Source organism: Marmota monax, unplaced genomic scaffold (assembly GCF_021218885.2).
Source record: "Marmota monax isolate L192 unplaced genomic scaffold, Marmota_monax_Labrador192_F-V1.1 WCK01_AAM20220418_F8-fsc00035, whole genome shotgun sequence".
Taxonomy (NCBI): Eukaryota; Metazoa; Chordata; class Mammalia; order Rodentia; family Sciuridae; genus Marmota; species Marmota monax.
The window spans coordinates 153,165-225,253 of NW_026691961.1; the positions used below are offsets into that span (position 1 = coordinate 153,165).

The 72,089-nt window shown below is 42.1% G+C and overlaps 2 protein-coding genes across 4 annotated transcripts; both read right to left on the reverse strand.

Annotated features, from left to right (window-relative positions):
* Window positions 1–4,251: 4,251 nt before the first annotated feature.
* Window positions 4,252–25,448, reverse strand: LOC124082057 (zinc finger protein 14-like). Of its 3 annotated transcripts, none has more exons than XM_058573569.1 (5): window positions 25,239–25,448; window positions 22,086–22,138; window positions 7,299–7,425; window positions 6,970–7,030; window positions 4,252–6,401 (listed from the first exon to the last, which is right to left on the reverse strand). In XM_058573569.1, the coding sequence occupies exons 1-5, from the start codon at window positions 25,336–25,338 to the stop codon at window positions 5,072–5,074; spliced, it is 1,671 nt and encodes a 556-aa protein (XP_058429552.1). In that variant the 5' UTR covers window positions 25,339–25,448; the 3' UTR covers window positions 4,252–5,071. The 3 variants fall into 3 exon arrangements, with proteins under 3 accessions (XP_058429552.1, XP_058429576.1, XP_046284492.1); XM_058573593.1 differs by having other exon boundaries at window positions 22,086–22,225; window positions 25,239–25,377; XM_046428536.2 differs by lacking the exon at window positions 4,252–6,401 and having other exon boundaries at window positions 6,565–7,030.
* Window positions 25,449–37,366: 11,918 nt separating this feature from the next.
* On the reverse strand, window positions 37,367–46,772 carry LOC124082139 (zinc finger protein 709-like). Its single transcript, XM_046428631.1, is given in 4 exon segments — window positions 37,367–39,822; window positions 40,364–40,424; window positions 40,715–40,841; window positions 46,636–46,772. Coding segments are annotated over 4 exon segments (1,656 nt in total). The 5' UTR covers window positions 46,684–46,772; the 3' UTR covers window positions 37,367–38,402.
* Between the last annotated feature and the right edge of the window lie 25,317 nt (window positions 46,773–72,089).

A 72,089-nucleotide genomic window follows, 5' to 3' on the forward strand; every position in this document is an offset into this window, starting at 1 on the left:
TGTACAAAAAAAAAAAAAAAAAAAAAAAAAAAAACCTGTGTATTTTTAACTATTTTATCTAATCGAACATCCTTGTGATATTATGAAAATGTATCACTAAGCTTAGCCAACCTCTTCCCTACATCAATCTTAAAGCTACAAATTTTACAAGATAATTTCTGAAAACTATAAAGCAGGTCTCCTTGCCTGCCTACATAAGGATTCCAGTGAAGAATTTGGTAAACCTAGATTCATGGTCTTTGTTCCATGGGCATAAAAGTTCATCAAAGCACTTCCATGGTGGAACATGTTATGAACAGTAACATGAATCTGTGTATTATCAAGGCCATGATAAAACTAATTTCTTAGTTTGCCTCAGAATAAAATAATTTCTTATTTGCCTAATAGCTACGTTATCATTTTATGTCACCACTTTGTCAATATTTCTCTTGTGAAACAATGAGGAGCCCTATGTAGTGAGGACTGGCTTGGGACACCTGCCTGGATGATAACAGCACAAGCATGAGTTGCCACAGTCCAGTAGCAAAGCCGATGGACATTATAACCCAGTATAGGTCAGGATATGCACATAGGGAGCAACTCTCCTGGAGCTGGCTACTGTTTGCAAATTTGGGGATGAAGGTACTCCAGAGGGAACCTGCAACCTTCACTCTCTACTTGCCTTCTCGCACATGCTATGATTCCCAGTTGGCACTGGCCCTGAGATGGAAACTCCTCCTGGGGTCGCCTCCAACAGGAGGGGAGGAATAGGATGCAGAGAACTTCAGACACTGGGATTGCAGATTAGCTGGAATGTACCCTTTCTTTTTTCCTTAGTGCATGATACTTACACGTAATGCTGTGATGTTATAAGGCAGTCACACATGCACAAAGTAGAACACTATAACTTTGCCATTACCCTCCCAGCATCTCTTCTTTTTCCTTATTCTTCCCTCCTCCTTGTGCCTGGTCCCTTCCTCTACTGATCTCCCTCTGATTGTCATAAGAGCTCCCTCTATACATTTCCTTTCTTTGTAGCTTCCACACATGAGGGAAAACATGAACCTTGACTTTCTGAGTTGACTTTTTTCACTTCATATATATTCTCCTGTTCCATACATTCTCCTGTAAATAACAATTTCATTCTTCTTTATGACTGAATGAGCTTCTACTGTGGATTTACCCCTCATTTTCTTATCCATACATCTACTGGTACACATGGAGGCCAGTTCCATATTTTAAGTTGTGCTCCTTTAAATCTGGCCATGCATGTATCACTATAATATCCTAACTTCAATATTTTATGTTAAATACCAAGCGATGCTATAGTTGTATCATGTGGTTTTTCATTCCTAGTGTTTTGAGGAACTTCCTACTGATTTCCACAGTTACAATCTCTCCAAGGATGAGAATGTATCAATTTTATTCCACAATATCTCCAGCATTTATTATTGTTTGTATTCAAATGACTGCCATTCTAAACAAAGTGAGATGAAATGTAGTGTAGTTTTGATTTTCATTTCCCTATTTCCTAAAGATGGTAAATTTATCATTATATATATGTGTGTGTGTATTATATATCTGTATACATATATTTTTTCTCATTATATATGTATGTGTGTGTATATATATATATATATATATATATAGAGAGAGAGAGAGAGAGAGAGAGACATACATATATATGGTGAAATGTATTTCTTCTTTTAATAAGTGTTTACTTAATTCAATTCTTTATTAATTGGGTTATTTTTGATTATAAGATGCTGGAGTTCTTCATGCATACTGGATACTACTATTCTCTCAGAAAATTTATTCTCTTCCTATGGGTTATCCACATTTTTGTTTGCTTTGCCTTGCAGAAAATTCTGAATTTGATGTCATCCCATTTATTAATTCTTCAAGTTAGTTCTCAACCTTCAGGAATTCTCCTGACAAAATTGTTGCTTGCAACCATGTTGCAGTGTTGACTGTTTTCTCCTAGAAATTCATAACTTATCATCTAATTCATAGCCCTTTGATCCATGAATTGAATTTTGTGCAAGGTGAGGGACAGGGATTCAGTCTCATTCTTCTACAAATGGATAACAAGTTTTCCCAGCACATTTTTTTTTTTTTTAAATAAAGGCTGTTCTTTCTCTAATATATTTTTGGCACACTTATCCAGGATCAAATGACAATCTGTGTGGGTTTGTCTCTTTGAATTCTATTGTAATCCATTGTCTGTTTTTCTGATTGAACATGTTCATGTTTTAAGAATATAATATCCTCAAATTTCAGAGACTTATTTACAAAACTGTAAATTTAAGAACTATTATTCTTTAGTAGTTAGGTCTTTCAAACCTTAGGATTCATTTTCATATTAATAAATTACTTAAATGTGGATTAAATTAATCATGTGACCATATAGCATATTTAGTCAATCAACATAAATTTCTAATTGCTCATCCCCTAATGCAATTTCTGTTTACAGTACTCTGCCTCTGAACACATAGGAAGGAAGATAGTATATTATGCAGATTCCACAGTACGAGCAGTTAGAATTCAGGAATTGAACGTATCTTGCCTTCTGGGACACTGTTCCCCATTCCCTTAACCTCAGTGACCACACCAGGAAACTGAAAACACAAGGTCAAATATGTGAATAATATTCATGCCTTCCCTCCACCTACCCGCCAGATGTGAGAATGTCAACAATTTTCCTCCAATACCTCATCCCAATATTATTCTCAATTATCCTTTGGGGATTCATTGAAAATAAGAACAGAGACATTTACTCTAATGTGGCCTTAAGAGACAAATCCTTTAAAGACTCCATCCCATTGTACTGGACCCTGGTCCAGGGAGGGACATGGTCAATGGGTTCTCTCTCCATCTCTTTCCACTTCCCATTCTGCTGCCTCTTACTTTTGCCTTCCCACACTTCTCTGTCTCCAAGAGACAGACAGTTTGGCCTGTCATCTCATGGGATTGCTTTTCATTCTTCTACATCCACATTCTACATGTATTCTTGAGATTTACAACGAACAAAGAGGGGTGGGGAAGAACTGGGGAAGACCAACTGAAGAACATCCTGTACCTGATACCAGCGGATCATCACACTTGTTGAGCTGGAGGCATAGCACTTAGTATTCAAGGGTCTTGGTGATCCAGACCCTAATAACAACTTCATTTGTTATTAGGTTGCTAGAACAGCCCATTACCCATAACTACTCTTCTCTCTACATAAAGTGCTTCTGAAAATTTTGGGGTAGTTATTCATGCAAACTTGCAGGTTGCACAGGAAATATCTTCATCTGATCCCCGATAGTGGTCATGTTTTGTGTGGTTAAATGAAAGAGTTTAGCTTTCCAATAACCCACAATGGAAGCTACCAACTCAATCTTCAGGAAATGCACAAAATGCAGTGTCATTTTCTCCAAGGTCATCAAACCTTATTCTCATGAGAACTTTGCAATGCTGGTAGACAGCAGTGCTAAGGAAAACCCACACGCTGCCTAGGGATTTTGCCCTCAGAACACTTGAGGTAGTAGCCTCTCTCGTGTTTTCTTAGAAGCTAGCATCATTGTTTTCTCTTCCTTTACTAATCAGTACCTGGACCATGAGGCACCAAAGATGTGAACCCCATCACAAGCGCACAGTACAGTATCAAGGGAAGCAGCATCACAGAAAATAGAAAGACCACAACTACGGTCTGCACAATAAAACCTGCGAGGTAACTAGTGATATACTTAATTCATATTCTCTCTCTTCTTCCCAGCTGCCATGAGATAAGTAGGTCTACCCCGCTTCACCATTCCATCCCATGTTCTGCTTGACCTCGGGGCTAAAGCAAGGCAATCAGCCCATGATGGACTGAATGTTATAAAACCATGAGCCAAAATAAATCTTCCCTCCCTTCGGTTGAATTTTCTCTGGTATTTTCATCAGTGCAATGGAAATCTGACACAAAAATCAAACTGGAATTTATGAAAACTCTATCAGATTGCTGGTTCAGTTTCTCACCCTGTGCAATTGTTCTTCAAAGGACCTGAAAAAATTGAACATTTTCACACATTTCTTTGCTCCATTACCTTTCATGTATAGGAGGTAAATATCAGATATTTAGAGTGTTTCTTTTCCACTATGAGTGAAATGGCTTTTAAAGCAACTGGGAGCACTGATTTACCATATTTTTAATGTTCAGAGTTTCTATAGTGTGAATACTTTCATGTATTTGAAGATGACCAGGAAAGGTGAATGATTTGTGACAATTATTGCATTCAAAGGGCATTTCTACATTACCATTTATTTAATACTTATTAGGAGTAAGGAAAGAAGGTATTTCTGATTGTTTATACTAGTATAGTTTTGTTATATTAGTATAGCTTTGATCCTATGTGAGTTATTTCATGTCGTAACTGCCACAAATAAAGGCTTTTCTACATTGTTTATACTTGAAGGGCTTCTAACCAGCATTTGTTCTTGTATTTGAAGGTAGGAAGATCAATTGAAGGCTGTCACATATTGTTGACATTCATAAGGCTTCTATCCAGTGTGAATTTATGATTGGAATCTGATAAGAATACATGAAACCTTTCCTTCATTGCTTATATTTATAAGGTTTCTTTGTAGTATGTGTGCATTTATACACTTGAAGGTGAGTGGAAATCTTGAATGTTTTTCCAGATTGCTCACATTCATACAATCTCTCTCAAGTGTGTGTTCCCTAGTGTTTTTCAAAATGAATTGGAATAAGGAAATGTTGCACCACATTGTTTACATTCCTGAGGCCTCTTCCCAGTATGAGTTCATTCACAACATGAAAATAAGCACAATCAGTGAAGGATTTAACACACCATTTACATTCATAGGGTCGTCCCCTGTATAAATATTTTTATGTACACAAAGCCCAAAGGTATAAGTGAAGGCTTTCCCACATTGTTTACATCCATAAAGTTTTTCCCCAGTATGAGATTTTTCATATCTTTCATAATAAGTCAAACTAGTGAAGGCTTTACCAAGGTCATCAATTTATACTTATAGGGCCTTTCTCCACAGAGATAGTTCATGTATTCAAAGGAAAAGGGAAAAAAATGAAAATTTTACCATACTATTTACATTGATACGGCTTATCTCCAGTGTGAGGCTTTTCATGCACAGGAAGATAAGTGGAACAACTGAAGGCTTTACCAGATTGTTTACCCACATTGGCCTTCTTTCCTCTATGAGTTCGTTCATGTGAGTGAAGGTGACTGGACTGGGTAAAGGCTTTGCCACACTGCTTACAGTCATAGGGCTTCTCTCCAGTATGAGTCCTTTCATGTATTTTAAGGCAAGTAGAACTACTGTAGGCTTTTCCACATTGTTTACATTCATAGGGCTTTCTTCCTGTATGAGTTCGTTCATGTGCATGAAGGTCACTAGATGTAGCAAAGGCTTTCCCACATTGTTCACACTGATAGGGCTTCTCTCCAGTATGAGTTCGTTCATGCACTTTAAGGGGACTAGAAAAAGTGAAGGCTTTTCCACATTGTTTACATTTATAGGGCTTCTCTCCAGTATGAGTTCGTTCATGTATTTGAAGGTAAGAAAAACTACAGAGGGATTTCCCACATTGTTTACATTCATAGGGCTTCTTTACTGCATGAGTTCTTTTATGTATTTGAAGGTGACTGGACTGAGTGAAGGCTTTGCCACACTGCTTACATTCATAGGGCTTCAATCCAGTATGAGTTCTTTTATGTATCTGAAGGTAAGATGAAGTAGTGTAGGCTTTACCACATTGTTTACATTCATTGAGCTCTCCTGTATGAGTTCGTTTATGAATCTGAAGATAAGAAGAACTAGTGAAGGCTTTTCCACATTGTTTACATTCATATAGCTTCTTTCCTCTATGTGTTTGTTCTTGTGTGTATAGCTTAGAGGATATAAAAAAGGCTTTCCCACCTTGTTCACATGGATTAGGGTTCTCTCCAGCATAAGTTTGTTCATGTTTTTGAAGGGAACTGGAACAACTGAAGGCTTTTCCACATTGTTTACAACTCATAATCTCCTCATTATGAGATTCTTCACGTACTTTAAGATTAGCCACACTAATGAATGCATTTCCACATTGTTTACATCTGTAAGCCGTCTCTCCAGTGTGAGTTTGTACATGTAACTGAAGATAATTTGAAGTACTGAACGCTTTCCCACATTGCTTGCCTCCATATATCTTCTCTCTAGTATGAGATCGTCGAGATTTTTCAATACACCTGGAACAAATAAACTCTTTTCCACATGTCAAACATCCATACGATCCATTTACAGTGCACTCTGACACGTGTCTTTGAACATTTGTGAGAGAAATAAAGGATTTTTTGTTCTGTTTAAATTCATATGGCTTTCCTCCACACTCCTCATCCTCATGTGGTTTGTTTGCAGAGAGAGATATGATGTGCCTGTTTAGGAAAACATTATATATGAAGACCTGTACACACATACTGCTTTCACATGGAATTTCTAGCAGGAATGTCCTTTTAAGGCTAAGATTTGGAATCTCCCTGAAACATCTTTTTAAATTTTTCCAGAGCCTACCATAAGATTCCTGTTTGAAAAAAAAAAAAAAAAAAAAAAAAACAACTACAAGTACAATTTATGGTTGGCTAATTAACAATATTATATTATATTTATTTATAGGAATTGGACTTACACTAATATCAGGGAAAGTACTGGTTTTCTGTCATGTCTAAACTGTTTGAAAGTCAATATCATGACTACTTTGTGAGACTGCTTCTCCATAGCTACTATGAAAACAGTGGTATTATGAATGCAGTTTCTTAGCTCTGTCAAAAAAATAAATTATTTTGAAACCACTAAATGTGTATCTTACATTAAAGTTCATGTTTTGGGTTTAAAAAGAATAAATATAGTTCATACCATGCTTGCTTACTTTCCTTGTTTGTAAAATTATAGGATATGCTAGGATTCCTTCAGGGCTCTCTGTTTCCTCTCATGAGTACAAGTTACCTTAGATCTATCCCAGGATTTGTGTTCTGATCTTCAGCACTTTGGTTCTCCCATCTGAATCCTAAAACGTACACCCAGAACAGTGATTAAAATTATCATAATTTCAGAATGGATTATGGGATTTATAATATGGATAACTAAAACATAAAAATAATAAAAGAGGAAAAAAAAAGAATTATGGTATTTATGCTGCACAGTGCACTGACATTAGGCCCCATTTTTTCCTAAAAGTACTTACTCCCTTTTCCACCTTCTAAATCCATGAGTGGGTGGGTGGGGGGACTCCCGGGTGCTCTGTCTTTCAATATGTAATGAAACATCATCCTTACCTATAGAAGCCAGGTTTCTAAGGACTTCCTGCATCACATCTCTGTAGAGATTCTTTTGGGAAGGATCCAGCAAAGCCCACTCCTCCTGGGTGAAGTTCACAGCCACATCTTCAAAGAACACTGAGGTCTAAAATATCATCAAAAAATAAATAAATAAATAAAGTAGTGCAGCATATAAATGAAAAAAATAAAGGTCTATCAACAATTTTTAAAAATTTTTAAAAAGGGGGGGTGCTGGGGCTGGGGCTCAGCAGTAGTGCATTACCTGGTATGTGTGAGGCACTGGGTTCGATTCTCAGCACCACATATAAATAAATAAAATAAAGATCTATCAATAGTTAAAAATAATAATAATAAAAATGTAGTGCAGGCCATGAGAGACTGAAAACATAAGGGCTCTATTCTAGACACGTGAGATGTTCTCATAATTCTATGGTCTCCAAGTATTTAGTCCATATTTGTACTCAGGGCTGGGACTGTAGCTCAGAGACAGAGTACTTGCCTAGCATTTGTGAGGTACTGGGTTCAAACCTTAGCACGGCACAAAAATAAACACATAAAATAAGGCATGCTATCTGTCTTCAACCAAAAAAAAAACAAAACTGCTTTCTGTCTACACTCACTTCCTCAAAGAGAGGCATTCCAATATAAGATCTAAACTGATCCATAAAAGTATCAGCAGAGCAAAAACACCCTTCTCATTGTGGGGCAAAGGTATAATAAGGTATGCTCCAAGAACACCCCTAACATCTTAATAGGGTGCATGTCTAACACCACCAGTAATAATGAAGCCCTACTATCTCATGTTGGAAGAGAGGTAGTATTAGTCCTGATAGTGTCTATGCTTACAAAAGGTTGCTGACAAAGTTGCATCTTTGCTGGATAGGGGAACTAAAAATTGGGGAAGGATCCCAGCAAACTGAATCTTTACTTTCCTTTGGAAATTCTATTATTTTGTTCCACTCTTATGTTAGAACCTAAAGAATCAAAGTCCTTCCCACCAAAACAGAACCCTCTGAGCAAAGAATCTAGGAACTGCCCTAGTAGACCACATTTCATCCAGGTACTCACAACATGGTAACTGGGGATTGAGCTCATCCTGTGTGACTACAGCAAAAGAATAAGTAGAATTTGTAGGTACTTTACTCAACATCAAATTTAACCAACTAGTAAGCAACAACAGTGATCAATAAACAATTTGATAATTTCTTCTGATTAATATCAAGATACAGTTGGATAAGTGTCAAATACCTTTACTGACATTTAACAAACAGAATTTCTAGTAATCACCAGAAAGTACTTTTCCAAGCCAAATGAAAATAAGAAATGTGTAACACCTATCCAACTGTGGTAGACAGCAGACTATTGGCTTTTCCAATATATAGTCATGTGCCACATGACTATGTTTTGGTCAAAGACATTTGGGGTTAATAATGGGCTACATATACATGGTTATCAGGAGTAAAGGGATAACTGATGTGTTTATAGTGATGGTGGTACAAACAAACATACTGCATGATCACCTTTGGTATCTTGTAACGAAAGATGTTGTGCAAGGCTGTACCTGGGAAGCATCGTCTCCACAGAGCCTAGGTCTGTAATAGGCTATTCCTTCTAGGACTGTGTAAACACACTTTGGTGTTTGTGCAATGGTGAGAAAGAAAATGAATTTTTAAGTTGATAATTTCTTCTGATTAATTATCTAATTATCTCTCTGCTAATCTTATGCTATTTCCAATAGTATATCTTAGATGTTCTTTATTTATAGTCTGGTGTCACTTAAACATTGTGACTATAAATAAAGAACATCTAAGATACACTATTGGAAACAGCATAGAATTACCAGAGCAATAAACAGAGAGAACAAAAGAAAAAAAAATCAGTGCCTTGGAATTCATATAGATGAGTAATAACATAACAGGTAAGGTATACAAGTGGAGACATTCACAAGCAATTCAGAAGATGAGTCAAGACAAACTGGTATCTAATTTTTAAAAAATGCATTACTTCCCTCCATTCCATAGACAAAATATAAATTCATTACAGATTCTGATGTGAAATACAAAACTAAAACACTTTCAGAAGCTTACAGGAAATATTTTCCTAGAGGAATAGGGAAAACATTTTCACATAACAAGAGTAAGCAATAATGAAGAATGATAAATTCAAACATTAAAATTAGAGGAATAAAAAGATGAAAACACCTGCAAGAGAGGAGACACCTGCAATATGCAACACAGAGAGTTAGGGTGCCGAGCAAGCGGCTCAGGGGGCTGAGGCAGGACAATCAAATGCAGGATCAAAGCCAGCCTCAGCAACGTAGGAAAGCCCCGAGCAAATGGGCAACAACCTGGCTCTAAATAAAATATTAGAAGAAGCTGGGGATGTGGCTCAGTGGTTAAGCGCCCCTAAGTTCAAACCCTGGTACAGAGAGAAAGAGAGACAGACAGAGAGAGAGAGAGACAGAGAGAGAGACAGGGACACGGAGAGATGGAGCACGTGCACACACACACACAGAGAGACAGACATACAGATACAGAGACACGGAGAGATGGAGCACGTGCACACACACACCAGGGCCCAGAGTGAGAATAATCAACATATGACTCAAATGGGAAATAGCCAGACTTGGGACAGAAGGTGAAAGCTGCCTATGGAGAAAGGACCACCTCTGGGTGAAGAGAAGCCCAGGAGAAGGCCAAGCAGATGAGCACTGTCACCCACTGCAGACCCAGCGCCCCTCAGTCAGGATGTGGGTAGTGGGGAGAGCGGGACGGCTGCCCCTCTAGTGGTATTTCCTCACACCTGAAATTTACCATGACCTGCAGCCCAGAGACTTTTTCTGTGTATTCTTAGGGGTCCTCACAAATTCACAACATCTTACCTCCTGAACTGCTGCCAGGCTCACACAGTCAAGATCACAAAAAACTGCCCTTTGCTGCCAGCGCAGGGAGGAAAAGGAGCCATTTCCAGCACACCCAGAGAACTCTATCTTCCTGAGCCTACATTCAAAGGAAACTACTTCTCCAAGGCTGAGTCACCCAAGACATTATCAGCAAAAACTTGTGGGGAAAAAGAAACACTGAGCCCAGCTCCCCCTAATCTTCCTGCCTAGGTCAGGGAGGAGGAAGGGCTGAGGCTCTTAGAAACAAAGCCATGAAATGATCTCGTAAGTAGAAAATTCTAAACTGTGCATGCGCTGAAGAAGAAAACGCAAATGCCTGGAACTAAAAAATAAAGCCAAGCTGTACACCACCACAATAAACACAACACACTTACATCCACTAAAACACGAGCAACCTGAAAGCCATCACAGAAGATCAAGAGTAAAAGTATTTAGAAATTACCAAGAAGACTTTACAAAAACCACAAAATACTTCTGAAAGAAATGACACACATAAAAATATCTAGCATTTGTGAGCTCAAAGAATTGTAAATCTGCCTAAAAATCAACCATGAGGTCAATTCACTGCCTTTCATAGTATCAATGACATTTTTATACAAAATAAGAAGTACTATTCTAAGATTCACGTGGAATTGAAAGAAACTCAACAATGGAAGAAGAAAAATAAAGTGTAAAGTGATTTCAAAACCTGCTTTAAAGGAGTAACAAAGGGAGTGTAGAACTAGTTTAAAGGCAGACACACAGAGCAGTGAAGGAGGACAGGGGGACCCAGGACCATGCAGATACACAGAAGGAAATGATGTCTCTCAAGGGGCCAGGGTCATTCCAGGGGACCAGGATCTCTGGAGAATGAATGGCTGGGAAACTGGATGTTCATGGCAGCACCTAAAGTCAGATGCTCCCCTCACATCACACGCATACATGAGATCCATGGGGACCAAAGTGCTGAAGTAAGATGTGAACCTCACCAATTCTTAGAAGAAAATGCAGACCACATGTCTCACAACACTGGATTTGGGGATGATTTCTGGGATATAGTAGCATCCATTTGATTCATGAAAATAATAGATAAACCTAATTTTACCAAAAATAGCTTTTAGTCCTTTCATTTGCAGCAACGAAGCCCGGACTATTGAATACTATCTTAAGTGAAATAAGCCAGGAAAAGAGAGAGAGACACCGACTGTGTGTTCTTATACAGCAAAGCTCCAAGTTGGCTTCACAGAAAGTACAAGGGTATTCACCAGAGATGAGGAGGAGAGAAGAGAGGGGACAGCAGGGCTGGGTGAGGAGGCTGGGTATCAGGTACCAGAGTCCATTCAGGAGGAGCCAGCACTTCTGCTCTCCAGCAGAGTAGGTGGCCATAGTGTACAACATGTCACTGTGGTTTTCATAATAAAGCTGGGGAGCAGTCCACTGACCCTAAGAAATGATAAATGTTAGGAATGATGCAATGAAACAGGTGTACAACCAGCTCACTGCACCTCATCCACATGTGCAACTTAAAAGTGAATCAGCATTAGAAAGGAAAATGTTGTCCTTCATAGGACACCGTCAGCAAGTGAAATGGCACTGGAAGGAATTGTAGAAAATACCTGCACATTGTGCATCTGGAAAGGAGCTGAAAACTTGAAAGAATGAAGAAAAACCAGCTGACAAAGCTCAACTCCTTCTGACATAAGGATGCAAACCTAACTGTAATAAAATGAAACACCTTAAAAAGTACCAGAGATCTACAAAACCTACACTGAAGGCTACAAAGAAGGATGAAAGGCTGTCTCCATGACAACAAAAACAAGTCAAGGATGCCTGCTCTCACCACTTCCAGACAACACAGCAAGAGGAGTGCTATGGGAAGCCAGGAAAAAAATCTTTGTGTTCCAGACTTCAGCCAACTTACGTAGCCCCAGACAGTGGGACAAAATCAAGGACTTCACCAAGCAGATGGAGGTGGGCATAGGCAACTCAGACTCAGACTATCACCTGCAGAGAGAGCAGCCACAGGCACCAAGATGGGAGGAAGACAGTACAACCTCTGCACCCTTTACTGAGGTTCTCCCCATCAACACTGACCACCTGACACAGTGCACATCTCATTTGCATTCCTGCGTCCTAGAGTGTCTACAGCAAGTGGACAAGGATATCGGATGGGGTTTTTTCAGATGCTGCTCCGACCAGAAAATCGGCTACATTGGTGTAGATGGATACCTCATAAATCCCAGGGCTCTTAACACATACTCAAATACACACAGGTCTCACACAAACCTCCTGGCAGGCCCATGACCCCTCAACTTTCACAGACTAAAGTGATCAACCACATCAAATAGGTCAGAGTGGTGGCTCCTTGAACCCAAGCCATTTCCCAAAGTTGGGGTAACCCAAATAAGTTCACAATGTAGGTCCACACGAAATCCTGTGTTGCAATATTTATAGCAGCAGTACACTAAAGCCTGCGTGTATCCATGAGGAAGATATGTTCCCCAAGTCAGCAGTGAAAAATTCATATACAAATCTCAATACAAATAAACAAATAATCAAAAATCAACTTCTAGGCGGGCATGGTGGTGCACACTTGTAATCCCAGGAGCTTGGGAGACTGAGAAGGATCAGGAGTTCAAAGCCAACCTCAGCAATGGCGAGGCACTAAGCAACTCAGGGAGACCCTGTCTCTAAATAAAATATGTTGGGCCTAGGAGTTGAAAAGCAGCCTATGTAACATATGTGATGGGCTCTCAGAGTTCAGCACGCTGAATCCAGATACCATGGTTAGTTAACCGCACTCAGCCCCATCACCATGGTAACTGTCCTCCCCATGCACAGCATGTTCCTTTCCTTCTGCTTTTCTGCCACTGATCTATTAGCCCATTGGTTGCCCCTCATAAGTATGTTGGTAGCTCATTGGATCATTATAAAAACTTTGCCTATGCAATAATAAAGTGGATCGAGTTCTGTGAAATTGGTCTCTGGAGGTCTTTTCGACTCTGTCACCACACCCTCCTCAGGTGTTCGGTGGGCTTTGGCTGGATCAAGAGAGCCCACATTTGGTGCCTGCAGAGGGACCTGAGGCAAGCAGGTAAGTGCAGGTGTTGGACCCCAGGGAAACAGGGAAAAATGGGCAACTTACCAACCTCCACTAAGGACTCACAGCTGCTGCGCACCCTCCTTAGCATGAGAGGATTAACACTAAATAGAAAGGAAGCCCAAATTTGGGAATGTGGTAATTGACACCAATCCCTGGGTGAAAGCAGCTGATGTGTTTGATCCAAGTATATGGGAAAAGAATTATGGTTAATGCAAGGCAAGCAGAAGTTAGACAGGGATATACCCTGCCTCTTCATTCCTTTCCAATTGTCACAGCAACACAGCAACCTCTGGGGCACAAAGGGTGTAACCCGTCTGGTTATGGCATCAGAGGCAGGGGAACAAGGAGAACAAGACAAAGGGAGGAAGAATCACAGGTAAGCTCTGATGCAAAGTCCTTTGAACCACAACAAACAGAAAAAGGGCCAGACACGTTTAAGCCAAAGAAAATTTACTGCTCTTTGTCAAATCTAATGGGACAGTTACAGATAGAGAAGGTAAAAGGGAGAGCCTTATAGGCCCCCTTCCACCTTGGCCAGTACCCGCTCCTCCAAGGTCAGAATCTAATCCATTCTCAGACTCAGGTTGAACAAAGGACCAAGCATGGGGTGCCTATGAACAGGAGATACCAACTGCGTTCCCAGTCAATGTGAACCCCACCCCTCAAAGGCCACTACACTGGTATCCTCATGTCCTAGCTATATTAAAGGAGTTTAAGAAGGCAGTGAAGGAAGACAGACCTAGGGGTCCCTTTGCTGAACAAGTCCTTGAAACCCTTAGCCTAAGTGTAGACTGCCCACAGGATTGGAAAGACTTGGCAAGAGCCACCCTTGAGTCATCCACATACCTAAAATGGAAGGCAGTTTTCTATAATGAATATGAGCAGCAAGGAGGTCGCAACCTCATCACAGATGTTAACCTCCCAGCTAAATGCTTGCAGGGAGAGGGAATCTGCTGTTCCCCTTTGGTATAAGTTACAGGTCTGCCAAATTATTTCAACCAGGTGCAACTCTGCCTTAAGAGCCTGCAGGAAGTTACCAGCTGTAGGAGGAACAGTTTCTATACAGGGACTAAGGCAGAAAGCCACTGAGGACTTGCCGCAGTTTATCTGTAGAGTAAACAAGGTGGTAGAAGGGAAGGTATCCCATGTAGGAGCTAGGGAAGCCCTAGCCAAAGAGTTACTCTGGGAAGGATTAAACAAGGAGCATAGGGCTGCCATCACACCAGTGTGCAATGACACCCCAGATGACTGGATTTTGGCCACCCAGGACATAGGGAGACAAATGGCTCAAGCCTCTCTGCTGGCCTCAGCCATGGCAGTTGCATTGAAGCAGGGACAAAATAATAGTAAAGAAAGAGGTTGCTCCACTTGTTGGGGATATGGAGGAACAGGACATCTCCAGCGAGAATGCCCAAATAGCCCTAGCAAACCACGTGCACCTCCTTCTATTTGCCCTGGATTCAAAAAGGGATGACATTGGGCTTGACTGTAACTGAGCAAACTCAAGGGTTACACACACATTTCCACCAATCCGCCTAAAGCCTCTAGATTATTTTCAGAACTGACTAAAGAGGCTAGTCAGAGATGCAAAAACTGTGTGCCTTTTCTCCCCATCAGATCCTTGCAACCTACAGGGGTAAGCTCTTGAGGGCTCAAATCCAACACCCTTTGGCAGATGAACGTTACTCATTATTTGCCTTTTGGCAACCTTAAATACGTTCACGTAGTCATTGATACCTACTCAGGTTTTATTATGGCTACACCTTCTACTGGAAAAACCATGAAAAAAGTCATCTTCCATCTGCTTAAATGCTTTGGGATCATGAGAGTTTCTTTCTCTATAAAAACTGACAATGGCCCAGCCTATGCAAGCAAAATCTTCAAGAAATTTTGCTCTACCTGGCACATAAAATGTGGAACTGGCCTGCCCTATAATCCTTAGGTTCAGGGTATTGTGGAACACATACACAGGGAACTCAAGACCATGCTCCAAAAGCATAGGCGGGGAAACTACACTAGCTCCCCACACGATGATATGAACAAAACCCTATTCACTCTAAGTTTTCTCACCATTTCAAAATCTTCTATAGAAACAGCAGCCCATAAGCTTTGGGCCCCCCTCTTGGGGCCCCCCCATCTACCTATGGTCTCATGGAAGGATCTTATAACAAGGGCATGGAATAGTCCAGGTCCCGTCCTAACCATGGGTCAAGGGTTTACAGGTGTTTTTCCAGAATAGGCACCTCACCCCATCTGGGTGCATGCCAGAAGTGTCAAGCCCTGGACCCCCAGAACCACCAACCAAGAAAATGAAGGAACTAACTCTGGAGGAAAGCAAAGGACACAACAACACGAATGGACCTCATGTAAAGTAACCTGGGGTGATATTAAAGGTCTTGTTGACCACGCCACCAGAATGGCCCCTTCACCTGCTGGCAACCCCATCCCTGGGCCTATGATGGTGGTCCTATTGTATGCAGCACTCACTGCTAACAGTGAAGCTTCCTGTCAGGTAAATTGGGCTTTGGTCACTAGGCCACCACTAAAAGTGGTGGCCAACTGGGAAAGAGACCTACCTAAGCTCTTTTCCAATAACTCTAATCTTATCCATCCTGAATTAACTGTGCAGTGGAATACCAGCATTTCCATGCCTGCTCTGCCCATTTGTTTCTCCATAGTTGATAATGAGACCTACAATCAGGACAACCCCCTTTGCTTTGCTTTTGCCAATGAATCTATTGTAGATAACTATAATAAGTCACATGTTGGGCTGTCTCTCACTGACCTTAGAGTTATAGTTAATGCTACCTAGAGCCATAGACTCCCCCATGGCAAATGAAAAAAACACTTACTGCCAACATGTCCTAAGATGCTTTTTGGGAAGTCCCCCTCAGATAATGACACCACTCCCTGGAATCAATGCATCACATCTAGATCTCTTCTACTTGATAAGAGAAATATCTCCAGGGAAGAACAATACCTGTGCACCTGGGTGGGCACAGCTCCCTGCAATTCATCTAACAGGCCCAAAAGCCATACGGGCTACTGCAGTAACTGCTACATGGGACAATCTGTTACTAACTGTTACACAGAAATTCAATATGGCATGATGGATATCACACCAATATTGGTGGCTGCTAGACCCATCAAATGGGCAACAGATGGATGCATGAATGGGTCGATGTTGAACCAAGGCCCTAGCCATGGATTTACCTTCATCCCAAATGATACCCATACCCATTATGCACAAACTTGTGTTATGCCACCCTTTGCCATAGTAATTATCAATGATACTGATGGCATAAATATCACTCATACAGAGATCCCTTGGGCAGTCAATAAATTGTCTAACCCCTGCTATGAAAGCTAAACGTATATTTTTCTTAGAGTGCCACCAGAAATCTGGCTTCCAGTGAACCTGTCCAGACAGTGGAGGAGTCCATGGGACATGGAGATGAAGAACTTTCTGAATGAGATCCTGTACCAGACAAGATGTGCAATTAGCCTCATCAGCGATGGAATTATTGGCCTGATGACCACCATTGCTGCCACAGCCACTGCCACTGCTTCCCTCACTCAGCAGCTTGGAAGGCTGAGACAGGAGGATCACAGGTTCAGAGCCAGCCTCAGCAATGGTGAGGTGCTAAGCAACTCAGTGAGACTCTGTCTCTAATAAAATACAAAATAGGATGTGGCTCAGTGGTTGACTGATCCTGAGTTCAATCCCCAGTACCCGCCCCCCGCCAAAAAAAAAAAAAAAAAAAAAATCAATCCTACATGTGGTTGTTTAAACAAAACAAAAAAATCACAATGTGAAGTGTGAGAGAGAAAAGTACAATAAAATATATTCTCAGAAATTACAATATTCAGGCAAGATGTGGTGGTGAACAGCTCAAATCCTAGTGATTTAGGAGGCTGATGTAGGAAGATCACAAGTCAAAGCCAGCCTTAGAACTTGGCTAGGTCCTAAGCAACTTAGCGAGAACCTGTCTCTAAAAAATAAAAAGAGCTGAGGATGTTGCTCAGTGGTTTGGCACTACCATGTTCAATCCCTGGTATCCAAAAACAAAAACAAAAAACTAGAGTATTCAGATGGGCACAGTGGCTCAAATCGCAGGGATTTAGGAAGCTGAGGTGGGAGGATAACATGTCGCAATCTATGCAGGGCTACATAGCAAGAACCTGCTTCAAAATGAAAAAAAGATTGGAGAATGTAGCTCAGTAGTAGATTGTCCCTGTATTCAATCCCTACTACAGAAAAAAAGAAGAAATGAGTGTTCACAGCACCCTGGTATATCAGGGTGGAAGGCCACCCAGGCCAAGAGAAATCCTTTCAGAGAGGACCAAGACCCATATGCTGACCACAGGCTGCTCTCCAGGCTCAGGTCTGCAGAGAACTGAGGCTGAAGGGGTTTTAAACAGCATGACCATGTGTTAAAGCAGCAGCCCAAGCTCCACTATCCACAGGCCCTGGAGGAGCTGAGCTCTTGCTGTTTCTTGTTTTCTTTCCAGCTATTTCCTCATGGAACTCCATTAAAACTCAAGCTCAACACAAGCTAAGAGAGACCCTCTGAGTACACCGAGCAACTAAACTACTGTCTCCAAACATACTCTGGAAAGTCACTACACACAATGGCTACAGTCTTCAACAAACAAGGGCAAACTCTGAATAGAGGGAAAAACTGATTTCAGAGGAGAAACGATTATAATATTCAAATACCCACTTTGCAAAAGCAACAAAATAAGGAATACACATAAAGAGCAAAGTACATCTCACCAATGGGGAAAAAATGCTTCAGTTATTTTTTGAGAAAACATGGACACTAGACTCAGTAATAAGACTTAAAACCAACTGCCGGAATCTTTTAAGATGTACGACCTACAACAGGTCAAAACACCTGATGAACAACTGAGAGACTCACATGGACACGCGGTGAAATCCAGTGACAGAGGAGTCAGAGGCAATCGCCTGACAGTGAGCGACAGCTGGAGCACACAGAAGAGCTGTCGTGGTATCTAGCTCAACAGCACACCCACCACAGGTACCTCTAGGGCACTTAGCCAACAGCAGCCCAGCACACATCCTTCTCAACATCACAGGGAAGTATCCACGACCAGCCACCTTCAGCCACGACAGGCGTTAGTGCAGAAGGCTACCAAATCCCAACATGGCACCAGGAACACTGGAATTACCATGGCGTTAGTAACAGAAACACAGCTGGGTGACCTCCAGATATCTGCAGGTCAAATCCCAAAGTTCTAAACAGCACATGGGTCAAGGGTGTCTCAGGATCAGTCTGAATATTTCAAAGGAAAAGAACTGAAACTGCATCTTAGGAAACTTTGTGGAACAGAGCACAGGCAGGGCTTAGGGAGAATTAGAGGTGCTGAAGGCTTACATTACAAAAGAATAAAAATCAACCCTTCATCCTTCCACTTCAGGAACTAAAGAACAAACAGCAAGGAGAACCTACATCCGATGCTAGCATATGAAACTGTGATAGGAAATCAATAGAGAATCAACTCAAAAGCAAGCTCTTCAGGGCTGAGGCTGTAGCTCAAAGGCAGAGCACTTGCCTAGCATGTGTGAGGCACTGGGTTCAATCCTTAGCACAGCATAAAAAACTAAACAAATACAGGTATGGGAACAGGTGCATAGAGTACTGTATATATGGCGTATGTTAAGGGCGCTTGAGAGGCAGGCTGCTTACTCCGTAGGCACAGCACCCTGAGCATGAGGTCACATGTTGTGGTCCCAGTGCTGCTCTACGGCCACTCCTTAATCGGTTGCTACAAGGACAGTTGGCCAGAAATTGTATTGGTGGCTGCCTAAAATCTGCTTAACTACTGGCCACGTATATATACATGGTAACTGCACAATCAAATCAGACCTGCTTCCTGTGAGATCTCTGGAGGTCTTGATTCATGACTCTGCAGCCACACTCTCCTCTACCTATTCCATGGACCTCCTCACTAGATGAGAGAGAGCCCATGCATAAAGGCATGCTGTCCATCTATAACTATTAAAAAATAAAAAATAAAAAGCAGGTTTTTTTGTGGACATGCTTGTAACAGATAGCACAACTAAGAAAACAGAAACAAAACTTACTCAGTAGAAATGAAAGACACCATTATTCAGGGGGAGTAAAAGAACCATAAAGGAATATTATGAATAACTGTCGGACACAATTTGAGAATTCAGATGAACTGGACCAACTCCAGGAGGAAAACAATCTACCATAACTCACACAAAAAGAGAAATACACAACATGAACAAGTTAATGAAGTGATAATAACTGTCATCAGAGGAAAGGCATGGCCCAGGGGTGTCATGGTGGATTCTGCACCACACTAAGGAGGCAATGAAAACTACCCTTAATCCCCTCTAAGAGGAAGCAGGTAACACTTCCAACTCATTCCTCAAGGTGTAGCCTATATGACATATTGCAATGTTAACAGTTTCTGGCAGCCAAGCCAGGGAACCTGCGTGGACCACTGATGGCTGGATTCAGCACCCTGGCAAAAATATAACTAAGCAATAATGAAAAAAGGAGAAATGAATTGCATGCAATTTTATTAAATCGTGGAGAAAGAAGCAGCTCAATTGATTCTCTAGCTTCATTTCTTAAATTCTATGAAATCCAAGACCAGGATGTCTTTGTTGAGGAAATTCAGAAAACTATTTCTACAAGTGGAAATAGTAGACAAATATCTAAGAGTAGCCAAAATGTCCAGGAGTCTCCAACACCTTGTAGAGAATACCATCAGGTAATATTATAGATTGAAGGTCTATTTCAACCCCAAGATTCACAAGGTGAAAGGTGAACACCCATTGGGTGGCATTAGGAGGGGGCATTTGGAATCAGATAAGATCATGAAAGATGCTCATGAATTATAATAATCTCACGAAAACATGTTTTATTCAGCCAACAGAGATGACATTTAATAACAATTTCCAGGACACTTACATCAATTCATAAACAAAGGACCATACTTTGATATTTGTGGCAATTGCCATATTTGTCCCATGAAATTCAGTAGTAATCTTCCAAGTTCAGGTAACAGGAAGCAAAGAGAAGTTATCCATTGTGACAAGTTCTTCATTATACAAGGGAACTAATATTCTCATGAATCCACAGAGTATAAATTTACCTACCACACCTTTTGTGAAAATGAAACATTTTCTACAGCAACAATGACACACGGATTTTTCATTTTCTAAAGTAGCATTCTTTTATTTTTTTAGATGTCAATGAACCTTTTTTTAATTTATTTATATGCAGTGTTGAGAGACCAAGTGCTTCACACATGCTAGGCAAGCACTCTGCCACTAAGCCACAACCCCAGCCACTAAAGTAGCATTCATGAACCTACCATATGTAACTCCATTTGAAATCAAATTAAAAAAAAAAAAAAAAAAAAAGTGAGGTCTCAGAAATGTTCTACATGTTCTAAACAAATCAGAAAGGTAACTTAAGAATTTTTATCATATACCAAAAAAAATCTGTTTTCTTTTTAAATTCATTTCTTTTTTACCTCTTTTAAAATATTCTACCTTGCTCAGCTCTAAATAAATACATTCACATTTAAGGAAATCTGGCTGTCATATAAGGGGGCAGATCATTTCAAAGTGATAAATAAAGGGCTTGTGCTGAGGGAGCAGACATGTCAGGCTCAAGGAGCAGGTAAGGTCCCTGTGAGCTGGGCATCCTCCTACCTGGTCCAGCTCACTGAAACACTCCATGATTACCCTCCCAGGAGACCCAGACCATGACTCCAGGCTTTTCAGGTTTGCACAGCACTGCACTGGGGTGGGTGGTCCTATGCTCTGGGAGAATTTTCCTCCTTCACAACTGTGAGAGAATGCAAGGGCAAGAATCACTGCTGACCTGGCCCCGCAGCACCAGCATCTCCAGGCTAACTGTCCACTGATATCAGAGAAATGGGAACAGGGAGTGGATAAAACAATGTCCCAAGATGACAGGTCTCTAGATGAGGCCTATTCCAGGAGATTCCTCAGCCCCAGGACCTCCAGCTGCTCCCCTGAGAGGCTGCATCCCACACCTCAGGCTCTGCTGACCAAGGGCCTGAAATTGCCTACCCTTTGCAGGACACTGGGCAGCCTCCACTGGCTGCAACAAGTGGCAGCCACAGGAAAGGACAGTGGCTGAGGACACAGGACCCTGGAGGGTCCAATGGAAACCTCTGCACAAGTTATTCTGATAAGGCGTCTATGCCTAGGGAAGGTAAAGGAAGGAAGAGAGGAACAGAGTTTTAACAGTGGAGTTCCAGGTAACTCTTTTCTGCTCTCACTACATGACAAATTCAGAAACAGAAACAAATCTACGAGGCTGTGCCCACTGAATGCAGTATAAGGAGCAAAGAGGGGAGAATTCTGGGAACTTGAGTGGGGAGTCAAAGTCTGAAAATGTGAAGAGAGCTCGAATTTAAAGGATCTAATGAGCGCCCTAACAATGGCTAGGTGGGGGAAAACCAGATGACTCTTCAGAAGAAGGAGGGACATGGACCCCCTCAGACCAGAATCCTCCACATAGGAAGGAGCCCCACACCTGAGGCAGGATCCCTGAGGCCCTCTGCCTTCACTGCACACTGAGGGCCTAGGGCTGGGGTCCAGATGTGCAGAGAGGATTCTGTTACCTGCACCAGCCCACACCATGACTCAGGTCTGGGTTGGCTGAACTCTGGAACTGACAGTAGGAGGCCAGAGACCAGCCACAGCTGGTTCCCACCAGTTCTAACCATCCCACTTCCCTGAGCACTCCTGGCCCCACACACTCACCATTTCCTGCCTTCTGGGGAGTCCTGACATCCTTCCTGTGGACCTCATAGCACCTGCAGGTCAAAAAGAGATAGACCTGAGCCAGAGCCACTTGGGCCTCACACAGCAGAGAAGACACAGTCCTGGAGATGGATTCTGAGCTGTACAGGGTGAGAGAGAAAGTCCTGTTAGACTGTGGAAGGCCACCCCCTCCCACCAGCTGCCTCCTCACTGGCCAGGACTCCACAAGACCCTTCTCTCACCCCAGCCACATATGTACACCCTGGGACTCTGAGTGACAGGAGATAAATCAGACTCTCGGACAAATGAGGCCAGAAGGACAGGTAGTACGCAAAAGCCCTTTTCAGGCAAGACTTTCTCCCTGCAAGGGACCTGCCCCACCAGGGGGACATTTCTCCTCAGGTACTTAAGCCCTTTCTCAAGCAGGCCCTGTTGTCTTCCTGTTCCTTTGGGCACAGAGTCACAAGCACTTGTGAGAAATTACATATTTGGTGTCCAAGGCTGCCAACCCTGAGCTCAGAGAAGGTGGGTGCCCGGTCACAATAGACTGGAAAGGAGGGATACAGGCATCCATCTTGGGGAAGAGGTCGGGGCTGTATGCCAAGGCCTCCTCACACTTTAACTCTCAGTCAACTCATTTCCAGACAAGAAAATGAAAAGACAACAAAGGAATATAGTTATTAAATACATGAAAACTTAATTATATGGCAATAAAAATAATTTAAGAGGAAAAGCAACCACATGAACTAGTTGAGGAACGGTGCCTGCTTCATCCACAGTTCAATGAAAACCCACTTGCAGAGGTATATACATATTTCCAAACTTACAAAACTTATTTGGGCGCCAGACTTTGACTGCTGAAATGTACCACAGAGGGGTTGGAACTCCATGGCCAGGAGGGTCCACCTAAGGATTTACCTCTGGGAGCCCAACATGTCCCCATCCTATAGGTTTTCTTATGTGAGAAGATAAAAAAAATTCCAAAGGAAGAAAGTGATAAACTCACATCTATTAAAAAAGAGACTCCTCCATCAAACTGCGATAGGGTCAAAGAAGGCTGCCCTCCCTCAGAGGAAATGTCTGCACTCTTTACAAAAAAAATAAAATAAAAAGAATTCATGTATAGGGTATGTTAAGACAAAACAAAAAATAACTTCACAAATGAATTAAATATGAGAAAATGACTGAACACCTTTTCAATGAATATGGGTTCTCTGAGCTCAGGGTTGGCTGCCTTGGACACCAGATATGTAATTTCTCACAAATGCTTGTGACTCTGTGCCCAGAGGAACATGGAAATACAGAGAAAAACGTTCTCATAAATGGTATTCAGCAAAAAGCAATATATAGCCACATGGAAGTAAACAAGGATAGATAGTATAAGGGATGAATACACATGTGTATATACACTGCACTGAAATTTTCTAGTAATTTGAATTAATCCACAATCTATAACCTAACAATGATTTCCCAACATGTACAAAACTTATGAAGTGTGGGCACTTGAGGACCAAATTTTAAAAGAGAATGAAATGGTCAAGAATGTAAAATTAAAAAATTAAACTAGAAACAAGTGGTGTTCCTGAAGCAGGAATAGGGAAGGGAACCAGGAGGCCTACAGATAGTAATACGAGTCTAAGCAACTGAGGCAGAGGAACCAACAATTCACATTACAGCACCACAGTGATAGAGTACTAATCGGAACATTTGAAGAGTTATGGAAAATAATAATCCTACAAAACAGCCCTCAAAGAAAAGTGGAGACACAAGGCAGCTTGGTAGGAGTGAGGGGAAACTAGCCCACCATTAACCTTCCAGTAAATCCTTTCCTGATAACATGGGCCCCCAAAGGAAGGAGAGAAATACTGAATCTCTGGGAGACAATAATTCCAGAAAAAGAAATACCCATCCTTCACAATCTGGACTCCTCTCTCTCTTAGTAGCAATGAGTCTCAACCTTTTACAGCTGCCCTCCTGAGTTAAAAGTTTTCACCTACATAACTACCCCTGACTGTCCAAACAGCACACTCACAAGTTCCAATGGTGAAATCAGCACAACTGTACCCTATAAAACCAAAATCCCCTCTGTAACTGATGGCCATTTACATATTCAGAAAATAAGTCCCCAGGTGTCTGAGGTCCTGATGAGAAATAAGCAGCTTCCTGAATCTTTGAGGTCTGCACCCCTCATTTTGTGCTTTCAACATTAAGTTATTGAAAACTCAAATAAGAAGCACCAACTAAAATTCTGCCTCCTCACAGATGGCTCAAGTACAAGGAATGACAGAAAAAAAATGGAACTGTGCTCCCCTCCAGGCACAGGTAGGGGAGAGCAGGGAGAGGCAGCCTGACCAGGGCCCATTCACCTCTCTTTGGGCGGGTTATACAGGTGTTTAGATTCCCACTAAACTGAGCATTAAAAAAATTATTTCAAGAACTCTCTTCTTCTTTACATCACATTACTGTATCCAATTAAACGTTAACCAATAACATAAAATCAAGGAATTCAATCAAGGAATGAGCTTCTTACATACTTGGGGACAAACTGGAATTTCTTGACAGCGAGATGTGATAAAGGAAACAACAAGCACCTGCGCAGAGAAGCAGCCTGTCACCCCCAGTTCTCCAGGAACCCCGCTTGGTGGCTAAACACATCCCCAAGCCCAGGGACACTCTCACAGTGGATGCAGCCCAGGTGGCTCCCTAGGAATGAGGGAACCTGAGCAGCTGGACATTTGGTTCTGGAGGGTTACTGTGCTCTTCCCTCCCCAGCGGAGAATGTTCCCTCCTGCGGGACCCTGGTTCTCACTCTCACCCAAGCACCCACCAGGAGGCACATGAGGGTCCTGGCCACTGAGGCCACGGTCTGCAGCTGACCGGGGGACCCGCTGGCCAGCACTCCCCGCGGGACCAGGGGAAAGAGCCCAGGGCCACAGGCCAGCGCGGACAATGCCATCCTCCGCAGCGAACCCCGGGGACCCGTTCCCAGTCCGTCCCGAGGGACCCAGGGTCCGGGGTCCAGGGCCATCCGAGAGGGCTCGTTAACACGCTCTGCAGCTGACCGGGAACCCTCCTCCCAGCCAACCCGGCGGGACCAGGGGACAGGCCCCAGGGCCACCCGCCGGCCGGGACTCAACCCGCTCCGACGCTCACCCGCCCGCCGGGTCCCGCCAGCCCTGGCCGCACACTCTCCGTTTGGGCCTCCGGGGTCACCCGCCGTCCTCACGAAGGAACTTCGGCCACCCGAGCTCATGGGGCTCTCTGGCTACGCAGAGTCGCCCAGAATCCGTGCCCAAGACCCGCGACCTGAGGAAAAAAGACCCGGGCGGCCCAGCAAGGAAAGAACGAGTCTGCGGAAGCCCGCCCCTGCCCCGGCTGCGTGCCTGATTGGATAGCGCCGCCTAATAAACAGCCTTCAGGCTCCGCCCCCGCCTGAGGGACAGCTGAAGTAACCAATCCCTGATGAAATAGGCCCAGCCCTTTTTCAGGCAGCACCTCCTCCTGGGCTGGGGCAGGACCCGCGGGTAACCCGGGGAGGTACGTGTATAGAATTCCGTGCTGTGCACAGGGAGCCACAGAGGAGCATGTTAAGACCTTAAGTCACATGACCTTCCTGCCCTGGGTTCAGGGTGGGCCTGAGCCCTGGAAAGGAGGCCGGTTCAACTGAAATGAAGTGCTCAGTAAGTACCTTTGACTTTTCTGAAGGCCACATGAAAACGTTCAAAGAAACAGGTGAAACAACCCAGCACAGCTCAGCCATACAGTTCTTTTCTGGCAAATTGAGGCCCTGGGTTCCAGCCCAGCAAAAACAAGATGATTCAAAAGATAAGAGAGAAAGTCACAGGTGAGGTTGATTGTGATGTCTTTAATGTAGTATATGTAAAATATCATTGTTTTACTCTGCAAACAGTATAATGAGGTGTCACTATTAATTAACTACTTGTCTTTATAATACTGTAGTAGCACCTCCTTTCTCCACAGAAAAGTCTTAACTGGGCCTTTCCAGAAATCTTCACCATGGCTGATTTTAGTACTGTCAGCAAAAGAGTCTCTGCAAGAGTCCAATGTAGATAAACTTCCTATTTTCGTGTTGCCCTGATTTACTTGGCCACTGGCCCAGAAGATACCAGCACTCCAGGTGCTAGACACCCCTTACTAGTTTTTCACAAACAACCAGTATAGTAGTTTGTAGAAATGTGCCTCTGGCCTTGAGCTGGGCTTCACAGAGATGTTTACATTTCTAAGATAAGAAAGTTACCAGTTGGGCTCCATGGTAACAGCAGACAGGAGGAGGAAAGAAAGGAGAGTAGAAGCTTCCCCCTTCTCAGGTATTGTCCTTGAAAGGTTAACTTGCCTAGAACAGTGAAAGAAAAAGCTGCTTTTATGTGAACTTCTGCAGACTGTGAGCTTCTGAGCCCCTCTCCTTACATGCTGGGTATTAAACTCTGAAACTTCCTGAACTCAGGGTTCATGTGGATTGATTGATTACAGCAAAAGCTGTGCCCTCTGAACCTGGCTGCAGCCAAATAAAACTGTTACCTGCTATCTTTGGTGCCTTGCCTCATCTGTCCCCTACAACAAGGTAACTCCCAATGGATGTGTTGTTGAACCCTGGCCTCCCATCTGCACTAGGTCTATGTGTCAGGCTGCTAATCACTCCACAACTTACCAGCTCATGAGTGGGCTGGTCAGCAATCTTGGTGCAGTGGGGCCCACTCAGACCTCTGTTCTAGGTGTTGACTAGGCAGCTCTGCTTCTGGGGGAGAACTGGCTGTTGAGGGGGCACCTTGGTTCTCCTCCCCATGGTATCTCCTTCAGCAACTTAGTCTTTGTGCTCATGGAGATGGAGGGATCTAGTAAGAAGACAAGCACGTGGACCTTTTTTTTTTTTTTGGTGGTGCTGGGGATTGAACCCAGGGTGTTATAACAAGCCCTCTACCAGCTGAGCTATATCCCCGGCTCGAATGGGGATGCACAATGATACACTGTCATATTTGTTGTATTTTATTGGATGCAATAAATAAGGAAAATGTGATCTTAAGAGTGTTGAACTTTTTGTGCTTGAATATTAGCTACCTTTCCATTTATTTAACTCTTCTTTGATTACTTTCAACTTTCTGTTTTAACACTCTGTTGTAAAATTTATTTCTATGTATTTTTTTGTACAAATTTGAATAGAATTGCTTCTTATTTTCATTTTTCAGACTGTTTTCATTATAAAAAGCTTCTATTTTTGTGTTTGTCTTGTCAATTGCAGCTTTGCTGAGCTGATTGAATCTAGTGTTGTGTGCTCACGTGTGTAAGAATGCCTTAGAAATTTTTACATAGGCTTTCAATATAATTTCTATTCATTGTTCAACATCCAAACTTCCAGTTAAATAATGAATACAAACAGCAAAGTCAGCATTCTTTTGTCTCATCATTCCCTGAGATAAACACCCAGCTTTTACCTTCGGTGACACTGTCACCTATTTGATTCTATGGATGCCTTTTAGATTGTCTAAGAAGCCCTCCTGTAGCTCTCAAGTGCAACAGATTTTATCCTGGAGGAACCCTGGATTGGTCTACATTTAGACAAATCCAGTTAGTCTCTGTCAAATTAATTGTTTTACATTATGGCATTATGGTAGTTTGTTATATTGCTTTTATTCTCTAAATCACATTTGTGTTTATGAGATAATCTTGCTTGGTTTCTTGTAGTTATTATGTCTTCATTCAACTTGCCCGTACTTTTGAAGATATATGTCTACATTTATAAAAGATAAAGGCTTATAGCTTACTTTAAGAAAGATTATTGCATGGTATCTGGGTAGTAGTTTATGCAAACAATACATATGTAAATTTTCTCTTCCATTAAAAAAATTATTGAATGCAAAAATGTGTATTTTCAATATAAAATATGATGAAACATAATACCATCATATTATAATATTGCTAAAACAATCTTATTAATCATACATTACTTCACATAGTTAATTCTGTGCTAAGAACACTAAAATCTACTCTCTGGGTGATTTTCAAGAAAAAAAAAATTGCATCCTTATCACCTGTCATCACCACATTGTTCAATAGATCTTTTGAATTTCCCCATCTAACTGAAGTTTTCTATGATTTAACCAACATCTCCGAAAAGTCCACCCCAGCCACAATACTCAATATTTTATTGTCTTCTGTATTTTTTGGAGGTAACATTGAAGCATTGGTATTAATTTATTCAATTATAGTACAATTCACTGGGGTCTGAGCTTTTCTTTATGAGAATGTCTCCAATGAATGTCATTGTGATACTTCCATTCATATATTCTAATTCTTTACCTATAGGTTTATTAATATATTGTACTTCTTTTTTATTTTTCTAGTAGTAGATGGATTTAATACCTTTATTTATTTATTTTTATATGGTGCTGAGGATTGAACCTAGTGCCTTACATGTGCGAGACAAGTACTCTACCACTAAGCTATAGCCCCAGCCCTATATTGTACTTCTTATTGGGTTTACTTTAATCACTTGCCCATCTGGGGATGTATTTCTAAGTTGTATTCCAGTTTTCTAGACTTGGCAGTTGAGAAAGAATAATGTTTGCTGAAAGAGAGTTTGGGCAGCCCATGCATGACATCTCAGGGTTTTCTGTGGTGGAATAGAAATTACCTGCTGTAGTTGGTACTTATTTTTATTATGTGAAATAAATGAGGTACAGGATCCAAATTAGGGTTTTTATTTACAATTCCTGGTGATCAGTAATGCTGAGTGCCTGTTAGCCATTTTATGTCTTTTTTAAAAAAATGTCTATTCAGTTTCTGGCCCATATCAATCAGGTTATTTGATGTTCTTCTTTTTTCTATATTGACTTGCATGAGTTCCATGTACACATAGGCACATTAATATTTTAGCAAATATTTTCTCAGAATTTATAGGTGTTACCATAGTTTGCCCAGAATATGGAGAAAAGGAGGCACATATAAAATATTGGTGGGGATATAAATTGGTACAAACACCATGGAAAAGACTGTGCAGGTTCCTCAAATGAAATGAAAGTAGAGGTATTCAATGACTTCACAATTTCTCTTCCAGATATGTATATTAAGGACATGAAACAGCCCTTGTGGGCATATCTGCACTCCAATACGTATTTTGGCTTCCCTAACAGTAGTTAATATGTAGAAACAAACACAATATACAGTGAAGTAAGACTGGATTAAAAAAATTGTAGGTATGTCTGTGTGAATTGTTTAGGTTTTGAAAAGATGATACTGTCATTTGTGATGATGTGGATTAAACTTGAAGATCTATGCCAAGGGCTGTGGCTGTTGCTTAGTGGTAGCACACTTGCTTGTCATGTGTGAAGCACTGGGTTCGATTCTTAGCACCACATATAAATAAAAAAATAAATAAAGGTCTCTCAAAAAGCAAATAAATAAATAAATAAAAAGATCTATGCCAAGTGAAATAACCCAAAGAAAATTGTAACATAAACTCTCTTATATATGGAGTCTAATTTAAAAGGACAAATTTGTTTTCTAATGCTAATATATGATTGTCTTCTCCTTTGTCTGTTCTTCTACAGAGTTTTCTTTTTTTAGTTAATTTTTTAATTTATATATGACAGCAGAATGCATTACAATTCTTATTACACATACACAGCACAATTTTTCAACTCTGGTTGTATACAAAGTATATTCACACCAATTTATGTCTTCATACATGTAGTTTGGATAATAATGTCCATCACATTCTACCATCATTTCTAACCCCATGTCCCTCTTCCCTTCCCCACCCAACCCTCTGCCCTATCTAGAGTTCATCTGTTCCTCCCATGCTCCCCCTCCCTACCCCACTATGAGTCAGCCTCCTTACATCAGAGAAAACATTCAGCATTTGTTTTTTGGGGGGGATTGGCTAACTTCACTTAGCATTATCTTCTCTAACTTCATCCATTTACCTTCAAATGCCATGATATTATTCTCTTTTATTGCTGAGTAATGTTCCATTGTGTATATATGCCACATTTAAAAAAAATCTATTCATCTATTGAAGGGCATCTAAGTTGGTTCCACAGTTTAGCTATTGTGAATTGTGCTGCTGTAAACATTGATGTGACAGTGTCCCTGTAGTATGCTGTTTTTAAGTCCCTTGGGTATAGGCCAAGGAGAGGGACAGCCAGGTCAAATGGTGGTTCCATTCCCAATTTTCCAAGAAATCTCCATACTGTTTTCCATATTTGCAGCCCCACCAGCAATGTATGAGTGTGCCTTTTTCCCCACATCCTCACCAACACTTATTGTTGTTTGTATTCATAACAGGCGCCATTCTGACTGGAGTGAGATGATATCTTAGAGTGGTTTTGATTTCCATTTCTCTCATTGCTAGTGATAATGAACATTTTTTCATATATTTGTTGATTGAGTGTATATCATCTTCTGAGAAGTGTCTGTTCAGGTCCTTGGCCCATTTATTGATTGGGTTTCTTATTTTTTTGATGCTTAGCTTTTTTAGTTCTTTATATACCCTAGAGATTAGTGCTCTATCTGATGTGTGATGGGTAAAGATTTGCTCCCAAGATGTAGGCTCTCTATTCACTTCACAGATTGTTTCCTTTGCTAAGAAGAAACTTTTTAGTCTGAGTCCATTCCATTTATTGATTCTTGATTTTAATGCTTACAGGTGTAAGAATTAATAAGGAGTCTTATTAAGGAAGTTGGGGCCTAATCCCACATGATGGAGATTAGGGCCTTTTTCTTCTATTACATCCAGAGTCTCTGGTTTTATTCCTAAATCCTTGATCCATTTTGAGTTGAGTTTTGTGCAGGGTGAGAGAGGGGGGTTTATTTCATTTTGTTGCATATGAATCTCTAGTTTTCTTTTCTCCAGTGCATGTTTTGGGCACCTTTGTCTAACACAAGAGGATTGTAATTTTGTGGGTTAGTCTCTGTGTCCTCTATTCTGTACCATTGGTCTACCCGTCTGCTTTGGTGCCAATAGATGCTGTTTTTGTTAGTATTGCTCTGTAGTATTGTTTAAAGTCTGGTATAGTGATGCTACTTCATTCTTCTTGCTAAGGATTGCTTTAGCTATTCTGAGTCTCTTATTTTTCCAAATAAATTTCATTACTGCTTTTTCTATTTCTATGAGGAATGTCATTGGGATTTCGATGGGAATTGCATTAAATCTGTATAGTGCTTTTGATAGTATGGTCATTTTGATAATATTAATTCTACCTATCCCAAGAGCAAGGTAGATCCTTCCATCTTCTAAGGTCTTATATAGATGTTTCACCTCTTTTATTGATTCCCAAGTTTTTTTTTTTTTTGAGGCTATTGTAAATGGGGTAGTTTTTCTCATTTCCCTTTCTGAGAATTTGTCACTTTTATACAGAAATGCATTTGATTTATGGGTGTTGATTTTTATATCCTGCTACTTTGATGAACTCATTTACTAGTTCTAGAAGTATTCTAGTGGAACTTTTAGGGTCTTCTAGGTATAGAATCATATCATACCAAAACTTTCCAGCCAAAACAAACTTTCTTCCTATGCAAAGGAAAAAAGAAAGCATGCTAATGTGGGTCTAGTCAACTGCATAACATTATCATTATATCTGGAGACGGTAAGTTATGACAAATTTTATATGACAAATATAATTTTGTCAACTTATTGCAGCTGAATCTCTTTCCCAGTGCAACAAACCTGAGTGGACATCCACTCCTTGTCATTGTGGTACACATCCCAAAGTCTGCACCAAACCTTATTAATCACCCAAGTGAACTACTGTTTATAGGAACAATTTTTTGAACCCCAAATTCCAGATGATGTAAATACTATCATCAGCTGCAGAAAATGCTTGGGAGCACTATCACATATGGACTTCTACCATCTCACCGTCACTTCTACTCTGTTAACTGTCATATGGGATTCCCAAAGATTTTGAATCTTATAAAAACTGTACATATAGAGGGAATAAGAGTTACAATAATTTGGACATTAAAGATAAACCTTTCTTAGAACAAGGTACTGAACACGATTCTATGGCCATGGACTCAAATTGGCCAGGAGAAAAAAGTCAAACTGATAATGAATTAAATACTCCAAACATCAAGTGAAGTAATTCACAAAGTACAGATAACTGTGCATACAGGGGGAAAACATACTGTCAGTCTCATCAGAGTATGATGATGCACAAAGAGGTTTGGGGTTGGTTTGGATGCCTAACCATTCATTCACCACATTTTCTTCACAGTATAATCTTGATCATGTGTACTTTGGATATATTATACCTATTTTATGTTGGAGGGAAATGCTGTCAGATGCAGAGGATGGAAATGACTAAAGCTGAGAACAAGCTCACAAGGCTAGTATCACTAACATCATGCAGGGATTGCTTCCTTGAAGGCTTTAGAACTATTTCATTTTCCAGAAGACTACATTCCTTTCTCTCAGACTCTCCATCAAATGCTCTGATTGAGACTTTCAAGCTCTGCATGCACACTGTGGTACTTAGCCCAAGGGGTCCACTATGAAGCTGAACTTCTCTGAAGCGGCATAAGTATTGGAGATCCTGCACAGTATAAGATATTGATAAAGCAGACCCTCATGACTGTGGAGGGAGGAAAATTGCACATGACAAGAACCATAGTATTTTGGGCAATCTCATGCCTTTAAAAGCTATTTGCCAGGGATGGTGGCACAAGTTTAGGTGGCTGAGACAAGAGGATCATGAGTTCAAAATGAGCCTGAGCAAAAAGCGAGTTGCTAAGCAACTCAGTGTGACCCTTCCTCTAAGTAAAATATAAAATAGGCCTGGGGATGTGGCTCAGTGGTCAGGTGCCCCTGAACTCAATCCCCGTTACAAAAAAAACAAAAAACAAAACTGTGGTGAGCCGCTTCTGCCGTTTCTGCAGATTATGGTCGCCATTACAAGATGACGCTGGCTCCGCTGTGGTCTGTGACAAACAACTTCTTATCTGGGAAAGTTGGCACATGATTTTTCACCACCCTGTGAGAAAGCTCCACGCGGCAGCTTTGCATTGGGGCTTGGGATGCTTTATTAAGGCTGGGAGGGGCATCAGAGAGAGAGAAGAAGAAATATCAAGGGCCTGAATAAACTGCTGAAAGAAGATTCCTGAGTTGCGTCTTCCTTGCGGGCAAGGGGTCGCGACAAAAAACTGTGTATTTTCAACTATTTTATCTCATCGAACATCCTTGTGATATTATGAAAATTATCACTAAGCTTAGCCAACCTCTCCCCTACATCAATCTTAAAGCTACAAATTCTACAAGATAATTTCTGAAAACTATAAAGCAGGTCTCCTTGCCTGCCTACATAAGGATTCCAGTGAAGAATTTGGTAAACCTACAGATTCATGGTCTTTGTTCCATAGGTATAAAAGTTCATCAAATCACTTCCATGGTGGAACATGTTATGAACAGTAACATGAATCTGTGTATTATCAAGGCCATGATAAAACTAGTGAACTAATTTCTTAGTTTGCCTCAGAATAAAATAATTTCTTTTTTTCCTAAAAGCTACGTTGTCATTTTATGTCACCACTTTCTCAATATTTTTCTTGTGAAACAATGAGGAGCCCTATGTAGTGAGGACTGGCTTGGGACACCTGCCTGGATGATAACAGCACAAGCATGAGTTGCCACAGTCCAGCAGCGAAGCCGATGGACATTATAACCCAGCATAGGTCAGGATATGCATATAGGGAGCAACTCTCCTGGAGCTGGCTACTGTTTGCAAATTTGGGGATGAAGGTACTCCAGAGGGAACCTGCAACCTTCACTCTCTACTTGCCTTCTTGCGTATGCTGTGATTCCCAGTTGGCACTGGCCCTGAGATGGAAACTCCTCCTTGGGGTTTCCTCCAACAGGAGGGGAGGAATAGGATGCAGAGAACTTCAGACACTGGGATTGCAGATTAGCTGGAATGTACCCTTTCTTTTTTCCTGCATTTTCCTTAGTGCATGATACTTACACGTAATGCTGTGATGTTATAAGGCAGTCACACATGCACAAAGTAGAACACTATAACTTTGCCATTACCCTCCCTGCATCTCTTCTTTTTCCTTATCCTTCCCTCCTCCTTGTGCCTGGTCCCTTCCTCTACTGATCTCCCTCTGATTGATAAATACCAAGTGATGCTATAGCTGTATTGTGTGGTTTTTCATTCCTAGTGTTTTGAGGAACTTCCTACTGATTTCCACAGTTACAATCCCTCCAAGGGTGTGAATGTATCAATTTTATTCCACAATATCTCCAGTATTTATTATTGTTTGTATTCAAATGACTGCTATTCTAAACAAAGTGAGATGAAATGTAGTATAGTTTTGATTTTCATTTCCCTATTTCCTAAAGATGGTAAATTTTTTATCATTTTATATATATATATATATATATATATATATATATATATATGTGTGTGTGTGTGTGTGTGTGTGTGTGTATTATATATCTGTATACATATATTTTTTCTCATTATATATGTATGTGTGTGTGTGTGTATATATATATATATATATACGCACACACATATATATGGTCAAATGTATTTCTTCCTTTAATATGTGTTTACTTAATTTGCTCCTTTATTAACTGGGTTATTTTGTATTATAAGATGCTGGAGTTCTTTTTTTTTTAATTTTTAATATTTATTTTTCAGTTTCTCAGTGGACACAACATCTTTATTTTATGTGGTGCTGAGGATTGAACCCAGCACCCCACGCATGCCAGGCAAGCGTGCTACCGCTTGAGCCACATCCCCAGCCCTGCTGGAGTTCTTTATGCATACTGGATACTACTTTTCTCTCAGAAAATTTATTCTCCTCCTATGGGTTATCCACATTTTTGTTTGCTTTGTCTTGCAGAAAATTCTGAATTTGATGTCATCCCATTTATTAATTCTTCAAGTTAGTTCTCAACCTTCAGGAATTCTACTGAGAAAATTGTTGCTTGCAACCATGTTGCAGTGTTGACTTTTTCTCCTAGGAATTCATAGCTTATCATCTAATTCATAGCCCTTTGATCCATGAATTGAATTTTGTGCAAGGTGAGGGACAGAGACTCAGTCTCATTCTTCTACAAATGGATAACAAGTTTTCCCAGCACATTTTGTTTTTTTTTTTTTTAAATAAAGGCTGTTCTTTCTCTAATATATTTTTGGCACACTTATCCAGGATCAAATGACAATCTGTGTGGGTTTGTCTCTTTGAATTCTATTGTAATCCCTTTGTCTTATTTCTCTGGTTGAACATGTTCATGTTTTAAGAATATAATATCCTCAAATTTCAGAGACTTATTTACAAATTTGTAAATTTAAGAATTATTATTCTTTAGTAGTTAGCTCTTTCAAACTTTAGGATTCATTTTCATATTAATAAATTACTTAAATGTGGATTAAATTAATCATGTGACCATATAGCATATTTAGTCAATCAACATAAATTTCTAATTGCTTATCCCCTAAAGCAATTTCTGATTACAGTACTCTGCCTCTGAATACATAGGAAGGAAGTTAGTATATTATGCAGATTCCACAGTACGAGCAGTTAGAATTCAGGAATTGAATGTATCTTGCCTACTGGGACACTGTTCCCCATTCCCTTAACCTCAGTGACCACACCAGGAAACTGAAAACACAAGGTCAAATATGTGAATAATATTCATGCCTTCCCTCCACCTACCCACCAGATGTGAGAATGTCAACAATTTTCCTCCAATACCTCATCCCAATATTATTCTCAATTATCCTTTGGGGATTCAATGAAAATAAGAACAGAGATATTTACTCTAATGTGGCCTCAAGAGACAAATCCTTTAAAGACTCCATCCCATTGTACTGGACCCTGGGCCAGGGAGGGACATGGTCAGTGTGTTCTCTCCCCATCTCTTTCCACTTCCCATTCTGCCGCCTCTTACTTTTGCCTTCCCACACTTCTCCTTCTCCAAGAGACAGACAGTTTGGCCTGCCATCTCATGGGATTGCTATTCATTCTTCTATGTCCATATTCTATGTGTATTCTTGAGATTTACAACGAACAAAGAGGGGTGGGGAAGAACTGGGGAAGACCAACTGAAGAAGAACATCCTGTACCTGATACCAGGGGATTATCACACTTGTTGAGCTGGAGGCATAGCACTTAGTATTCAAGGGTCTTGGTGATCCAGACCCTAATAACAACCTCATTTGTTATTAGGTTGCTAGAACAGCCCATTACCCATAACTACTCTTCTCTTCTCTCTACATAAAGTACTTCTGAAAATTTTGGGGTAGTTATTCATGCAAACTTGCAGGTTGCACAGGAAATATCTTCATCTGATCCCCAGAAGTGGTCATGTTCTGTGTGGTTAAATGAAAGAGTTTAGCTATCTAATAACCCACAATGGAAGCCACCAACTCAATCTTCAGAAAATGCACAAAATGCAGTGTCATTTTCTCCAAGGTCATCAAACCTTATTCTCATGAGAACTTTGCAATGCTGGTAGACAGCAGTGCTAAGGAAAACCCACACACTGACTAGGGATTTTGCCCTCAGAACACTTGAGGTAGTAGCCTCTCTCGTGTTTTCTGAGAAGCTAGCATCATTGTTTTCTCTTCCTTTACTAATCAGTACCTGGACCATGAGGCACCAAAGATGTGAACCCCATCACAAGTGCACACTACAGTATCAAGGGAAGCAGCATCATAGAAAATAGAAAGACCACAACTACAGTCTGCACAATAAAACCTGCAAGGTAACTAGTGATATACTTAATTCATATTCTCTCTCTTCTTCCCAGCTGCCATGAGATAAGTAGGTCTACCCCGCTTCACCATTCCATCCCATGTTCTGCTTGACCTCAGGGCTAAAGCAAGGCAGTCAGCCCATGATGGACTGAATGTTATAAAACCATGAGCCAAAATAAATCTTCCCTCCCTTCAGTTGAATTTTCTCTGGTATTTTCATCAATGCAATGGAAATCTGACACAAAAATCAAACTGGAATGTATGAAAACTGTATCAATTTCTGGTTCAGATTCTCACCCTGTGCAATTGTTTTATGTTCTTCAAAGGACCTGGAAAAATTGGACACGTCATACATTTCTTTGCTCCATTACCTTTCATGTATAGGAAGTAAATATCAGATATTTAGAGGGTTTCTTTTCCACTGTGAGTGCAATTTGAAAGCAACTGGGAGCACTGATTTACCACACTTTTAATGTTCAGAGTTTCTGTAGTGTGCATCCTTTCATGTATTTGAAGTTGACCAGAAAAGTTGAATGATTTGCTACAATTTTTACATTCGAGTGCATTTATACATACCATTTCTTTAATGCTTATTAGGGGAATTGCTCCAATGGAATGTGTTTCCAATTGTTTACATTTATATAGCTTTGTTCCAATATGAATTACTTCATGTTTTTGTACATAACTGCAACAAATGAAGGATATATATATACCTTGTTTACACTCACCAGTATGTTTGTTCTTATATTTGAAGATATTAAGATCAACTAAAGGCTTTTGCATATTTTTCACATTCATAAGACTTCAATGCAGTGTGAATTTGTGTATAATTCAAAACTGATAAGAATGAGTGAAACGTTTCCCATGTTGTTCCATTTACAGGGTTTCTCGGCAGTATGTGTGCATTTATGCACTTGAAGGTGAGAAGTACCGAAAGCTTTTCCAGATTGTTTCTATTCATACAGATTCTCTCCAGTATGAGTGCTCTGGTGTTTTAAAATTGAATTGGAATAAGAAAAGATTGTACCACATTGTCTACAGTCATGAGGCCTCTCCCCAGTATGAGTTTGTTCATGTACGTGAAGATAAGCACAACTAGTACAGGCTTTTCCACACTATTTACCTTCACTGAGCTCTTCTTCAGTATAAATGTTTCTATGTACATAAATCCCACAGGAATATGTGAAGGCTTCCCACATTGCATACATCCATAAAGTTTTTCTCCAAAATGAGTTTTTTCATGTATTTGAAAATAAGCCAAACTTCTGAAGGCTTTACCACACCATTTCCCTTATAGGGCTTTTCTCGACTATGAGATTTTTCGTGTATTTAGAAAAAAGAAAATTCAATACATTATTTACATTCATAGACCTTCTTTCAAGTGTGAGTCTGTTCAGGCACATGAAGATAAGTGGAACAACTAAAGGTTTCACAATATTTACGTACATGGGGTTTCTCTCCAGTATGAGAATTTTCATGGGACAGGAAGTTACAGGATGAAGCAAAGGCTTTGCCATATTGTTTACACTCATCGGGCTTCTCATCAGTATGAATTCATTTATGTATTTGAAGGTAAGAGGAAGTACAGAAGCCTTTTCTACATTTTTTTACATTCATAAGGCTTCTCTCCAGAATGAGTTTGTTTATGTCTTTGAAGGGAAGAGGACCAGGAGAAGGCTTTCCCACATTGTTTACATTCATAGGGTTTTTCTCCAGTGTGAATTTGATTATGTCTCTGAAGGGAAGAGGACTGGGGGAAGGCTTTCCCACATTTTTTACATTCATAGGGCTTCCTTCCTGAATGAGTGTGTTCATGTGAATGAAGAAGATTGGATGAAGCAAAAGCTTTTCCACATTGTTTACATTCATAGAGCTTCTCTCCAGAATGAGTTTGTTTATGTATTTGAAAGGAAGAGGACCAGGAGAAGGCTTTCCCACACTGCTTACATACATAGGGCTTCTCTCTAGTGTGAGTTTGTTCATGTTTTTGAAGGTAAGAGGACCAGGGGAAGGCTTTCCCACACTGTTTACATTCATAGGGCTTCTCTCCAGTATGAACTAGATTATGTTGTTGAAGGGAAGAGGAAGTAGTGAAGGCTTTTGCACACTGCTTACATTCATAGGGCTTCTTTCCTGTATGAATTTGTTCATGTAAGCGAAGGCGACTGGATGAAGCAAAGGCTTTTCCACATTGTTTACATTCACGGAGCTTCTTTCTTACATGAGTTCCTTCATGTGAGTGAAGGTGACTGGATCTAGCAAAGGCTTTTCCACATTGTTTACATTCATAGGGCTTCTCTCCAGTGTGAATTAGATTATGTTGTTGAAGGGAAGAGGAAGTAGTGAAGGCTTTTGCACATTGTTTACACTCATAGGGCTTCTCTCCAGTATGAGTTCGCTCATGTGAGTGAAGGTTACTGGATGAAGCAAAGGCTTTCCCACACTGCTTACATTCATAGGGCTTTTCCCCTGTATGAGTTCATTTATGTAAATGAAGTTTAAAGGAACTAGTGAAGGCTTTTCCACATTGTTTACATTCATAGGGCTTCTCTACAGTATGAATTAGATTATGTCTTCGAAGGGAAGAGGAAGTACAGAAGGCTTTACTACATTGTTTACACTCATAGGGCTTCTTTTCTGTATGATTTTGTTCATGTGAGTGAAGAAGACAGGAAGTAGCAAAGGCTTTTCCACATTGTTCACACTGATGAGGATTCTCTGCATTATGGGTTCTTTCATGTTTTTGAAAGGAACTGGAGCAAGTGAAGGCTTTTCCATGTTGTTCACATCCAGATGGCTGCTCGCCAGTATGAGATTGTTGACACTTTTGAAAACACCTGGAACAACTGAACTCTCTTCCACATGTCAAACATTCATAAGGCCCATTGAGAGTGTGCATTTGTCTTTGAACATTTGTGAGAGAAATGAAGGATCTTCTGTTCTGTTTATATTCACATTGCTTCCCTCCACATTCCTCACTTTTATATTGTTTGTTTGAAGAGTGAGGTATGATCAGCCTAGTAAGGAAAAAAATAGTATATGAAGACCTGTCCACACACACTGCTTTTACATGAACTTTCTAGAAGAAATGTCCTTTTAAGCATTAGATTTGGAATCACCCTACAAATTTTTTCACACTGAGTACCTTTTTAAATATTTACAAAGCCTACCATATGGCTTTTGTTAAAAAAAGTTTATAAGCACAATTTATGACTCATTAATACTTTTGCATTTACTAATACACATTGGACTTACACTATTACCAAGGTCAGGGAAAGTACTCATTTTCTGTCATGTCTATACTATTTGAAAGTCAAAATCACAATTACTTTGCAACACTGGTTCTCCATCGCTACTACTAAAAGCAGTTTCTGAGCACTATTAACAAATCAATTATTTTGAAAACACTAAACATATATCTTACATTAAAGTTTATATTTTTGTTTAAAAAATAAATATGGCTCATATCATGCTTATTTTCATTGCTTGCTTGTAAAATTACAGGATATGCTAGGATTCTCTCAAGACACTCTGTTCTCTCTTATGAGTACAAATTACCTTATATGACTCCAAGGATTTATGTTCTGATCTTCAACATTCTGTTCCTCCCATCTGACTCCTAAAATGTAGACCAAGAACAATAATTATAAATCACTATAATTTCAGAATGCATTACAGGATTTACAACTTGCAACTGTAATGCACCAATAAAAAAATCAGAAAACTAAAAACAGAATTAGTGTATTTATGCTGCAGACTGCAATGATATTAGGCCCTATCTATTCCCCTAATACTCCCTTTCCACATTCCAAATTCATGAGAGAAAACATCTCCCTTGTGGGGAGTGCTCTGTCTTTGATTATGTAAAAGTGCTCTGTCTTTGATTATTTAATGAAACATCATCCTTACCTACAGAAGCCAGGTTTCTAAGAACTTCCTGCATCACATCTCTGTAGAGATTCTTCTGTGAAGAATCCAGTAGAGCCCACTCCTCTTGGGTGAAGTTCATAGCCACATCCTCAAAAAACACTGAGGTCTAAAATATTCCACAAAAATATAGTGCAGACCAGGAGAGATTGACAACATGAGGGCTCTATTCTATACATGTGAGATGTTCTCATGATTTTGTGGTCTCCAAATAGTTAGTCCATAATTTGGTCATTAAAACTTGTATTCTCTGTCTGCACTCACTCCTTCAAACAGAATCATTCCAATATAAGAACTGAACCATCCAGAAAACCATCAGCAGAGCAAAAACACCTTTCTCATTGTGAAGTCCAGGGAATAAGGTATGTTCCTGGGGGAAGCCTAAGGTCTATGTAGGGTGAATGTCTAATATATAGAATACTAAAGCCCTACTACTTTGTGATCAGAAGAGAGCTAATATTAGTCCTCCTAACAGTACATATCCTTACAAATACCTGCTGACCATGTTGTACTTTAGTTGATAGAGGAAGCTAAGGATTTGGGAAGGATCATATCAAACTGAGCAATTACATTGAGTCAGTACTTGAGACTGTAGGAAAGCAGCATGGTGGTATTTACTGAGTAATTTCTTTCCTTCGGAAATCCTGTTATTTTTTTCCCACTCTTATATTAGAACCTCAAGGATCAAAATATACCCACCCCTAAAAAAAGAAAACAATCTTCTGAGCAAAGGAGAAGAATGGAGGACCAATGACAATGCTGACCCACAGAAGGGAATGATGTTCCTCAAGAGGCCAGGATCAGACCAGGCACGGTGGCACACGCCTGTAACCCCAGTGTCTTGGGAGGCTGAGACAGGAGGATTGTAAGTTCAAAGCCAGCCTCAGCAATGGCAAGGTGTTAAGCAGCTCAGTGAAACCCTGCTCTAAATAAAATACAAAATAGGGCTGGGGATGGGGCTCAGTGGTGGAGTGCCCCTGGGTTCAATCCCTGGTACCAAAAAAAAAAAAAAAAAAAGGCCAGTATCACTCCAAGGGACCAGTACCACTGTGAACTGAATGGCTGGAAAACTGTGTTCACATGGACACCTGAAGTCAGACCCTCACCTCACAGCACAAACATACATGAATTCCACATAGGCTAAATTCCTGAAGATGTACACCTCAACACTGGATTTAGGAATGGTGTCTGAGATACACCTTCCATGTGATTTGTGAAAGAAAAATAAGACAAATTTGATTTCACCAAAAATAGCTTTCAGTCCTGTCATTTGCAACAGTGAGGCTGAAACTATGGGGACCATGCTAACAGAAATAAGCCAGGCACAGAGAGACATACTGTGGGTTCTCACTCACACAGAGAAGCTGCAAGTTGGTTTCAGAATAAGTACAAGAGTAGTTACCAAAGGTGAAGAAAAGAGGAGAGAGGGGACAGGTCAGGGCTGGGGGAGGAGGCTGGGTATACTCAGGAATAGCCAGCAGCACTGTCCAGCAGCCAGCAGCATAGTAGGGTGACCACACTGCACAGCATGTCACTATGTATTTCAGACACCAAGAAATAATAAATGTTAGGAAATGGAAGAGCTAATGCCCCTATCATCATGATGAAATGGAACAATTAGCTCACTGCACCTCATCAATATGTGCAATTTAAAAGTGAATCACTACTGAAAAGTGAAAATTTTGTTCTTTGTGGGACACCATTAACAGAATGAAAATGGTAATAAAGAACTGTAGAAAATACCTGCACAAGGAGCATATGGAGAGGTGCTGATACCTGGAAAGAATGAAGAACAAGCACTCACAAATCTCAACCAATCCTCACAACATAAACACACATACCTGAATATAATGAAACACCCTAAGAAATCACAATAATCTACAACATCTGAGGCTACACTGAAGGTTGTCTCCATGACAACAAAAAAACAAGTCAAGAATACCTGCTCCCACCAGCAAAAGGGGTGCTAGCAGGGAAACCTAGAAGACACTCAGGTATTCCAGACCTCAGGGCAAACTCACACAGCCCCAGATATTGAGGCAAAATCAAGGACTTCACCAAGCAGATACAGGTGGGTGCAGGAAACACAGACTCAGACTCCTTCACTCACAGAGACAGCAGCCACAGGCACCAAGAAGGGAGGAGACAGTGCAGCCTATGCACCCATCACCACCTCGTTTCCATCAAAAGTGATCACCCAACATGTGCACATTTGACTTGTATTTCTCTCTCTCTCTCTCTCTCTCTCTCTCTCTCTCTCTCTCTCTCTCTCATGCTGGGGATTGAACCCAGGGCCTTGTGCATGCAAGGCAAGCACTCTGACAACTAAGCTATGTCCCCAGCCCTGACTTGTATTTCTCAATTCCTGCTCCCTAGATTATCTACTGCAAGAGGTCAGGGATACTGAACGGGGTTTCTTTACTGCTACACCTACGAGAAAGCCTGCTATATAGAGGGAGATCAATACCTGAGAAGTCCCAGGGCTCTAACACACACAAATACACAGTGGTCTCACACAAACCTCCTCACAGGCCCACAGCCACTCAACTTTCACAGACTGAAGTGATCAACCCCATCTCATGTGTCAGAGCAGTGGCTCCTAGACCCCAAGCCATTTCCCAAAGTTGGGGTGACCCAAACAAATTCACAATGTATGTCCACATGAAATGCTGCACCATAATGTTTAGAGCAGCAGGAAAATTATTTTCAAAACCTGTAAGCACCCAAGAGAAAGATGTGTTTCCAAGGTCAGCAGTGAAAAATTGATATAAAAATTCAATCAAAATCAATTAATAATCAAAAATCAAGTTTTGTATACATGAAATGCTGAAATGCAATTAACACAAACGTTCATTAACAATGGCATCCTAAGAATATAGAAGAATAAATAACATCACAATAATATATACATAATAAATAACCCAATAGAAAAGTATAAAGCTTATTTTCTAAACTGCAATGCTTGTTGGTATAAGCTCAAGATACAAATAAAAGAGAAGCCAAGCCATGCTCATAGACTGAAGGTTGAACATTATGAAGGTGGGGATACCCACAGAAGGACCTACAGGTTCTATTTAATGCCAATCAGAATCCTAGGTGATGATTTGTTTGTAGAAATTGAAAACACTATCTGATATTGCAAGGACACAGAATACCAGGCAACTTAGAAAAAGAGAAGAACACTTTGATGGGCACTTCATGAGTACAAAACCTGATTCAAGTCAACAGGAACCAAGGTGCATTCATCGCACTGGAAACACCATGCAGATGAGGAATGACAAGAGCTCCAGGGAGCAGAAGGTCAACAAAACAGCAGTGCAGCTACTCCTCACAGAAACACGGGAAGATGAGCAGAACTGTCTGGTGCTGGAACAGCCTCAGTTTCACATAACTGCACGATGTGGCTTCAGTGAGACATGGTGGGGAGCCTTGTGGAGGTTTCCTGTCCTTGCTGCAAACCCTGGGACTTAGCGCCGTCCTGCAGACAGCAACCTGAGCCTCCAGTGAAACAGAGACACAGTCCATCACAACTCACCATAGCCTACCCATCAGGCCAACCCAGGAGCCTGTCAATGGATGAAAGGATAAAGAAAATATGGTATATATGCACCATGGAATTTTATCCAGTCATAAAGACTGAACTGGAGGACAACATGTTGAGTGAAATAAGTGAGAGCCAGAAAGTCAGATGTTGAGTATTTTCTCTGAGTGGTTGTGGCAGCTAGAGCAAAGTAAAGAAGGAATTGATGTAGAAGGGATCCCATAAAAACAGAAGATGTGTGCAGCAGAGAAAGAAGAAGGGAGGAGGGACAGACAGAAAAAGAGAGGAAGAGTGGAATGACATTGAACATGTGCATGCATGAATACTTCACAGTTATGCTTATTTACAAAGCTTTAATAATAAAAAAAAACTACAAATAGAAGAAAGCTTAGTAGAATAGAGGAAAGAAAAAAGGAAGAGAGTAGGTAAAAAGAGGAGTTGCTGGGGACTAAAGTGGAGCAAATTACATCCCAGCTTGCATATAATACAAAACCCAGCATTAGCTAGGCATAGTAGAGCACATCTGTAATACTAGAAACATGGGAAGCTAAGGCAGGAGGATGCAAGCTTGAGGACAGCCTCAGCAAAGTAGCAAGACCTAAATTACATGATGAGATCATCTAAAAATAAAAAAATAAAATAAAATTAAAAGGGCTGGGGATATGGCTCAGTAGTAAATTGCCTCTGAGTTTAATCCTTGATAGCAAACAGAGTAAATACATAAAATAAACACCAATATTATATATAATTAATATACTAATAAAAAAGGAAAGAAAAAAGAAGTCAAAACAAAGGGTACAATTTGAGAAAATAAAAGCATAAACAATGGCTTGGGTTTGATACGCAACACCACCAAAAACATTAAAAAGGCAACATAGCTTATGAGGAGATTTTTTCCTAAAGTCTTAAAAAATGTCCAATGAATAAAAATGATCAAATAGAAAAGATTTTTTTAAAAGAATATTCCACCTTGTTCAGTTAAATATTGCCACCTTGTTCAGAATAAATACTTTGCACATTTAAGGAAAATCTGAGTCTCAAATAAGTGAGCAGATCATTTCAAATTGATAAACACAGAAAGGGCTGTTGCTGAGAGAGCACAGACAAAACAGGCTCAAGGGGCAGGCAAGGTCCCTTGCTGGATGCCCACCTGGTCCTGCTCACTGAAACACTCCATGATCACCCTCTCAGGAGACCTAGACCATGACTCCAGTCTACGAGGCTTTCAGGTTTGCACAGCACTGCACTGGGGTGGGTGGTCCTTATGCTCTGGGAGAGTTTTCCTCCTTCACAATTGTGAGAGAATGCAAAGGCAGGAATCACTGCTGACCTGGCCCTTCAGCACCAGCATCCACAGGCTGACTGTTCACCTGTCTTCAAGGAATGGGGACAGGGCTTGGGGAGAGGCAGCTCTCTAGGTGAGGCCTGTTCCAGCAGATTCCTCAGCCTGAGGGCCTCCAGATGCTCCCTTTCAGAGACTGCACTGCAAACCTCTGGCTGTCCTCTAGGAGGAGCTGAGCAAGGACCTGAAATTGCCTGTACCCTACAGGAAAATAGTATCCTGTGTGTACCTTGGGGGAGGCCCCAGGAAAGATAGGACAGTGGCTGAAGACACAGGACACTATGAGGTGTCCAAAGGCAACCTCTGCACAAGTTATTCTGATAAGGTGTCTGTTCCTGGGGAAGATAAAGGATCTGCTATCCCATAATGATAGATGGTCACAAATAGAAAACAAATCTTTTAAAATTATCATCCATTACTCAGTAAAAAAATGATAATGCAGATACTATGCGCACTTGAATGTAGTGAGGGGACAAAGAGTTGACAATGCTGAGCACTGCAGGGGAAGCTGGAGTCTAAAAATGTGGGAGACAGGTGCATGTTGAGGGGTTTACTGCAAGCTCTAAAAGGGGGCAGGATGGAGACAGAAATGTAAATGTAAGACTCCATTTCCCAAACATGTGGAAAGTGGGGTGGGGAAGATGAGTGACTGCTAGAGAAAAGGAAGGATAGTGACCCCTAGACCAATAATATTCCACACAGGAACCCCATCCCGAAGTCAGTAACCCTTGAAAATGGTTTGCCTTCATTGCACCCTCAGAGCCTAGAACTGGGGTACAGCTGCACAGAGAGGGTTCTACCAAAATGGCTGCAGACTAGGCAGCACACTGGGAACATACAACTGAACCAGCCCACACCAAAGTCTAAAGGCATCAAGGGCTGAGCTGTAGCAGCATCTGACTCAGGTCTGGGTTGGCTGACTCTGGAGCTGACAGTGGGAAGTCAGAATCCAGCCACAGCTGGTTCCCACCAGTTCTAACCATCCTACCTCCCAGAGCAGTCCTGGCCCCACACACTCACCATTTCCTGCCTTCTGAGGAGTCCTGACTTCCTTCCTGAGGACCTCATAGCAGCTGCAGGTCACAGGGAGACCGATCTGAGCCAGAGCCACTTGGGCCTCATACAGCAGAGAAGACACAGTCCTGGAGATGGATTCTGAGCTGCAGACGATAAGAGATGAAGGCCTGTGAGACTGTAGAAGGCCACCCCCTCCCTCCAGCTGCCTGCTGCCTGCCCAAGGCTCCACAAGACCCCTCTTTTACCTAGCCCACATATACACACTTTGGGGCCCTGAGTGACAGGAGATGTATCACACTCCTGGATACATAGGCCAGGAAGACAAGTGTTACAAGGAAGCAAAATTGTGACATATGCAGTCGAGGGAAGAAAGAAAGAATGTCGATGTGCTTCTGCCCCTTTCAATGCTTTATTCACTCAAATTACTCAATACAATTTCACTCTATAGGTTCTTAATCAAGAAAATGATAATCCTTAATGTTAGGTACTGCAATAAACATAATCAATTCACAGCAAACAATTCTAGATTAATTCTAAGCACTGCAAAACACACTTAATCATGACAGGCTCAACAGAGACATTCCCTCTTAATACTTCTTAATACTCAGAAGTATTAAGCCTCAGTCTTTAAGTCCAGCAGAAGTTCACTCACTCAGACCGTGGTGATTAGGTCCGGAACCAAGGCAGGCTTTTCCTGGCAGGATTGGACAACCGGTTGAGGAGAGGGTTGTAGGGAGAAGTTGCAGCTCTCACCAGGGTCCAGATGAGGTGGTAGAGTTTGAGAGCATGGTCAGGTTCTCATCAGGCTCTCCAGCTCGAGTACATCCTTGTCTTGGCTGGATGAATCCCTGTTCATCAGCTCTATTATTTATATTATTTATATTTATATTTGGGGTCTTTTTACCCCCCTTTCAATCCTTATCAGCTACCATGGGTTTCTCAGTGACATCATTTACCCTGAGGTCAGAAACATGTGGTCTGGTGGTCTCCACCCTGATCTTCTGCCTTTCCCTCTAATCAGGTGAGAACAGCCTGCCAGGGGCTTCACTCTCTTTTATCAGGGTGAGGGGAAGTGACTTGTTTGAAGCCATACTGGAAAGTTCTATGGGTGTGCCTGGTGAAACTGCAGGTTTCAAACTGGAGTTTTTAAAATGGAGTTGCTTAGGCTCAGGCCTAAGGCCATCCTCACAACAAGACATTGGCAAAAATCCTTTTCAGGCAGAACTTCCTCCCTATAGGCAACATGCCCCACCAGGTTTCCATTTAGGCAAAGCTGAGCTTGGCTTTACAAAGCAGGGCCCTGTTGTCTTCCTGCCCTTCTGGACAAAGTCAAAAGCATGTATGATGAATTACACACTCAGTATGAAGGCAGCCAACCCTAACCTCACAGAAGATGGGTATAAGGTTATTTCAGACTGAAAAGAAGGGAGACAGGAGTCCATCAGTTGGGAAGAGGTCAGGGAAGCATGGCCAAGTCCTCCTCACAATTTAACTCTGTCAACTCATTTTCAGTCAAAAAAATAAAAAGACAATGAGGAGATACAATTATTAAATGCATGAAAAATTAGTTATATGACAATAAAAGAAATTAAAGAAAAACAAAGAGTTGAAGCAGCTCTGGTAAGATGTCTGCTTCACCCACAGCTCAGAATGAAAATCCACTTGCATAGAGAGGGGTAAACACAAACCCAAGTTATATATATGTAAAGACTGATGGTGTGGCTCAGTGGTTGAATTCCCCTGGGTACAATCCCCAGTATAAGGGGGGAAAAAAGTCTATATAATTCCTTGCATCTGAACATAATGGAATGACATTAGAAATCAACACCAAAACAAAAAACAGAAAGTTGTTACATAGTTCACAGCTACAAGTGCCTACATAAAAAAGCCAAATAGTTTTCAAATCAATAATCCAATGGTGCAACTCAAGTCCCTCAAAAAACAAGAACTAAACCAATTTCAAAACCAGTAAAAGAAAACAATATGAAAGTTGAAATCAATGACATAGAGAAAAAAATACAAAGGATCAATAAAACAAAGAATTCATTCTTTGAAAAGATGAACAATATTGAAATCCATTAGTCAAACTAATGGAAAGGAGAAAAGACTCAAATTTAACCATACTAAGCATATAAAAGAAATAACCATAGACAGCACAGAGGATCATTAGTGACTTCTTTGAAAATTAATGGTCTAATAAATTGGAAAACCAAGAAGAAATGGATATATTTTTAGACACATATGCATTACATGCAAAACTGAATCACAAGGACGTATAAAACCTAAACAGTCTAAAACCCAGCAATGAGATAGAAGCATTAGTTAAAAAAAAAAGAAAGAATAAAAGGAAAACCTTCCAATTCCAATTTTGAAAAGCCCAGGACTAGATGGATTCTCAGCTGAATTCTACCAGACCTTTAAAGGATTAATACCAACATTCCTCAAATTATTCCATAAAAAGAAAGGGATGGAATACCTCTGTGGTGAGCCGCTTCTGCCGTTTCTGCAGATTATGGTCGCCATTACAAGATGACGCTGGCTCCGCTGTGGTCTGTGACAAACAACTTCTTACCTGGGAAAGTTGGCACATGATTTTTCACCACCCTGTGAGAAAGCTCCACGCGGCAGCTTTGCATTGGGGCTTGGGATGCTTTATTAAGGCTGGGAGGGGCATCAGAGAGAGAGAAGAAGAAATATCAAGGGCCTGAATAAACTGTTGAAAGAAGATTCCCGAGTTGCGTCTTCCTTGCGGGCAAGGGGTCACAACAAGTGGTGCCGAAACCCGGGAACCAGAACTTTCAACAGTCAGGGGTGGTGCACCGGTTAGTCCCAGGTAAGTGGGATCCGCGATCAAAGCGGGGTTAGTCCCAGGTAAGTGGGATCCGTGACCAAAGCGGGGCAGCTCCTCTGTAAAGAAAGAGAGAGCCTTACATTTTATTGCAGCTGCACTGTGTACTTTCGCTTCTACTTTAGCTTTCTTTTTTTTGTGCTTCCTTTGTTGTTGTGTCATGGGTGCCTCATCTTCAAGTCCGCTTCTCCTGGCCCTAGATGGCCTGTTACGTTCCAAGGGACTGGAAGTGAAACATAGTACTTTACAGAGATTTTTGCAGAAGATAGATGTCGCTGCACCGTGGTTTGCGTTTTCGGGCAGCCTTACTGTGCCTAGTTGGGATAAGTTAGGCAAAGATCTTGACTTTGCTTCTGAGCAGGGCATATTAGAGGGTGGGGTGATACCCCTTTGGAAAATGGTCCGTGGTTGCCTTACAGATGGCAGATGTCAGGAAGCACTTACTAAAGGACAGGAGGTTTTAGAGCAATTGCATGAGGAAAAATCGGAGACGGCAGAAAGTGAAGTGACTCGGGAGGATGGGAGTGTGCGGAGCATGAGACGGGGGAGGAAACGGTTGTATCCAGATCTCAGTACGCTGCGTACACCCCCATGCGAAAGTGGGTCAGAGGAGGAGGAGGATGAGGAGGAAGAGCTCAGGAGGCTGTCTCGTCAGCTAGGGAGTTTAGCTATAGGAGAAGGGAACAAAGATAAACAAGGGCTCAAGAAAAGCCATCCCCCAGATCCACCGCCGTATGGTGGGGGCGTTTCGGGGAGAGCTTTCCATGCCCAAACATGGAGGGCTGTTCACGCTGAGATGGGTCTTGCTTATCCAGTTTTTCAGGATGACAACAGGGGAAGAGTCCATGAACCCTTAGATTTTAAAATTGTGAAGACCCTGGCGGAGTCTGTACGCACTTATGGGGTGGATGCCGCCTTCACGCTGACTCAGGTGGAGAGTCTGTCTAGATACTGTATGACTCCCTCTGATTGGGCTAGCCTTGTTCGGGCTTGCGTTTCCCCGGGTAAATATTTGGACTGGAGAGCATTCATGCTAGAGGGCGCAATAGAGCAGGCCCCCCAAAACCATGCGGCGGGACACCCCCATTGGGACAAGGATATGCTCTTGGGACAGGGTAGATTTGCAAATCAACAGACAGGATTTCCTCTTGAGGCATATGATCAAATTAACAACATTTGCATTCGGGCATGGAAGTTGCTTCCAAATAGAGGAGAGGTGTCTGGTAATTTGACCAAGATTCTACAAGGCCCTACAGAACCCTTTTCAGATTTTGTAGCAAGGATGGTGGATGCCGCTGGAAAGATTTTTGGGGATCCTGATAGAGTCATGCCCCTTATCAAGCAATTGGTCTTTGAGCAATGCACCAAGGAATGTAAAGCGGCAATCACTCCTTATAAAAATAAGGGCATAGAAGCATGGATGAAAGTGTGTAGAGAGATTGGAGGACCTTTAACTAATGCAGGTCTTGCAGCTGCTGTCATTCGGATGGAAAAAGGGGGCAATCCTGGTGCCGGAACATGCTTCCATTGTGGTCAACCCGGTCATTTCAGACGTGAATGTCCTAAAAAAGATAATTTTACTGGACACCCTCACGGTGGCCCTTCCAATGGCCTTCGTCAACCAGGGCTGTGTCCAAAATGTAAAAAGGGGAAGCATTGGGCAAAAGAGTGTAGATCAGTGAGGGACATCCATGGACAGCCTATTTCAGCTGGGCCAAAAAACGGCCGAAGGGGCCCCCGACCCCAGGGCCCACAAATATATGGGGCAATGGAGAATGTCACACCCAAACCTGAGACATGGCCATCTCTACGCCATCCCATGAGACGCGGAGAGCCACTACAGGTGCCGCGGGATTGGACCTCTGTTCCACCTCCAGACTCGTATTAACACCTAAGATGGGAGTCCAATTGGTGGAAACTGAGTTCAAAGGGCCTTTACCGCCTGGCACTGTAGGTTTGCTAATTGGACGTGCATCCTCTACTTTACAAGGTCTTCATGTCTTTCCTGGAGTCATTAGCCCTGATACTGTAGGGGCAATAAAGGTTATGGTGGAGGCTCCAAGGGGCATTGTGTCTATTTCCCCAGGAGACCGGATTGCCCAATTGCTAATTCTACCCAGTCTGCATACCCGCTTTCCTGCTGATTCCTTTTCAAGGACAAGTGATGAGATTGGAGTTACTGGAGGGAATTCTGTTTATTTGTCCTTAGATATGAATGACCGTCCTACTTTAAACTTAACCATAGAAGGCAAATCAATTTTGGGATTGCTAGATACTGGAGCAGATCGTAGTATAATTGCACAAAAGGACTGGTCAAAGGGGTGGCCGGTGCAGCTCTCAGATCAATCACTAAGAGGTTTGGGATATGCCCAAGCCCCTCAAATCAGCTGTAGACATCTATCTTGGAAGGACCCAGAAGGACACAATGGCACTTTTCAGCCTTATGTACTTGATTTACCTATCTCTTTATGGGGTCGTGATCTGATGAAAGACATGGGGTTCACTCTTAGTAATGACTATTCCCCGGTGTCTCAACAGATTATGCAAAATATGGGGTATAGGCCAGGTCTAGGACTAGGAAAACACCTACAGGGGCGTAGGCATCCTGTGCAAGGTCATCAAAAGCTTAACAGATTTGGTCTGGGTTTTTCCTAGGGGCCACTGGGGCTCAAATACCCATAACATGGCTCACCAAGGAGCCTGTTTGGGTGCCTCAGTGGCCTCTTCCCTCGGTTAAATTGGCAGCAGCCCATAATTTAATCAAAGAACAACTGGACTTGGGTCACATCCAACCTTCTACTTCTCCATGGAATACTCCCATATTTGTTATTAGGAAAAAATCAGGAAAGTGGCGCCTACTACATGATTTACGAGCAGTTAATGCTCAAATGCAACTTATGGGGCCCATTCAAAGAGGGCTGCCTCTGCTCTCCTCTATTCCTCAGGGCTGGCATATTATTGCTATTGACATTAAAGACTGTTTCTTTTCTATTCCTTTGCATCCTAAAGACTCACAACGTTTTGCTTTCACCCTTCCCTCGTGTAACCACGAGGAGCCAGATCTTAGGTTTGAGTGGGTGGTGTTGCCGCAGGGAATGGCTAATAGTCCCACGATGTGCCAGATGTATGTGGGGAAGGCACTCGCACCTCTCAGACATAAGTATTCCTCCATCAAGATCATTCATTATATGGATGATGTGTTATTGGCCGCTAAGTTAGAGCAGACAGTTAATGAGGCCTATAAAGACTTAGTAAAGCTGTTAGCTCAATATGGGCTACATATTGCACCTGAAAAGGTTCAAACGGGGAATTCTATTGAGTATTTGGGAGCAATAATTGGGTATGACAAATTGAAACCACAAAAAATCACCATAAGAACTCAGGATCTCCAAACTCTGAATGATTTTCAAAAACTGCTGGGAGATATTAATTGGATAAGGGGATATTTACATATTCCTAATGGTGTGCTCCAGCCTTTGTATGCTACCCTTAAGGGTGATCCAGATCTTGCTTCTCCTCGTAGCCTCACCAAAGAGGCTAGGGCGGCCCTTATAACAGTAGAAGAAGCTATACAACATGCTACTCTATGCAGGCTCCAAAGTGATAAACCTTTCCAGTTATGTGTGCTTGCCACTATGCGGCAGCCTACTGGAGTACTGTGGCAAGATGGGCCTTTACTATGGATCCACCCACATATATCCCCAGGAAAATCTTTAGAATACTATCCTGATGCTGTTGCAGTGTTAGCACTTAAAGGGATCCACCAAAGCATTCAATTTTTCGGACAATCACCTTCTTCTCTTATTATACCCTATACTAAGGCTCAACTTAATGTTTGTGTGCTACTCTAGACAACTGGGCTATTCTATGTTGCTCGTTTCAAGGGGATATTGATAATCATTACCCTTCCCATCCATTACTCCATTTTGTTAAAGAACATCCCATCATTTTCCCTAAGGTAACTTCACCCAATCCAATTCCGGGGGCTGTTAATATTTTCACTGATGGTTCCAAGTCTGGAATGGGAGCTTATGTAATTAATGATTCTCCCCCTGTTCAGCATCAATTTGCTCCTGGTAATCCACAATGGGTTGAACTGCAAATTGTTATTGAGGTTTTTAAACAGTGTTCTTTTCCTTTTAATCTTATCTCGGACTCCATTTATGTGGTACAAGCACTCAAAGTCCTGGAGGCCGTGGGAGCTATTAGTAATGCCCATAATGTATCTGCTTACTTTAATCAGCTTCAACAACTTATCTGTAGCCGCACTGCTCCTTTTTATCCAATGCACATACGGGCTCACACCTCTCTTCCTGGTCCGTTATCACAGGGTAATGCCTGTGCGGACTCAGCCACTAGAGGCCAGTTGATATGCTTGGCTTCCTCCTTAGAGGGGGCTAAATTATTTCACCAGAATTTCCATGTTAATGCTTTAACGCTGCGCAGGCGTTTTTCCATTTCAAGAGCGGATGCTCGTCAGATAGTATTACAATGTCCCCATTGTGTCACATTTCTTCATCCCCCTACTTATGGAGTGAACCCACGGGGATTGAAGCCATTGGTTGTCTGGCAAATGGATGTGACACACATACCTGACTTTGGTAACCTCAAGTATGTACATGTTTCTGTTGATACGTGCTCTGGAGTTATTCATGCCTCTGCTTTGTCGGGAGAGAAGGCACGTAATGTTATTACTCATTGCCTAGAAGCATGGGCAGCATGGGGTGCTCCTGCATCCCTTAAGACTGATAATGGACCTGCTTATACTGGCAGACAATTTACATCCTTTTGTTCTACCATGGGAGTGCAACTTACTCATGGTCTGCCTTACAATCCTCAAGGACAAGGCATTGTTGAGCGTGCTCATCGCACCTTAAAGGAAACTTTACAAAAACAAAAAGGGGGAATAGGAGCTGAACACACTCCTAAAGAACGCCTGTCCTTAGCTCTCTTTACCATTAATTTTTTGAATTTGGATATTCATGGTCGCTCTGTGGCTGATAGACATGTGTCCCCTCAGCCCTCTGTGATTGGCTATGTTAAGTGGAAGGATGTTCTTACGGGCCAATGGAACGGCCCTGACCCCGTGCTGACATGGGCACGAGGATCTGTATGTGTTTTTCCCCAGGATCGCACGGAGCCGTTGTGGGTCCCTGAACGCCTGACAAGAAGAGTCTTGACATCAACCGACCAACAACAAGAGATACCACAGCAACCCTGTGATGAGGATCTTCACTCTGCTACATGCTCTGGTTCTGGTGCTGGTGCCGATGGCACAGACGACACCAATGCAGTGGTGGGCAGTGGCACGGGCTTGGCCAATGCCGATGCCGGTTCATGGTAGTTCTAGTGTCCTCCCCACTCTTTTCTCTACCTCATGTGAGATGTCTGCTCCCTGTGCCTCTCCTAGAGGGGACGTGGAGAGCATTTTTAATCAAGCTCAGGTTAATCTCACAGGAGTTTTTTTGTTTCAGCCTTGGAAACGCTAATTGCATCAGCCTTAAGACCAAAAATTTGACTAACTGGGAGGACCCATTGCGGTCCAATCAGGTCTCAGGGAGTATTATTAATGCCGTGCTGAGCCAAGTAGTTTCAGGGAAGCAATCAGGTTCAGGGACCCCTGTAAATAGCTCTGCTTTAAACATAACTACCTTGGCTATGATCTCCAAGGTACTAATCCCAGTGCCTCCTTCTTCTAATAGTACTTACAATGCCACTCATTTCAAGGCCTCTCCTTACTGTACCCCTAATCTTGGTTTCCCCCCAACATTTACGCCTTGTCAGGATCATTCTTGGGAGAAACTTCAAGTTGCTAAGGGTTTCTCCTTTTCCCCCTCTCTTAAGAGGTATGTTTATAACTTTAACCATAGTGCCAACTCCTCTACAGGAGTAGGTCGGTCCTGGTTTCAATGGCTGATTTCCAATGAGAAGGGGGCTTCAGCTGATATTTCTGCATTGGCTCAATTGCTGGGAGCCAAAAGCTGGCTGGCTAATGTTTCTGGCACTGTTAGGGAGAGTGAACGAGGTAATAGACTTACATCTGTTTCGTTCAACTCTTTGCTATATAATGCCACATTGCCCCCTGCGATGGTCTGCGTCCAATCCCCATTCTTGCTCCTTTTGGCTAATGACACCTCGTCGGGGATGCTGGATTGTTCTAGTGTTACCTGTCTCTTATCTGAGTGTTGGAATGGTTCTTGGACTACGGCAATGGTTATGAAATTTCCAACCTTTGTCCCGATCCCGGTTACTGCAGATCCAGAGTCATTTCCCATTGTTGAGCTACTTAGAGTCCGCAGGGATTTTGGAATTATGGCAGCTATAGTGACAGCTGTGGCAGTGTCTGCTGCTGCAGCGGTTACGGCCAGAGTGGCCATGGCCAGTCAAGTACAAACTGCTGCCACCATTAATCAAGTTGTTCAACAAACTTCCACCATACTTGAGTCCCAAAATTCAATTAATCAACATATTTTGTCAGGGATTTTAGCTGCCAACCAAAGAATAGATTTACTCCAAGCTCAGGTAGAAGAATTGGCCGACTTGGTGCTTTTGGGTTGTGTTGACCAACGTGCACATTTATGCATAACCTCTGTCAGATTTAATGATTCCAGGAATGCCTCCCACATCATTGGCGAATATTTGGCTGGAAATTGGTCCATGGCAGCAGAAAACTTGATCCAGTCTCAACTGACTCAGATTGCCGTTTTGAACAGTACCCGTGTCGAACCAGTGACTTTGGGTCAATTCACCGATTGGATATCTTCTGCTTTTTCCTTCTTCAAAGAGTGGGTGGGAGTAGGCATTTTTGGTGCAATGTGTTGTTTCAGTGTTGTACTCTGTTTGTGGCTTCTCTGTCGCCTTAAGGCCCACAGTGCTCACGATAAGGCTATGATCATACAAGCTCTTGCAGCTTTAGAAAATGGCAACTCGCCTCAAGTCTGGCTTGCGCATCTTAAGCAGTAAACCTTTGTCATGGTCGTTACACCCCAAGTTATTATAACATTGCACTGGGATCGACATGACTTTCCTTGTTATTCTCTTAGTGTTGGAAAGCCCTTGCACTCTGCCGGTCTTACTGCCATTGCACGCAGATGGGTTTCCACACTAGTGCTTTTCTATCGCCTTAAAGTCCGTGCCTTTCTTTCAGGGTGCTGTCAACTTGTTTGTCATTATAAACAGCCACAGTTCAGCCTCAGCTATCCCCCTTCGTCCACCATCGTCACGATACAGGATGCGAGGCAAGGCACTGCACTTGAGTGATCCTTGACGTGGACCTCAAGGAGAGCATGTCCTATTGCATGCGGGTTAGACGCGTCCACGCCCCGCCCCACGAAAAAAGGCGTCGGCTGATATGGCTTCAGATCTGGGGAAGGCGCCTCCTTAGGACTGAGCCATACTATGCAGCCACTTCTGCACAGTGGGATAGGACCTCTACTCTCGCCTGTATTGTTTTAAGAAAACAGAAAGGGGGAACTGTGGTGAGCCGCTTCTGCCATTTCTGCAGATTATGGTCGCCATTACAAGATGACGCTGGCTCCGCTGTGGTCTGTGACAAACAACTTCTTATCTGGGAAAGTTGGCACATGATTTTTCACCACCCTGTGAGAAAGCTCCACGCGGCAGCTTTGCATTGGGGCTTGGGATGCTTTATTAAGGCTGGGAGGGGCATCAGAGAGAGAGAAGAAGAAATATCAAGGGCCTGAATAAACTGTTGAAAGAAGATTCCCGAGTTGCGTCTTCCTTGCGGGCAAGGGGTCGCGACATACCTCCATATTAAAAGCAGATCAAGAACACATCAAGGAAAGAAAATTATAGACCAATATACCCAATGAACTTAGATAAATATCCATAAAAAATAGAAACAAATTATATTCAATGTATTAAGAAGACTATGCATCATGATAAAATTGGTTTTATCCCAGGGTAGCAGGGATGTTTTAACATACACCAGTCAGTAAAAGTAATTCAACACATAAACAGAATTAGGACAAAAGCAACCCTAGTCATCTCAATATATGCAGAGGAAGCAAGGCCATGTACAATAAACACAATTCCAACATCACAATGAATGGGAAAAAAACTGAAAGCATTTCCTCTAAAGTCAGGAATTAGAATGTCCACTCTCAAAGAAACAATCAGTGAGGTGAATGGAGAGCCTAAATTTGGGGAACAAATTTTTACCACATGCACATGAGATAGAGCACTAATCTATAGGATATATAAAGAACTCAAAAACTTAAACACCAAAATAATAATAATAACAACAACAACAACAAAAACAACCCAATCAATAAATGGGCCAAGGAACTGAACAGACACTTCTCATAAGAGGATATACAAACAATCAACAAATATATGAAAAAATGTTCATCATCTCTAGCAATTAGGGAAATGCAATCAAAACTATTCTAAGATTTCTTCTCACTCCAGTCAGAATGGCAGCTATTAAGAATACAAACAACAATAAGTGTTGGAGAGGATGTGTGTGGGGGCAGGGCAGGCACACTCATATATTACTGATGAGACTGGAAAGTGGTGCAGCCAATATGGAAAGCAATATGGAGATTCCTTGGAAAACTTGGAATGGAACCATCATTTGACCCAGCTATCCCACTCCTTAGTCTATAACCAAAGGACCTAAAAACAGCATACTACAGGGACACAGCCACATCAATATTTATAGCAGTACAATTCACAAGAGCTAAACTGTGGAACCAACATAGATGCCTTTCAGCTGATAAATGGATAAAGAAAATATGGCATATATACACAAGAAATACTATTCAACACTAAAAGAGAATAAAATCATGGCATTTACAGATAAATGCATGGAGCTGAAGAATATAATGCTAAGTGAAGTTAGCCAATTCCAAATAACCAAATGCTGAATGTTTTCTCTGATATAAGGAGGCTGACTCAGAATGGAGTTGTGGGAGAGCATGGGAGGAATAGATAAACTCAAGATAGAGAAAAGGGGTTGGAGGGGAAGGGAGAGGGCATGGAGGTAGGAATGATGGTGGAATGAGATGGACATCATTACCCTAAGTATATGTATGAAGACTAGAATGGTGTGATTCTACTTTGTGTACAACCAGAGATAGGAAAAATTGTGCTCTGTATGTATATATGATTTGTAATGTATTCTGCTGACATATATAAAAAATTAGAATTTAAAACAATTTCAAAGTAAATAAATAAATAAATAAAATAATGTTCACTCTCACACTCTTATTCAATATGATATTAAAAATTCTAGCCAGAGGGGCTGAGATTGTGGCTCAGCGGTAGAGCGCTCGCCTAGCACAGGTGCGACCTGGGTTCAATTCTCAGCACCACATAAAAACAAAGGCATTGTGTTGTGTCCATCTACAAAAAAGATTCATATTCTTTCTCTCTCTCTCTCTCTCTCTCTCTCTCTCTCTCTCTCTCTCTCTCTCTCTCATAAAAAAAGAAATTCTAGCCAGAGCAATTTTGCAAAAGAAAAAAATAAAAGGGACAAAAATAGGAAAGGAAGAAGTCAAATTATCACTGTTTGTAAGTGACATGACCTTGAGAAGATCCACAAGTACTTTTTTTTTTTTTTTAACCAGGGATTGAACCCAGGGGTGCTAACCCAGTAAGCCACATCCCCAGCTATTTTTTTTTATTTTTTATTTTGAGACAAGGTCTCACTGAGTTGCTTAGGGCCTCGCTATCTTACTGAGGTTGTCTTGGAATTCGCAATCCTCCTGCCTCAGCCTCTCGAGCTGCTGGGGTTACAGGTATGTACCACCATGACCAGCATAAGTACTTAAACAATATATATTAATGTTTCCTTCATAATTTCTATCTTCCTTCCTTTTGTTAGAAATACAAGGATGTCAAAAGGATCAGAAGTGCCCTAGAAGTAGCTGGGCAAGGCAGCTACTTCTTTACTTCTGCAGCAGGGCAGGCTACTGAGCTGCACCAAGTCTGGAAAGCAGGCACACCTGGGTGGGCAGCCTACCTGTTTTTATCCCTAATGCAAAACTGTTCCTTGCTCAGAGAGGAGGAGCTCAGGTCACAATCCACACAGCTGATTTAAAAATGAGACCAAAATGGGAAGGCTTATAGTTACAACTGAACCACTTAGGACACTACAGCATTATGATTGGAAGACTGAGGACAAAGGGGGATTATAGCTGGGGTTGTGACCAGGTCCAGGGTCTGCATTCTTGACCACATATGGACAATTGCTGTGCATGTTGGGGAGCTCACAATGGCTACACTTTAACCATAAGGTTTTTATGGTTTTATAACTGAAATTGGCTCCACCTTATCATACATAGTGAAATTTAAGTTTCAGGTTACAGTACATGTTTTTTGTAACACATGTTTTTTGTAAACTCAGATTAAAGGTTTAACTTTTTCCTTTGGGTGGTACTGGGGATTGAGCCTATGCTTGATAGACAAGTACTCTAATACTAAGCTACAACCCCAGCCCTACAGTTTTAACTCTAACAGAAAAGAAACCATTAATCTTACACCTACCTCCTTTCTTTTTTCTTCTTTTCACGAGTACTTTTAAAGTCAAGTTCCAAGTCAAATTTCTTTTTCCACTCACAGGAAATGTTCACCCACATTTAAATAAAAGAACTCCACCACTACTTATGCTTCACACATATTTCAAGTCAAATCAGAAATACAGTTTTGAAGGAAGATAAAAATGTTTATTTCTATTTTTCTTCTTCAGATAACTCAAGTGACAGAAAAACTTACATAAGAGAAAAGGCAGCAAAGTGAGAAAGAACAGGCAACACACACGTGCAGATTTACTTACCTGTGCTAGAGAGAGCCCAAGTCAGTGACACTCAGCAGACGGAGGAGGAGCATCCCTCTCAGCTCCAAGGGAAGTTCAGAGGCAGAGCAACCTGGAAGATGCAGGAGTCACACTCAATTTCAGCCTGTTTCAGGAACTGGAATGAAAGGGGTTTTCTGCCAGCCCTGAGGAGGAGTCAAGTACCGAATGGAATATGTAGTTGAGACCCTGCTTCTTGCAGAGCTGTGTGAACAGCTAAATTCACTACTCCTGGGACAAATGAGGGACAGGGACTCCACATGCCACTGCTGCTTCACACAGACCCCAACTGAGTTCACATTCCCTGACACCTTCCTGTCAGGAAGTGAGAAACTGATGTGACTCCATTTTTAAAAATAAATAAATAACAGCAGCTTCTACCTCAAGGCCTGTCCTAAGGAAGGGGGCATGACCATTGTACTTGGAAAAACCCACAGAGCACTCCTAAGCACATACCCACCCTGCTGAGTTATTTGTCTGTAAATAACAAGAGAGGTCCGCAGCGCCAGGTGTCCCTGACTCAGTTAGGCTAGGTGAGGACCCATAGCAACCCCCATAGCAACCTCCAATCAGCATGAGACAGGGAAAATACCTGGAATGTCAGATGACCCCCAAGTAGTTTATGGTGGTTGACAACATGTTGGGAAACCACGTAGTTCAGCACGAATACCCCTCATGGCTTAAACCAATCAGTTCAAAGGAATCCCCCTCTTGTACTAACCAATCACCCCTACCCAACTTGTTCCCACCATTGAATGTGCTAATCAATGTTAAGAGTTGTTGTTTGATTTTCCCGCAATATGGAAAGATTTGCTGTGTGATGTTGTGGTGCATAGAGTATCCCCCCAAAACCTATAAAATATCACTGGACAAAGGACCAGGACTCACTCCCTGAGACCACTGCATTGAGAATGGTTGTGAGTCCAGGCTCGAGCTTGCAATAAATACTCTTGTGTGATTGCATCAGATTCGGCTCCTGGAGGTCTACTGGGGTCCCACAAATCTGGAATAACATCTGGGAGCTTGTCTGGGATCCCCCAGACCCCAGGACCCCCTGATCTGGAGAATCTAACACTGGTGAGTCTTGTTATTTGTGTGTCTGTTGTCTGCTTTGTTCTGACTATGGCCCGTAGAATCTGTATTCTGGGCTGGCAACTGGCCTCAGTGGACGCACTATAGGGTCGCAAGCCAGGGCTTCTGGGAAATGTCCCAGACCCCAATCTGAAGGGGATACTTCCCCAATCTGGGGTCGTCAGACCCAATCTGAGGGGGATATTACCCCAATCTGGGGTTGTCAGACCCAATCTGAGGGGGATACTCCCCCAATCTGTTTGTAATCTGTGTCTTTGTGTGTCTTTTTGTCTGTGTCTCTGTTAAGTATGATGGCATTGTTTTACTGTGGACAGACGCAATGTCCCAAGTTCTGATCTGCCTTAGATGTGCGGAAGTAACTTTAGCTAAATTTTAGCCTGAAAATGTCCCTAGTATACTTCTCCTGCTTCCCTGAAAGGGACCAAAAGTCAATAGAACCACCAGCTTTTCTGTTCTCACCTCTTATACCCCTTTGAGCTGTGTTTTGAAGAACTTTGATAAACTTTACTCCCATTTGTTAAATGGGATTAGGAAAGCAATGTTTTCTTTTCTTCCCATAGTTGGCTTGAGCACACCCACTGCAGAGGGAAATGCCTTGCTGGGGATCTAAGAACTGAATATCTCCCTTTTTCTTTTTCTCAAAACCCTGTCCTCATTATTAAATTGACATTAATTGGCTTCGAGGACAGGAACCGAACTTTTTGAGAGCTGACTACTGGAAAGTTAGAAAATAAGCTAGTATGCCTGGGATCGGACCAAACCAGAGGAGCTATTCCTGTAAGTAAAAGGAAGGACTGACTCCCAGCAGCTGCCAAAGTCCTTTTGCTTTGGGGAACTCCCTCCTTCCTTCCCTGTACTGTAAGGATTACTTCAACTCTGTCTACTTAAAAAAAAGGGGGGGGGGAGGAGACACTGAATGCAGTAATGTGTTGATATTATAGATTGTTTCTTGGGAATGATCTTGGCTGAATGTGTGTCTAAAAGATGATGTTTTATTGTAACAATCTGGTATTTGAATGGGTTTTTGAAGCATTGAACAATCTTGCAGTTAAAAGTTGGGTTTAGGTAATTGTTTAGTTTATGATTTCAGATAATTCATGCCAGAGAACTTAAATACTTAAGATGGAAAACTAAAGAACTGTACTTCTACGTTGGCAAGTAACTCCCAATCATTAAGTTTTTTTCACCAATTTTTGAATTGGGTAGCCTGGGAAGGTTAACTAGGTGTACCAGTGTATTAATTTAGGTAAGGATAGTAAATCATGGTATGGTATCTGTTCCTCTCAGTGTGTAGGATTTAGGAAAGGAAAGTGTTGGATTGGGACATTGGTCTGGCTTTTTGAAATGACATTGAATAGCAACAGTCTTGGGAATTTTTAAAGCTTAATTTTGGATATATATGGTAGTGTGTGGTTCTCTTTTGGAACTTAATACTACTATAGGAACTTCAGAGCAAAGGAAGTGGCTTAATGATACTGAAGGGAGAACCTGGCATCTTCCCTGCCTTCCAGCCCCCTTTGCCCCTGGTGGGAGAGGGTGGTCTGCAGAGGTTGTGGCCAACAAGGATGTGGCAGTGGACTTCAGCACAGCTAGATGATGACCTGAGGACAGGAATGGTCTCCCTTTTCAAGATCAGAGTAGACTCTGTATGGTCAATGTGACCTTCATTGGACAGAGTGCCCTGGACATAAGAAAGAAGCTTCAGTTGATGGCAGGGACAAACTGACATAAACCCCTCACAGTGAGCTGAGAGTGCCTTTAGGGGGTGCCCTTGAAGCCAGAATTAGATAGGCAATCAGTGTAGATAGGTAAATCAAGTCAGGTCAAGGAGGTCAATTTTGAGTGAGTCTGGGAAGTTGGAGACTGTCCCCTGAGAAATCTTATCAAGAACCTGCCCCTGGGCTGGAGATGTGGCTCAAGTGGTAGTGCACTCGCCTGGCATGCATGAGGCCTGGGTTCGATCCTCAGCACCACATACAAATAAAGAAGTTGTGTCTGCCCAAAACTATAAAAAATAAATAATAAAAATTCTCTCTCACTCTCTTTAAAAAAAAAGAAAAAAAAAGAACCTGCCCCTGCTCCAACCTCTTGCCAAGGTAACCTGTCCCAGGAATTGCCCCTCCCTACAGGGAGCTATAAGGTTGTTGATTTGTCCTTGTCTACTCCACCCTGCCCTTTCCCCTTCAGCCCACCTATTTCCCACCTGTTGGCCATCCCACCAGGCATTCCTGGGCCTAGTCCCTTATGCAGGAAGGAGAAAGATAAGGAGGGAAAGGAAGGAGAACAAAGGATGCCTAGGACATATAAAAAGGGCAGAACACCTCACTTCTGGGGATACCATGATACCAGCTATGGCCCCGTTCTCCCTCCTGGGATAAGTCTAGGTTACCCCTTTTTAAATAAACCCTGCTTCATATGCTTCTCTAATGTTCAAACTTTAACATGTGGGGAAGCAGGACTCATCACAAATAATCAGCAGTATCACCTGAGAGGAACAGAAACTGAAGCCAAGTGTTTTGTTTGCAAGTCCTGCCAAGGACCCTCTCATGTTTGGGTCCCTGTAAGGAGTGGTGAAAGAGCTCCGTAAATTCAACAAGACAAACAACCATTTACCTGTCCAAGATTTTATTAGTGGAAATGCAGTGGCCGGTCACAGAAGAGAAGGGGATCTAGCGAGTGAGTGAGTGAGAGCATGAGCAGGGTGTTGATATTTATGGGCTCAGTGCAGGGTGAGGGGGAGCAGGGGGTAGTGGGCTATTACTTCTTTATTGGCTGAGAGTCCACCTCTGGGAAGGACAGGGTATGAGTCTCCTAGGGGTTGGAGGTCACAGTTCGTGCCATTTCAGGGATTGGAGGTGATGGTTTACACCACTTAGGTGGTAGTTTGTGCCATTCAGTGTGCCATAAACCTGAACTCCTGGAAGAGAAGCACTCCAGATGCCATCTTTACCAACATTCCCCCCTTTTTTGCTTTGGTTTGGGGACGCCGTACTCATTCTGGCTACTTCCTGCTGAGTAGGGGCATCGTTTAGAGAAGGAGGGTCAAAAGACCCCATATCCATGTGCTGAAGGCATGGATTTCCTCTGGGGAGAAGTCCATGAACATGCCCTGTAACCTCAAATTGTTGGATATAAATGAGCCATTCATCAGGGTAGCTCAGGAGGGGGGTATAAGCCAACTATCTTCCTGTAGGGCTTGTAAGAATTGTATGCATTGGAGGGTAATAGGTATTATCTTTGCTAGGAGGAGGATCAGAGGTACAGCGCAAGCCACAAACCTGCAGCTATGAAAAGGAACAAAAGAGACAGCATTAATTTCTGGCATTTTGACAAATCTGTAGGGCTGGTAGAAAAAAAGGCCTATGCTCAGGAGAAGGCAGGTTAGAACATATACGGCTAAAAACCAAGGGCTTATTTCTTTGGAATGGTGGGGTAGAGATGGCCCTTCGGTGGAGTTGTCATTTGGTATCTTCATCTTTCAGCACTTGGTGGAGGCTTCTCGGGATGAGTGAACCTAAGTGTCATCCAGCCCATTGGCAAGTAGCTGGTAATCCCTGAGGAGGAACTGATTGAAAGTTTGGCTAGAGATTTTTTTTTTTTAATTTGTCCTTCAAGGAATTTTAAAATGCAAGGAAGGAAGGCACTGAATAAAAAGACCCCAACTAGAGGTCCCAGCATTGGGAGAATCCAGCGGATGAGGGGGTTTATGAAGAGGTCCCAAACGGATTGTTGTGCCAATTGCAGCTTTCTTTTTTCTAGTTGTTCCTGTAGTTGTTTAATCTTATCTTTTACTACCCCTGACTGATTAACATAAAAACAACATTCTTCCTTTAAGAACAGGCAGAGGCCTCCTTCTTCTGCTGTGAGTAGATCTAAGCCTCAGTGGTTTTGTAAGACTACTGCCACTAGGGAATCTAATTGATTTTGGAGGGTAAGTATGGACTGAGCCACTTGTTGGAGGTCATCTGTGAATGATTTGGACAACTGATTATAGTATATGAGGGAGGTAGTCAAACCCGATGTACCATTGTCAAACCTGCTGTAATTCCTAAAGTAGCGAGGAGAGATAATAATTGAGTCATTCATCAGGGTAGCTCATCTCTTGCTTGGGTATTATGTGTGTCATGAGAGAGATTGGTATTTCTGTATCTCCTGGAACTATGTCTATGTAGAGAAACAAGAGAACAAGAGTACATGTGCCTGACCAGTCAGGGGGCAGACAGCGGTATACAGTTGTCCCACATAAAACTGATGCCTCAGAGACTGGTGGGCAGTGGGCCTTATTACCTTTTGATAGAGAGATTGTTTGTTGACATTGCTTCTCAGATAACTTTCACTCCATTATGTTTCCCGATGACTGAAAACATAATGGAGCAGCCTGGTAGAGAGGGACCCCTGAGAGTTTGGCTGTGGTGTCTCGAGTTGAAGAGTTATCCTTGAGTGTAGCCCAAGAACCATTTATTGGGTTTGCTATAAGTTTTGGGGATTCAGTTCTAGCCTGCAAACACAGCCAATATCCCTGTACATAGTTTTTATTATTAGTAGCCTTTAACAGATTGAGAGAGATAGTGACAAGTTTAAGAGAGAGAAGAGGAACTTTGTCTGTGTTTGCCTTAACCAAATCAGGCAGCCAATTGGGTACATCAATCGTCCTCTTCCAGTAATTCTTCCTGTTGAATGTCCAGCCACTTGGGCATGGTGCTGGGGGAGCCGGGCCCGAGTTTTTACCGACGGCCATCCAGTATTTATTGTTATTGTGCTCACAGGCCTGGGGATCACCATGTTTTGAGGGGTTTCATTAAAGAATTTAAAACTCCTCCTAGGAGGAGTTTGGCTACAGTTCATGGGACAGGATGGCACAGGGTTTAACCTTCCCTGCACTGTGCTTTGAAAGAGATTTAGCAGGTATAAAGTCAGTAGATATAGGTCCAAAAAGGGTGTGTGTGTACTGTGTTGCTGTGGGTTCCTAGATCCTTTAGGAAGGCCCATTCTTATGTGTGTTCTTCTCCTCCAGAATGGAAGGGAGGGTGATGTGTGACTGTGAAAAACAGAGCTTGAGAGGGTTATCTCACTGGTAAATCTGGGCAATTGTGGGGGTCCTACAAGGTTGGGAGCTGTGGTGGGATTGTCTTCTGGAGGGTGCCGCTGGTTTTAACCTAGAAATATCAATCCAGGAAGTTAGTTTCTTTTCTTCCTGTTGGAGTTTTGCAGCATTGGGTGTACACAGAACTACATGTAATGGCCCTTCCCATTTTGGGGTTAGCAGGGGGATCTTTCTCCTGGGGAAGAAAAATAGACCCATTCACCTGGTTTGAGGGGAAAGGAGGCAGCTGAATTTTCTGGATCCAGAAGCAACAAATCTTGTTGCTTCCATAGCTCAGAGCATATAAGGAAGAGGAGGGGAAGAGCATATTGGTTGGGGAAGGGCCAAGACTCTGGTGAGATTCCTGAGGGGAGAAGAGGAGGACCATACATTATCTTGAAGGGGAAGACAAGGGATGGCTTTTTTGGTAAAGCCCTCAGGCATAGTAGGGCAAGAGGAAGGAGTTTAACCCAATCTAAATGAGTCTCTAAAGACAGCTTTGTTATGCTGTCTTTCATTGTGTGGTTGGCTCGCTCAACCTTACCTGTGGCTTGGGGACGATAGGGACAATGAAATGCCATGGGAAGGACAATGTCTTTGCCACATTCTGGGTTACTTGGGAGACAAACTCAGGCCTGTGTCAGGTTGGATTGAAGTGGGCATCCCAACTGAGGGATTACTTCAGTCAGGAGGATGTTAGCCACCGTGGTAGCCGGCTTATTTGAGGTGGGGAAGGCCTCTACCCAACCAAGAATGTATCTATTAAAATTAGTATGTATTTGAAGTTTTTTACTCTGGGCATTTTGGTGAAGTCAATTTGCCAGTCTGCCCCGGGAATATGGCCCCTAGCCTGATAAGAAGGGAAAGTTCCGGGTTTTAAAGATATATTGGGATTCACTCTTTTGTATATCTGGCATGAGGCTGTGATTTGCTGTATTACTTCTTTATCCTGGGGAGTCAGAGTAAAGAAAGAGTGGAGAGAAAGGCTTTGAGAGTTTGCAGACTGCTGTGGAAAATGGAGTGGAGGTAAGTAAAGAGGGTGTGTTTTGGTGGGTCTCCATTATTGGGTAATGTTGGAGTGCACATGGCGATGAGAGATCCGCTTGGGTCTGAAAGGGTGGCTGACCTGGCTGCCTGATCTGCTTTTGAATTCCCCTGTGTGATGGGGGAGGAGTCATTTTGGTGTGATCATGCAATGGACAACTCCAAGTTTTTTGGGGAGCTGGGAGGCTTGTAGTAGTTGGGTGATGTATGTGGAGTTGATTATAGAGCAGCCCTTTTAGTTCAGGAGACCTCACTCCTTACAAAGTGCTGCACGAGATAAGAGAATGTGGAAAACATATATGGAGTCAGTGTAAAGGGTAAGATTTTTCCCCGCTGCCAATTCATAGGCTCACGTTGCAGCTACCAGCTCAACCTGTTGGTTGGTGGTATTTGCAGGCAAGGGATTGGCTTCTATTATTTGTGATAGGAACACTATGGCATATCCAGCTTTTATGATCCCTTCATGCACAAAGGAGCTGCCATCAGTGAACCAGGTGTAATCAGATTGGTCTAGAGGTCCCTCAGTGATATTAGTTGGGCATTGGAGGAAATTTTCTAGAATTTCCCTGCCTTATGTATTGGGGGTTGTGTTTGATCTTGAGCCTGCCAGATTGAGAGGGGCACAGGTTTGGAAGGACATGGAAGAGTCATAGAGGAAAGAGACCAAGAGAGAGAGAATTCGACAGGGAGGGAGGGTTTGCAGTCCTTTGTACGTTAGCAAGTCCTTGAGGTGATGAGGAGAGATAACAGTGATTTGAGCTCCAAAGGTAAGCTTTTGCGATTCTTTTAATAAAACACAGGAGGTTGCTAGGGCATGGAGAAAAGGAGCCCATCCCTGGACAGTTGGATCTGCCTTGAGAGGTATGCCACCAGAGCGAAGGTGGGCCCATACATTTGTCCCAGCACCCCCAAGCCTTGCCCTTTGTTTTCATGGACATAGAAAGTAAAAGGCCTATTAACATCTGGCAGGTGTAGGGCCAGTGCTTATAAGAGGGCCTTCTGGAAGGTTCTGAAACATGGTGCAGCTGTAAGTAACAGGGGCTCATGCTTATTTCCTTTTGCTAAGTCATATAGTGGTCTGGCAAGTAATGAGTAATTTGGTACCCATGCCCTAAAATAGCTTGACAGACCCAGGAATGAGAGAATCTCCTCAGATTTTGGTACTGGAAGGCTTTCAAAAAGGACTTTTCTATCGGTTGTGATAGCTTTCTTCCCTTGGGAAATGTGGAACCCTAAGTAAACAACCTCAGAAAGAGAGAGGGGGGGGGGGAGATATGCACCTTTTGCGGAGAAACCTTATATTCTTGGTGAGCAAGAAAAATGAGGGACTACAGAGGAGGAGGTCATCAACATATTGTAGGAGGGTTGAGTCAGGGCATAGAGGGAAAAAATCCTCAAGATTTCCAGCAAGGACTTGTCCAAAAATATGTGGGGTGTCTTGAAACCCCTGGGATAGGACAGTCCAGGTTAACTGTTGGGAATGTCTAGTTTCCGGGTCAGTCCAGGTGAAGGCAAATATGTCTTGGGAAGAGACAGATAGTGGAATCCAAAAGAAGGCATCTTTAAGATCAGTAACTGAACAACAGGTGGAGTTTGCAGGAATGGAGGAAAGGTTAGTATAAGGGTTTGGAACCAGTAGGTATGGGCCTGGTTGAAGAATTTATTAACCTTAAGTCCTGCACCAAATGGTATGTTCCATTAGGCTTTTTTACTGCTAAAATTGGGGTATTGAGTGGAGAGTGTGTGGGATGAAGGAACCCTTTCTCAATAATCTCTGAATGATTGGCTTTAGGCCCTTAAGGCTGGCAGTTGGCAGCGGGTATTGGGCCTGGTTTGGGAAGTGGTTAGGGTCTTTAAGATGCACTTCCACGAGACAGCAATTTGCAGAGAATGGGGTTTCAGTGTCCCACATAATTGGATCTACTATTTTACAGGGGAGGGGAAAATGTGTGTTCTGGTGGTCATTGGAGTCTCCACACCAGACACAAAGAGGTGAAGTCTCTTCTTTGTTGGGAAGTAAAGCCATGATGAAGATATGAATAGGGGAGGACAATAAGGGTAAGGTTATGGAGGCCTTCAAGATAGATAATATATCCCTTCCCAGCAAAGGGACCGGACACTGAGGCATAACCAAAAAATGGTGTTAAAAGGAGATCTCAGATAAGGAGCAAGTGAGGGGAGGAGTTCTGCACGGGATGATGGTTTGACCCCCTCCCCCAACAATAGGAGATTTGAAGGGATAGGTAGTTCCCCCAAACTCTCTCAGAACTGAGAATGTGGCCCCAGTGTCTACCAAAAAGTTTATGGGACACCCATCCACTCAGATAACCACCCTGCGTTCCTGCTTGGTGGTTGAATAGGTCAGGACAGAAGACCCAGGGCCCGTCAATCCTCGGCTGCTAGGCCCAGCAAGTCACCGGCGGGGTGACTGATCTCAGCTCCCCTCCAGGAATTGGGGCAGTCTAATCCCCAGCAGCCAGGACGTCAGCATCTGGGGCACGGTCTGGGTGGTGTCCTGGGGTTAGGGCAAGTCCTAGTCCAATGGCCTTCATTACCACACTTAAAGCAGGGCCCAGGGGGTCCTCATTGTGGGGGTTGTTGTCTCCCCCTTTCCACAGGTTGGAAGGAGCCCTGTAACACCTGGGCCAATGCCGCAGTCTGGCTGGGCACAATCAGGAGCCACTTGTCAAAAGAAACTAACTTTATTTATAGAACCACACACGCCAAACAAAACAGCCTCTCAGGAAAAACCCTCAGAGCCTCAACTGCCACCACCGGCTTTCCACAAGCCTCTCTCTCCCACACAAGCTTCTCTCCACCTCCCACAATCCTCCTGCTCTTGAGGCCGATTGGCTGGGTCACGTGGGCGGAGCCAAAAAAGTCCCCCAATGAGCAGCTCCGTGGTCTGAAAGGGCAGGGAAACAGCCCAATGAGCATCACCGCAGAGGAGCCAATCAGCTAGATGTTGCTGGGGCCGAGGAGCCAATCAGCTAGATGTTGCTGGGGCCGCTGTGAGCCAATCATCATCCGGCAGCTGGAAGTTTGCTGGCAGCTGGAAGTTTGCTGGGGCCCCTTCGGCTGTGGCTCTCAACATCTCCCCCTCTCTGTTTAAACAACAAGCATGTGGCTTAGGGACCGTGCCTGCCTTAGGTTGTCCAATAGTACATATGGTCCTTAGGTTGGTACCATTGCAATTGGATCTTACCCGTCACTGACTACCGGTCCAGTATACATCCACACCTGTGGACAGGTCTTTGTACCAGTGGGGGGGTGAGGTTCTTTGCCTCACCTCTGTTGGCCCCCAAATTTTAGCTGGACGATCATGACAAGCAGAAGGGAGGAAGGTACACCAAGCCAATTGACGGCTCCTTTTGGAAAAATTGTACCAACAATGACATCATCAGCAAAAATACCCCAACACTACCACAAGTCGCTGCACCAACAGATAGTTCACAATGCATACAGGTGAGCTCACAATGTGTCCAGGCAAGTTCTGCAAGCAGTTCAGTGATGGCTATTGTAGAAGCTGTAGATTGGTTTTATCTTTGACTTCACCAGCACTGGGATGAAGATAGGAATTCTGGCAATAATGGCTAAAGAAAAAATTATGTAACATTACAGAAGGCACTAAAAGAAAGCAATTTTCTTAACAATTTACATTGTCTTCACCGGCACTGGGATGAAGATAGGAATTCTGGCAATAATGGCTAAAGAAAAAATTATGTAACATTACAGAAGGCACTAAAAGAAAACAATTTTCTTAACAATTTACATTATCTTTAAGAGAATTATTAAATATAATGAAAACGAAAGGTGAAAGTAAACAAACAGATCTGTTAACCTTCTTTTTTGTTTACATATTAAAACAATCCTCAACAGTTGTTTACCCAATTTAAATTAAACCATATAAATCACGTGAAAAAAAAATATTTGGATCCATTTTATCATGAGCGCTCATCATATATGATATATGGACATACGTACATTCAAACATATAATACAAAACACAAGTGTGCACACATAATATAATACATACAACACATAACATTATAGTAAAGGCCTTATAACTTTTTACAGGTGAAATCTCCATTGCAATGTTTAAAAACTCTATAGTCAAAAAATAGAACTGATCAGCAAAACATTAACCTAGGTCTGTATGAGCTCAAAAAACAAAATAGAACTTCATGATATGGCAAAGGGCAATAATAAAATAGATATTGAAAAAAGCATCCTGGTTCTGTTGCAGATGTAAGAATAGCCAAACTGGAGTTTTGGATATCAGTTGTTATGGATTTGAGCTAAATCATCTTCTTTTTGGTCTGTAGAAATCGCTTTAGTTAATCTTTCTGGAATCCAAATCAGCTGCTGTTCTCCCTGGGGAAACACACAAACAGACCCCCGACTCCAGACAATTACTGGGTCAGGACCTTTCCATTGTCCTGTTAGAATATCCTTCCAAAGTACCTTGGGCTTATGCACATTTTTTGGACACATATGCTTTTCCGCAGCACTAAGTCCTGATGAATCGAAATTTAAAAAGTTTAGAGTAAAAAGGGTTATTTTAAGTTTATCTT

Excerpts from the sequence above, each read along its gene's own strand:
- LOC124082057 (XM_058573569.1), bottom strand. The coding sequence starts at position 25,338 with ATGAGCTCGGGTGGCCGAAGTTCCTTCGTGAGGACGGCGGGTGACCCC. Across the intron at positions 7,031-7,298 it reads TAGAAACCTGGCTTCTATAG|GATTCAGATGGGAGAACCAA; the intron begins GTAAGGATGATG and ends TGTACGTTTTAG. Across the intron at positions 6,402-6,969 it reads AATCCTGGGATAGATCTAAG|GCACATCATATCTCTCTCTG; the intron begins GTAACTTGTACT and ends TTTCCTAAACAG.